Here is a 72,089-nt window from a genome sequence, read left to right as displayed (position 1 = left end):
TGTATTGTGCATCTGCATTAACCAGGCCTCCCTAAGAGATAACATTCTTTCTTAATCTTGTAAGGGGTCATGAAGACCCATGACCCAATACTCGCTTTGTAAGTGCAGATGTGGATTGTGTAAACTGTCAACACATCATTTGACATATAACCTATTGTCTCAAAAACTTATATAACTGTTCTTTGACCTCTAATGGGCAGAATAGTACTCAGAGTTTTCTGAATGGTTGTCTCCTGGGTTATGATCCTCAGATTGGCTAGAATAAAATTTTCCACTTCTTTCTTAGTTCAACTGTTGATTAACATTTTTCATCGACATCATTCAAAAATGTGCCTCTTTGGTGTAAAGATTATTTCCAGCTGATTATTTTGAGAAACAGAAGACATAGGAGAAGCTCTGAAAACAGACTAAAAATTACCATTTTGTACAGGAAATTTACGTATATAAAAAATCTCCATTTATAAGGGTATCTCCCTCTCTGCACCAGGAAGAGAAGGAAGACTCTAAATCATAAAATAATCTTGTCAGTGGAGAAGATACCTATTTAAATCTCCATAACAAACTTCTCCCTTCTTAACAGTGCTTTTCCTAGTCACCTCCCCATAACTGGCCTCCTCCGCACCCTTTCTTTGTTTCAGCTGAAGATGGTATTTAAGCCTGCATTATTCTTTTTTTCAGCTTTGTTGCTATACAACTGACATGTAACACTGTGTAAGGTTAAGGTGTAAAAAGTGATTATTTGATTAATGCTCATATTGTTAAATGTTTACCATGATAAAGTTAGTTAACACATCCTTCACCTCACATAATTACCATTTTGTTGTTATTGTTCTTGTTATGATGCGAACTTAAGACTAAATTCTAAGCCATCTCTTTCAGAGTCATCTATTTTTCCCTGGGTATCTCCAAAGTATATATGAGACATACATTTTAATAAATGTTTTTGTTTTTCTCTTGTTAATCTGTCTTTTGTTACAGGAGCCCAGCCAAGAACTTCAAAGGGTAGAGGAAAACTTATTTTTCTTCCCTACAACACACAAGAGCATATTTTTCTCTTATATTTAAGTTTTTAATTTGCTTTCAGGAGCCTGTTTTGGGCGGAAATGAAAGTGAATGTGAAATAGAGACATAAATGAAAGTTACTCATTACTCAGAGACTGTTTTCAATTTCTGATCTGATTTCTTTGGACTCCTTTTGGCTTCAGCAACCAAAGATTGAAGCTTCTCTCTATGACATTTAAGACAACAACTAAAGCAACAAAGACTCTATTCTATTTTGCTCAAACTCTTCACATTCCTGGAGTTTGATTCCATCACACCCACCTTATTTCAGATATCACAAGATCTCCCTATTCCTTCTCAAAGCAAATTTATCCTCTTCAGCCTGATGTTTCCAGGCCAACTGTAATCAGGGCCAACCCACCTATCCAGTTTTACTTCTTACTCTTTCTTAATATAAAACTTCCACTAGCCTCACGTTATTCTCCTCACTCTCCTCAGCACATCAACATTTGTATCATGAAAAAGTAAGTAATTAGCAGAGGAAATAAAGCCCAGTGTTGCTATATGGTAGTGTGGGGAAAGAGGAAGAACACAGATGTTAATATTTTTCTTTTATTTTTTAATTGAAGAATAGTTAATTTACACTGTTGTGTTAGTTTCAAGTGTACAGCAAAGCGATTCAGTTACACACACACACACACACACACACATATATATATATATATATACTATTTCAGATTCTTTTTCATTATAGGTTATTACAGGATATTGAGTAGAGTTCCGTATGCTATACAGTAAGTCCTTTATGTTTACCTATTTTATATATACTTATAGAGTTATGTGTATATCTTAGCCCCATATTTCAAATTTATCTATCTCCCGTGACCAAACTATCCACTTTGGTACCCATAAGATTGTTTCCAAGTCTGTGAGTCTATTTCGCTTTTCTAAAAAAGCTCATTTGTATCGTTCTTTTTTAGATTCTAATATAAATTATATCATATGATGTTTGTCTTTCTCTGTATGACTTACTTCACCCAATATGACAATCTGTAGGTCCATCTGTGTTGATGCAAAGGCATTATTTCATTCTTTTTTTAAGGCAGAATAGTTTTCCTTTGTGTACATGCCCCATATCATCACTGTGCATTCCTCTGTCGATGGACATTTAGGTTGCTTCCATATGCTACAATGAACTCCTTATTGATTTTCTGTCTGGCTGATCTGTCCACTGGTGTAAATGGGGTGTTAAAGTCCCACACTATCATTGTGTTACTGTCAGTTTCCCCTTTTATGGCTGTTAGCATTTGGCTTATGTATTGAGCTGCTCCTATGTTGGGTGCATGTATATTTACAATTGTTATATCTTCTTCTTGGATTGATCCCTTGATCATTACATAGTGTCCTTCCTTGTCTCTTGCAACAGTCTTTATTTTAATGTCTATTTCCTCTGATATGAGTATTGTTACTCCAGCTTTCTTTTGATTTCCATTTGCATGGAATACTTCTTTCCATCCCCTCATTTTCAGTCTGTATATGCCCCTAGATCTGAGGTGAGTCTCTTGTAGACAGCATATACACGGGTCTTGTTTTCGTATCCATTCAGCCAGTCTATGTCTTTTGGTTGGAGCATTTAATCCATTTACCTTAAAGTACTTATCATTATGCATGTTCCTATTGACATTTTCTTAATTGTTTTGGATTTTTTTTGTAGGTCTTTTTTCTTCCCTTCCTCTTTTGTTCTCTTCTCTTGTGATTTGATGACTATCTCTGGTGTTGTGTTTGGGTTGCTTTTTCTTTTTTTTGTGTGTGTCTATTGTAGTTTTGGGGTTTGCTGTTCCCATGAGGTTTTGATATAGCAGTGTGTATAGGTACGATGTTGTTTTAAGTTGCTGGTCTCTTTCCCGCCTAGAGAAGTTCCTTTAGAATTTGTTGTAAAGATGGTTAGGTGGTGCTGAATTCTCTTAGATTTTGCTTGTCTGTGAAGCTTTTGATTTCTCTGTTGAATCTGAATGAGAGCCTAGCTGGATAGAGTATTCTTGGTTGTAGGTTCCTCCCTTTCATCACTTTAAATACATCATGCCACTCTTCCCTTCTGACCGGCAGAGTTTTGCTAAAAAAATCAGCTGAAAACCTTATGGGGATTCCCTTGTATGTTATTTGTTGCTTTTCCTTGGCTGCTTTTAATATTTTTTTTTCTTTGTCTTTAATTTTTGTCGGTTTGATTAATATGTGTCTCGGCGTGTTCCTCCTTGGGTTCGTCCCGTATGGGACTCTGTGCTTCCTGCACTTGAGTGAGTGTTTCCTTTCTCATGTTAGGGATGTTTTTGGCTATAATATCTTCAAATATTTTCTCAGGCCCTTTCTCTTTCTCTCCTCCTTCTGGGACCCTATAATGTGAATGCTGGTGTGTTTAGTGTTGTCCCAGAGGTCTCTGAGACTGTCCTCATTTATTTTCATTCTTTTTTCTTTATTCTATTCTGGGGCAATGGTTTCCATCTCTCTTTCTTCCACCTCACTTTTTCGTTCTTCTATCTCAGTTATTCTGCTATTGATTCCTTCTAGTGTATTTTTCATGCCAGTTATTGTATTGCTCATTTCTGTTTGTTTGTTCTTTAAATCTTCTAGCTCCTTGTTAAACATTTCCTGTATCTTCTCAATCTGTGCCTCCGTTCCTTTCCCGAGATTTTGGATCACCTTTACTATCATTACACTGAATTCATTTTCAGGTAGATTGCCTATCTCCTCTTCATTTAGTTGTTCTTGAGGGTTTTTATCTTGTTCCTTCGTTTGCAACATATTTCTCTGTCATCTCATTTTGTCTAACTTTCTGTGTTTGTGGTCTCCTTTCCACAAGCTGCAGGATCATAGTTCCTCTTGCTTCTTGTGTCCACCCCTGGTGCATGAAGTTGTTGCAAGGGCTTGTGCAGGCTTCCTGGTGGCAGGGACTGGTGCCTGCCCTCTGGTGGGTGGAGCTGGGTCTTGTCCCTCTGATGGGCAGGGCCGTGTCAAGAGGTGTGTTTTGAGGTAGCTGTGAGCTCAGTACAACTTTAGGCAGCCTGTCTGCTGATGGGTGGGGCTGTGTTCCTCTCTTGCTGGTTGTTTGGTCTGAGGCATTCCAGCTCTGGAGCCTGTAGGCTGTTGGGTGGGATCGGGTCTTGGTGCCAAGATGAGGACCTCTGGGAGAGCTCACGCTGATCAATATTCTCTGGAGCCTCTGCCACCAGTGTCCTTGCCCCCAGAGAACCTATCCCAGAACAACGATTTAAAAGATGGCTGCTGCCTTTTCAGCAGACTCCATGGAGGACCAGAGAAAATGGAGAATCTTTCCAAAGTTCCCCAGGAACGACAGTTTAAAAGATGGCTGCCTTCTCAACAGAATCCATAGACAACTGGAGATAATGGAACAGAATCTTTCTGATATAGATCATCAGTGTGTTATAAAAGGATATAACTCAGGAACAGCCATATAGATGAGATGCATAAGACAAGGTATGTGGGAATGGCGTGGATCTTCCATGCTCTCTCCAGGCCTGCCTCTCTCCCCTCTCTCCATCAAATCTGAATGACAGCCTTGCTGGGTAGAGTATTCTTGGTTGTAGGTTTTTCTCTTTCATCATTTAAAATATATTGTGCCACTCCTTTCTGGCCTGCAGAGTTTCTGGGGAAAAATCAGCTGATAGCCTTATGGGAGTTCCCTTTTATGTTATTTGTTGCTTTTCCCTCGTTGCTTTTAATACTCTCTCTTTGTCTTTATATTTTGTCATTTTGATTACAATGTGTTGTGGTTTATTCCTCTGTGGGTTAATCCTGTATGGGACTGTCTGTGCTTCCTGGACTTGGGTGACCGTTTCTTTCCCCAGGTTAAAACAGTTTTCAGCTATTATCCCTTCGAATACTTTCTCCGGGCCTTTCTCTCTCTCTTCTCCTGCTGGGACCCCTATAATGCGAATATTAGCGCCCTTGGTGTCGTCCCTGTGGTCTCTTAAACTGTTCTCATTCTTTTCATTCTTTTTTCTTGTTTCTGTTTGGCAGCAGTGATTTCCACTACTCTGTCTTCCAGCTCACTGATCCGTCCTTCTGCCTCACTTAGTCTATGATTGCTTTCTTCTAGTGTATTTTTCATTTCAGTTATTGCATTCTTTAATTCTGTTTGATTTTTCTTTGTATTTCCTAACTATTTGTTAAAAACGTCCAGTTTCTCACTCTGTGCATTCATTCTCCTCCCAAGTTCTTTGATCGTCTTTACGTCTGAACTCTTTCCCGAGTAGATTGCCTGTCTCCACCTCACCTAGATCTTCTTCTGGGGTTTTATCTTGTTCCTTTGTCTGAAACATTTTCTTCTCACCTCATTTTGCCTAAATTGATACTTGTATTTTTATGTATGTGGTAGTTTGGTTACATTTCTCGATCTTGGAGAAGTGGCCCTCTGTAGGAGACATCCTATCTGTCCCTGCAGTGCACTCCCCTCTCATCCCCCCAAGGGCCAGGGGCCAGCTGGTCCCAGGGTAGTGTCTGGCCTGTGTTTGCAGACTTGATCTGCAGGCTGTGAGACAGTAGTTTTCTTGCTGCTGGTGTCTGCCTCCTGCTGGGTGAGGCTGGTCTAGAGGTTTGTGTAGGCTTCCTGGTGGGAGGGGCTGGTCCCTGCCCCTGGTGGGTGGAGCTGGGTCTTGGTCCTCTGGTGGGCAGGGGCTGTGTCTAGAGGCGGCTGTGGGATCAGGAAGTCTTTAGGCAGCCTGCCTGCTGATGGGTGGGGCTGTGTCCCCACCCGGTTGGCTGCTTGGCCTGAGGCATCCCAGCACTGGAGCCTTCAGGCTGTTGGATGGAGCCAGGTCTTGGTGCCAAAATGTCAGCCTCTAGGAGAGTTCACACACATGAATGCTCTCCGATATACCTGCCACCAGTGTCTGTGTCCCCAGGGTGGGCCACAGCCACCCCCTGCCTCCCCAGGAGGCCCTCCAAAACCAGCAGTTAGGTCTGGTTTGGGATCCTATCAAAGTACTGCTTTTGCTCTTGGTCCCAGTGCACATGAGAATTTGTGTGTGCCCTTTAAGAGTGAAGTCTCTATTTCCCCCAGTCCTGTGGAGCTCCTGCAATCAAGCCCTGGTGGCCTTCAAAGCCAAATGCTCTGGGGGCTCCTCTTCCTGGTGCCGGACACCTGGGATGGGGGGGCCTGACATGGGGCTCAGAACTCTCACTCCTGTGGGAGAACCTCTGTAATGTAATTATTCTCTAGTTTGTGGGTCACCCACCCTTGAGGGTATGGGATTTGCTTATATCATGAGTCTTCCCCTCCTACTAGTCTCGTTGTGGTTCCGTCTTTATGTCTTTAGTTGTGGACGATCTTTCCTGGTAGGTTTCAGTCTTTTTCAACGATGGCTGTTCTGCAGATTGTTGTGATTTTGGTGTGCTCATGATAGGAGGTGAGCTTAGGGTCTTTCTACTCTGCCATCTTGGCTGCTCTCCCCTGGTCAGCGTGCATGGGGTGGCCTCATCCAGGGGCACCTGCGGCCGGGCAGGAGTCTGCCTGCCCATCGGTCCCATTCTGTTTCCTCCTACTGCCCGAGCAAGCATAGTCTTGCTTCCTCCGGACGGCACTAATATTGTGACTTTAGGCAAATTACTTAACCTCTGAGCTTTAGTTCCTTCATCAGTAATGTGGATCTATTAATGCCTAGTTAGAACGATGGTTTGGAGTATAACAGAGATTCCAACTATGTTCACTTCAGAAGTCAGATAGAACTGAAATGCCAATAGGATGGCCCCTTCAACTCCACAGGAGTATGTTTGCATATGAAACCAAGGAGTCTTCTGGGGAAACAGTTACCCTAAAGGGTGGGAGAGTCAAGAATTATGTCTCAGTGTTCAGTGGAAAGATTCTGAGTACAGTATAGGGTCTGCCACTCACATTTGCCCAGTCTCTGAGGACCCATTCCTAAGTCTCATGAAAGTAGGACTTAGAGATTTCACTGGCAACTTTGCCTGTGTTACATGGAACTAGTGAAAGTAGAGTCTGCTTTTCCTCATAAAACAGACCAAGTGGCTCAGGAATCAAGCAGAGAAAGGGGGCATCACACCAGGGAGCAAAAGGAAAATGAAGTGAAATGACTGACACCAGGTAGTAATCAGAAGGAATATATTAGCAGAATACATGAGAACCTCCTGAGGATTCCCAGGTTTCCTTAGGAGGCGTTTCAATGTCCTTGACTTCCCACTGAGGGAGTCTGGGTAGAGCTAGAAAAAAAATGTTACTATTAATTTGTGGCCCATTCTTTCCCCAGATTATTTTATAATGAAAAATTTCAAGCGTATACACAAACAGAGCATAGTGTGATCAAACCTCAAGCACCCACCTCCCAGTTTTAACATTTGTCTGCACATGACCACTCTATATCCCTCTTTACTCTCTCACCTCCTTATTGGAGTAGTCTGTAGCAAATCCCAAACATCATTTCATTTCATCCTAAAATACTTCAGTATGTATTTCTAAAAGATAAGGACCCATTTTTTTCCTCCCAATATTACTGCTGTATCATTATCACAGCTTAAAGAGTTCACAATTCCTAATGTCATCAAATAGTCCATCAGTGCTCAAATTTCCCTGACTTTTCTTATACTTTACAGTTAGTTTGTTTGAATTGGGATCCAATCTAAGATCTAGAAATTGCATTCTGTTGATTCATATCTTAATTCTCTTTTAACTTACAAATTATCAGTGATAGGCAGATTAATTGCCCCCCCCCCAAAATGTCCACATCCTAAATGCTGAAAGTAATGAATGCATTAGGTTACATGGCAAAGGGAAATTAAGGTTGCAGGTAGAATTAAGTTTGCTAATTAGCTGATCTTACAATAAGGCGATTATCCCGTATTGTCTGGGTGGATCCAGTGTAATCACCAGGGCCCTGAAAAGTGGAAGAGGAAGACGGGAGAGAAGAATCAGAGGGAGATGTGAGTACAGAAGAATGTCAGAGAGATTCAACATTGCTGGCTTTGATGGTGGAGGAAGGCGGCCATGAGCCAAGAAATGTGGGCAGTCTCTAGAAGCTGGAAAGCACGAGGAAATGGATTATACCCTAGAGCCTCCAGAAAGGAAAAGAGCTCTGTCAACACTTTGGTTTTGTCCCAGTGATACCCGTGTTGGACCTTTGACTTACAGAACTGTAAGATAATAAATTTGTGTTGTTTTAACCCAACAAGTTTGTGGTAATTTGTTAAAACATCACATTGAAAACTAATTCATTCTCTTACCCTCTTTTCTCTCTCTCCATTTATTTCTTGGTGAAACCACATTTGTCCTACAGAATCTCCTACATTCTGAATTTAGTTGATTGCATTCCCGTGGTGTCATTTAACATGTTCCTCTGTCCCTTGTATATCCTGTAATATGGTAATTACATCTAGAGACTTGATCAGATTCATGTCAACTCATCAACATAGCTACTTCATAGGCATTGAGTGGTCTTCCTTTCCCAGGTGATTCTGAGGCATCCAGTCCATGGATCAGCATTCGGAAACCACTGATCTTGTCTGACTCCTAGGAATATTGAAGCCCAGAGAGAAGATGGGACACACACAAGATCACACAGGAAGTTAGTGGCAGAGATGAGACTATAATTCTGATTTGAAATTCATAATACCACCAGATCCTGGGGCTAGATGGATCCTCAAAAGGTCATTGAGGCAGAGCTCACATAATCAGATTTTTAGATGATTCAACATTTAGCTCATAGGGTAGCCTCAATCTTAGAAAAAGATTTCAAGTCTTTCACCCTAAACTGCTGCCAGAATGGAAAAAAGAAGAGTCAAGTTAACTGGACCCTGGCTAATCTTGCGGTTTGTTCTTCTGGGGAAGCTCTTCCTCAGAGTGACATCCTAGGGTGGCCACCCCAATGCTGCTTCTTGCCACCTTCTGAGTCAGGGTTCAAGAACATAGATAGCCCTTGTGAGAGAATACACTCACAAACACGCGCACGCGCACATACACACACACACACGCACACGTGTGTGCAACTAACATGAGGAGAGTTTGTTTGTTATAATTCGTAAAATCACTTTATCATCCATTATGCCATTTGATCCTCCCCAAAGTCCTGGGAGGTGTTCTGAGCAATAACTATTACCCCCATTTTACACATGAGCAAACTGAGGCTCAGAAAGGTAAAGTGACTTACTCCAGGTCACAAAGATTTCAGATCTGTCTGACCCCAGCCTCTACATCCTTGGGTCCCCCACCCATGTCTTCTTCCCAAACTAAGCCCCTCGTGTGTCCACCTGCAGGCTCAGGCCCATCACAGGCCCTGATCCAGTCCCCATCAGAGTAACAACTTGGTCAGCACCTTCTTTGTACTAAGCAATAAGACTTGGAATTAAGATGTATTGCTACCCAGGTCACTAGGGAATAACAGCCACCATTTATTGAGTGCCTACCACCTGTTAAGTATTCTTCTAAGCCCTTAGATGGATTCCCCACCACACTATTTTCCACACTTTATGGGAGAGGAAAATGAGGCTTAAGAGAGATTATTGACTTGCCCAAGATCACACAGCCAATAAGTGGAAGATACAAGATTCAAATTCGAACCAGTCTAACTGTAGACTGCCCTTCTCCCCTACCCATGCTGCCGTAACACATGCAATTCTGAGCACCCATGTGGCTGGCCTCTGGGTGGCAGCCCTCACTCCTCTTCACTGAAGGAACAGGAAAGGATCGTGATCAGGGTCTAACTGCACGGTGCTAAAGGTTCAGATGAGGTTAGGGACCATGAATGCTAAGCAGGGCCAAGCTACCCAGGACTGGGAGGTGTTCCCAGCAGCACTTGGCTGCCCGGGAGAACATCAGCAATGATCTTTGATTTGAGGTTCTCCGGGTAAGATGGAGGAAGGATGGGGACAAGGAGAGCTGAAGGTATTGGCAAATGAAACGCTGAAGCAATGGACCAGGTGATCCAGGCTGGAGGAGAAAGGCAGGTTGTATCCCAGGCCTGAGGTCTCTGTGGGGTCCAAGATTAGGTAGGCATAAGGAACTGACAGAAAGGGGAAGGAGACTGGGAAACATGGTAGGGGTGTGAGGGTCAGAAAGGGGACATGGTGTCATAACATTTTAGAGGTTATGAGGTTATCCCTTTTGGATGTGGACAGATCTTGGAATTGGGAGTTGAGAAGGAGCAGAGATGAAGGTCCAACAAGCTTTGATCTGTAACTGGAGGGAACAAATGCCTTCTCTTGAGATGAGCCTCAGGCAGTAAAGACCATCCTGTCCCTGGAAGGGGTTCAGCCTCAGTCTTCCTAGATGGTATATGGAGCTGGATTTTTCCCCAAACACAGTTGGCTTGTCCCATTGGACTGAGCTCCTTTATGCCCCTTCCCCTCCATCACAGCTCACTGCCATGCAGCAACAATGGCGAGAGGCTACCTTTGGTCACGTTGAAGACAACGTCACTTAGGGATGCCTCAGAGAAGAGGGTATCCAGTAGAAGGACATCTAGCTACTTTGATGAATCAGGGCAAAGGTGGCATCAGGAACCTAGAATAGGCTGGAACTCAGGAGGAGACCTCGGTTCTAGCTCTTCCTCCGCAGTAGACTGATTTGTGACCTTGTGCCAGTCCCTTCCTTTCTCTGGGCTTAATGTACCCGTTAGCATGAGGACGAGTTGGACTAAATGACTCTACGTACCTTTCCAGCTCTAAATTCCTAGGCTCAAATCTAACAAGGGATCAGCTGTGTAAGGAATGGGAACTAATGTATGGCAAGTTATTGAAGGGATTTTAATGGGATCACACAGGGATTATTGAATTTATTTTTGAAGCTTTAAGGTGTGCTGTCGTTTACTCCTCTGCTTGTCTAGGGACAATTGCTGAGTTTCTTCATACCGAAGTTGATCAAGCTGGTTGCATAACAGAGTAGAGGCTGCTAAGAGCCGTAGGCTGGTTGAATACCTATCATATTATTGGGCTCTGAGGCAAAACTGAAACTGGGTTTTCTCCTTCATTCCCTCCTCCAATCCTGAACTTAAGGAAGAGAAGGAGTGTGTCTCAATTAACATTTAGAAGATGGACTAAATAGATACATCAGGAAACCTCATTAATCCTCCAGTAGTCGCCCATCAGCTGGCATTGCAGCATAGCCTTAGGTCATCCCATCTCACTCAACACCTTCTCCATGATGTGGTTGATCATGACCCATCCTGCAGAATGCTTTGGGGGAAATTAAAAAGGGAGTTTAGAAGGCTTCTAGAGTTGCCTACAGGAAACAATATGGATGTCTACCAGCATCTATCCCCCTGTCACTAATTGCCACAAAAGAGAGAGTCAGAGAGGGGAAGGGAAGCATTGAGAGATACTGGGCAATTCCAGCCAGAGCTGTACCACTGTTTGGCTTGGGCAGTGCTTAGCGTGATGGGAGGCAGGACAGGGGAAGGGGAATGGAGCAAGTGTCTGATTACCATTTTCCTCATAAGACAGGGCCAGGACTGGGCCAGCTAGTCTAAAACGTTTACCGACTGAGGTCAAAGTTGTATGCAGAGAGGCCACAACCAGAGCATAAGCCCCAAGACAGCATGCCAGTGGATGAGCTGAGGTTCCAGCACTGCTCAATCAACCCCAAACCCCAAGACCCAAGGAGGACCAATGGTATAATCAAGGCCAAGAGCCAAGAGTGTGCATTGCAAAAGGATGAAATTGGAGCAAATGCAGGCCAGGAACAAGCAAGGGGGTGTCTCAGAGGCTTGTCATAAACAGCCTTGTGGCATTTATGAGGCATGGGGTACCTAGTTTGTGCATTTCTCCAGTTGGCTTAAATGGCCAGAGCAAAGATGGAGCACCCCTATCTCCAACACATACATGCTATTCCCTGGTAAGGGTTGGCCCTGGACTTCACTTTATTGGTGAAGGAATCTAATGGGTTCATGGGCATTCCTGAGATGGAAGGTGGCTTTTCACAAGCTTTCGCCTGGCCCCAAACCCTTTACTGCACCAGAAACTGGGGCTGACTGTGGTGCTAGTGGAAGTTCAGACTTCCTCCATTCTGCTCTCCAGTTCCCCATCTAAACTAGCTGGGGCTGGACACAGGGCTAGAAGATGGGGAATGTGCTCCAGGCAGGGCAGGTGGAGCAGCGGCAGTAGCAGATAAGTGAATCTTCATAGACGTTGACAGCTGGAAACAGAATGCCATGGGGTTTGTTTCCTTAGTAACTGTTTCCAGATCTTTTCAGGGGTAAGGGTGATAAAGATGGCCTCTGTATGGAGATTGTCTTCTCTGGTGCTCAGGGATGAGTGTTGGCTTCACATTATTCCTCTGTAAACTCCAGTGGGTCCTATAGAAATTTTTGAAGCTATGCTGCTCATGCAAGTGGCTGAGGGCTGCTGGTGGTGCGCTGAGGGGTGGAGTAGTAGCAGAAGTAAATGCCACCATTGGGGTAGAATGGAGAACAGCAGCCAGTTATACCCATAGATTCAGCAGCAGTGAATCTAAGCTTAGTGTCAGTAAGAAGTGTAACAGCTGAGGTACTCTCTTGCTAGGATCTGATTATTCCTGGGTTGCGGATGATAGGCTAGAAAGACAGAGGTGGAGAGGGCACTGAACAATACTTTCCAATGTATCATCGCCAAGTCCTGCTGTGGCTTTAGGAGGACACTCACGTCAGTTATGAAGTTCATGGTGATTGTGTCCAGGAGCACTTCCATTGAAAATCAGATTGCGGATCTCTTTGGGAGACTGGTTATGCACTTGAGTTTTGGTGCCTGATTTCTTAGGTTTGAGTCCCAGCTCTGCGACTCACTGCACGACCTTGGGCAAGAAACCTAACACACTTGGTGCCTCCGATTTTTGTAAAATGGGGATAAATAATCGCACATATCTTTTAGGACTTCTGTGAAGGTTAAATGTGAGCATTATGTGAAGCACACAGTTCAATGCCTAGACCATAGTAAATGCTCACTCAATAAAGAGAAGCTATTATATTGTGTCTCTTTCAGGTCTGTCTTCACCCCAATGCATGTGTCACAGAGGGACATATATTAGAAGGCATCGGACCAAAAGCAGAGCCGTCAAGGGTCCTGGCAATCCATGTTTTTTAAGGGATATGGTGCCCTGCCAGAGTAGCATTAGGCAGAAGGAGTGCACTTCTCTGTGCACTTTTCTCTTGGGAACCCATAAACAGCCATTTGTATTCTTGGGGACCCCCTATGCTGACTCTTCACTTTTTCCTGGTGCTGCCATGTATGGACATCTGTTCCTTGCTCCTTTTGGATGAATATAACCACCTTCCTGCTGTGGAGGCATCCCCTCTGCTTTCTGGATGGAACCCAGAGGCCTCCTGGTGGGCAATGTGGTTACTTGGTCAGGATGTGGAAGAATGTCTGGAGTCAGGGTTGGCAGTAGGACCCAGAGATCAAGGGCAGTGTCTCAGGCCCTTGGAGTTGTCAGGGTTATGGAATTTCAAGCTCAGACGGCTAGGACTAAGATGATGTGTGGAGGAGAACGGCGGAGGCATTAACTGCCTCTGCACTGGGTGTGCACAGCAGTGTGGTGGGAGGTTCCGTAACAGGTTCACCCCATCACCAGCAGGGGGCAGCATCTGCCCAGATGGCAGGGTAAGTGGGTCAGGGCCAGATCTGAAACTGTCTGCCCAGAGCCCCTGAGCATGCTATGACATGGATTAGAAACAACAGGTGACAGCTGCCCTTAGCACTACCAGAAAAAAAGAAGGCTCACAGTACAGCTGGGCCTAGGACTGAGGGATTTCCCAGGATGTAGGACTTTCAGTTTTAAAACCAGAGCAGTCCTGGGCAAACTGGGACAAGTTGGTCACCCTAAGTAGGAACGCAGAGCTGTCTCTCCCTCTCTCTCCATTATCATCTGTTCTACCCGGTGCTCTGCCAATTCCACATGGTGGGGGTGGGGGTGGGGGGGTCAGTGAGAGCTATGCTGATTATACAAGAGGTCAAATTAGAAAGTGGGAGTGCTGGGGAACAAACCAAGGCTTTTAGGCAGAGAAGTAACATTATCAGGTAGATGTATTATGGCCCCGATATTTTATTATGAAAAAAATTACATATACAGCAAATTTTACAGGTAGCACCCATATGCCCGCACCTAGATCCTACAATTAGCATTTTACTGGACTTCTTTTATCACATGTCTATTCTTCTATCCATCCACCAATCCACCTAAGTTTTGATGCATTTCAAAAAAGATTGTAGACATCGCTACACTCTTCCAAGCATTTTTGAGGTTTAGTGGAGTCAGATAGACCCAAATTTGAAGGCAGTTGACTTCTACCAGCTTAAATTTTCTCATCTCTAAGTTGATGACACTGAGTGTTGGTAGGAAGATTTGATTTGTTTACTTTATGAAACACTCAGATAATGCTTTCTATGTGCAACTCATAAATCTTATCTCATTTAATCCTAGTAACAATCCAATGAGGTAAATTCTGTTATTACCCCCATTGTACAGATGAGGTTTCAAGAAGTTAAGGAGCTCCCTGAAGGTCACACGGTCAGCAAATGGCATTGCTGAGAGTTGAATCCAGACTCTCTGGCTTTGGTATCCACGCTCTTAGCTACTACACTATGCTGCCTCCCACAGCGCCCACTAAATTCTGGACATCCAGTGAATGGTCACCCTCGCCTTCTTTGTTTTTAAATCTTTCACTGCAACCCCACACAGTAGGTATTATCTCCAGTTTACAGATGAGGAAACTGGAGGTTGGAAAAGTTTGATAACTTCCTCAAGAATGCACTGCTAATAAATAAAGGATTGGGGATTTGAACCCAGGAACGACTCATTCCTGGGTCAGTGTCATTTCCCTGTACTGCACAGTACAGAAACCACTGAAGTGCACATGAGCCTAGACCACTTATGGGGGATTCTTGTTTAGGGATGGTCTTTCCTCAGCCATAGAAGAAAAGAATGTGGTGAAAAGAGGGGCTTCTGCCTAGTTACCATGAGGGGCCCATGTCTTTTTATAGCTATGAAACAGACTCAGTGGCAAGTGGCAGCAGAGCCTCGGAATCTCATCAAGCTCCAGGAAAGGAACCATGACTCTTAGCTATCAACTCTCCCTCTGAGGGAGGCCTTACATGGGGGCAATCCCTTCCCTATTGTACCCTGCCTCCTCTTCCCTTTTCTCCCCCACCCTTCTCCTCCCCTTCCCTTCCCTTTCTCTTCTTCCTCCTCCTCCTCCTCCTCCCCCTCCTCCTCCTCCTCCTCATCATCATCTTTGGCCTCTCAGGAAGCCAGTCATAATCATTATCATTTTCTTCCTCATAGCTATCATTTACAGAATGCTTCTCAAGTGCTGTTCTAGGCACTTTACACATATGATTAGCTCATTTAATCTTCACAACAATGCCATGAGGAGAGGACTACTACTATTCCTACCGCACATATGAGATATTGGAGCCCCAGAGAGGTTAAGCACCTAACCTAAGGGCACCTGGCCCTGAGTTAACAGCCTTCCCAGAGTTCACCTTGGGAGATGTTGATCATTGCAAAGATGCTGATAATCGCTATGGGAAAGCTGGGGGCATAATAGTAACAGGGAACTGGACTTTAAGAGCAGAATTGCTAAAATTGCCTGGCCTTCCCCTGTGGAGTGAGCACCTATCCTCAGTGTAAAAGCGACCCATCTGTCACAAAGCAGGTATACAATCATCCCCACTGTGTCAAACGTGTAAAGAGAGCCCCAAACCAGGTTATTCCCAGATTGGAAGGTCTGGGTTCTAGTTGTGGCTTTGCTCTTAACCTGCTAAATGACCTTGCGTAAGTCAGTTCCCCTCTCTGGGTCTCATTTATAAAATGTAATACTACTAACAGTACAGGGCTATTAATGTGAGCATTAAATGAGAATGTTGAAGAAGGTGCTTTACAGCATCTTACCAATATAACAAATAACTTCCCTTACTCTCCTCCTCCTCCTTCATCTCTCTCTCCTTCACCTGCCTCGCCTTCGTCTTTTACTCTATTTTGTTCCTTCTCTTCCTTTCTTTATTCTCCTCTAACCAGGTCTCAGACTTATCTGAAGAACTGCTCTTAGGCAGAAGAAACACAGGCTTTAAAGGCAGACAGACCTAGCTTTGCCTCCTGGCTTTGCCCCTTCCTAGTGCTTTGTTGGGCAACTATTTTACCCTTTTTGAGCCTCAGTTTTATCATCTGTAAAAATGGACACGCATAATGCCTTCCTTGTAAGGTTTCTGTTGGATGATGTGGTAGGTTGTCTGCAAATACGACCAAGAATTGCCCCCATCTCTGGCATACATGCAGCTCCTCCCATCAAGAGGCGGAGTCTCTTTTCCCCACTCCTTAAATCTGGGCTGGCTCTGTGACTTGCTTTGACCAATAGAGTACAGCAGCAGTTTTGCTGTATGACTTCTGGTCTTATGCCACAAAAGGCCTTGCAGCTTTTGTTTTCACCCTCTGGGAAGACTGCTGCCACATAAAAAATATGTCTCACTATTCTACTTGGAGAGAGAGGCCCAATGGAGAAAGAAAGGCCCTGGAGAGTAAAATACTACAAAGGGAGGTGGGAGGCCCAGCCAGCCCACAGCTGTTTCAGCCACCACAGCTGAGGTATCAGATATGAAAGAGCACACATCTTGGGTCCTTCAGCCCCAGCCAAGCTGTCTGAGGCAACACCACATGGAATAGAAATAAGCCATTCCCAGCAAGTCCTGCTCAAATTGCAGAATCACGAGCAAACAAATGGTGGCTGTTTTAAGCCACTAAGTTTTTGGGTGGTTTGTTTCACAACAGATAGCTGAACCAGAAAAATTAAATGAGATAGTAGCACCCCACCCAGTGGCTGGCAGGTATAGGTACTCAACATTTGATTGTTCCCTTCCCATTCAGAGGTGTTCCCTGGGAAACAGCTGACCTGGCTAGTTGTGCTGCAACTGAATTGACAGATCTGACCTCCAGTGTGCCAAAGATGCAAAGCAATGACCACTTCTCCTATACTTTACGGGGACCTGCTGAGAGCTATACAGGTTAAGGTGTACTCCGAGTTACACAGCTGAGTGTCCTCCCTTTGCCCAGAGTGAGTCTAGGCCACCTTAAAAGCAGGCTTGTAGCTGAACAAAATCTGGGGTGGTGGAGTAATGTCAGCTAAGACAAATAGTGTTTCTTTTGACCGCTTATCCAATCTACCTGGTGCCAGAGGCACAAGGGGTAGAAGTACTTACTACATGCCTGGCATTGAGTGCTTACTATATGCCTGGCATTGCTCACAACAGTGCCAGAAGTAGGTACTGTTATTTTCCCAGATGAGGACACTGAAGCACAGAGAAGTTTCTGTCAACTGTTGGGTTTCTGGAAAGCATTGGGACAGTTTAATGTACAGGATATTAATTAGGGTGCCCTTGGGGTCAACACTTGTAGAAGAAAAGGGAAGAGAAGGAGGCAGGATTGGACAGAGGGAGCTATTGAACTGCAACTCAGTCTTAACGGAAACCACAGTCCACCCATGGGGAGCTCTGAAGCTGGGATGACCCTTCGGAGTTGTTCCCTATTGTATCCTCATAGGGGAACAGGCCTTTACATTCCTGCATCAGTCACTGAATTCCTAGTCCCTGATTTCTAGTTCAGAGTTATTTCACCTACTCCTGTGATCAAGCCATCCCAAACGGGAGAAAAGCTTAAAAAAGTGATCATGGAGAAGAAGTAGGGAAAAAAATGGACTCTGGTACCAGATAAATCTGTGTTCAAATCCTGATACTTCTCTTACTATCTGTCTGTTTAACTCTGTACAAGTTATTTAACTTCTCTGAGCTTCAGTTTACATTTTTGGAAAATGGCAATAAGAATACTTAGCCTGAAAGGTTGTTTTGAAAACCAAATACAATCATCTATATAAAGCATCTTACATAGAGACTTGACACAGAGTAGGCACTGAATACATGGAAATTATTATAAAAATAGGGTAAATTATTATGCGGCGGTGTGCCTGGTTTTCTCACTTGTAGGGTGGAGTGAATAAGAGTAAAGAAGAGTTACCCAGAAGGGGAAAGGGCATTACATCTTTTCTGTTACCTGGTACTTGTAGGCACTGAGTCAGCATTTACTCCAATGAACAAACGTTTATTTAAAAGGATTTGTACAGACATAACGCTCTTACTTTCAAAGAGAAGAGGAACCTTTTATATATTATGAACACACAGACGCTGTGGCAACTTAAAACTACAGCTAAGAAAGGAAGGAAAAATATCCCCCCTCCCCAGCCAGGAGCTAACACTTTTTCAGTCAACAAGCCCCCATCCCTGTCCCTTAAGTTTGAGAGTGACTTGACTAGAGATGTGGCTTTGGAGGAGGGAAGAGCTGTAGGGCTTGGGGAGCCTGGTGCCTTTTCTTTTGAGAGGGAAATCCACCTACACAATCCACAGAAAAAGGGGTGGCCAAAAGCTGACCTGAGCTGAGGCTGCCTTAGAGAAGAGAGACTGGAGTAGAAATCCCACCTACCTGCACGTGTAAAGTGATTGGCATTCACTTGAATCTCAACCCACTACTCTGACCTCTAAGATATACCATTTGAGTAAGTGCCAGAGTAATGGTTTTGAACAAAAGTCAACACAAATGTCAGCCTGGGGCCTCTCCAGCCTAAGGCAGCCCCGATAGCAGAGCCCTCAGACCAATGACTTAGGCAACGAGTTAGGCAGGACTTGTGGAGTGGGTCTGGCTCCCTGATTTCACTGTGGGGAACATCTGCTACTGATTTTCAAAAGCTAGGGTTTATTATGGGAGAAAAGCCCACAGATTTTAGGATCCCCAGACACATAGCCTGGTACCTGAGAACTTTAATATATCTGGGAAACTGCCAGGTGGTGGGGTGGTGAGCTCAATAATAACAGCCAGGCCTCCCAAATGAATATGAAAAAGGAGAGCTTGTCCAAGCTACCTCCGGGCCTTGAGGATGAGATGAGGTTGCAGGTGGGGCAGATAAATGCACCAAGCCTATTGAAAAGTCCAGCAAGAAGACTGTTGTCCCTTCAGAGCCTAAGGCAAAAGTACAGGGAGGGGGCACACTGGAGCCTTCACCTGAAACAAGATATGGGTCTCCCCAGGCCCTCAGGCCTTAGGCCCCAGGCCTCAGGCACAAGAGACAGAGAATCACATCTGGGACTTCTGCCCTTCCCTTAGCTCCAAACAAGGGCAGGGGTTGAAATGTGGGTGAGAGAGAAGGGATCTTTAGACACAACTGTCATTAGCACCTGAACCACATCTCTTCCTAAACCAGAAACTCCAAGAGCAAAAAGAAATAAGAGCAAAGTGAGAGAGGGGTTGTGCTTCCATCGCATTAAATAGGAGACTTTGTAGAGGTGGGGAAGGGTTGTTTCACATGGAGACATCAATCACTCTGGCCAAGGGGAGGGGTTATGAGCAGCAGAGCTCTAAGTGTTCTCCCTCTTTTCATTCATCCTGCTTCCGTTTTGGCTTTTTGGGGTTCCTGGACCGACTCTTGGCTTTGCACAGAGGGCATATAGGTGCATTCCGGTGAATTTGTTGGTGACATGACAAGCAGGCCTGGTGGGGGGCACAAGACAAAGCAAGTTAGTGGTCAGATTCTTCTAGGCCATGGCTCATCTTTCCCAGGGGCCCCCACAAGCAATTGCGATTTCCCAACAGGAAGGAGCAAGACCCAAGTAGTGAGTCCCAAGTAGCAAGACCTGTGCTGGATGTAAGGGATGCAAAGGATATAAGGGAGTGAGAGTCAAAGAGGGGTACTGAGGAAAAATATCCAAAATTTGGCAATAAGGCAAAATGTGAATTGCATATTCATTAAGCATTATACTGGAGCATGGTCTAACAGGCTCAGTCAAGGATTATTTAATTCTCTAGGACAGGTACCAATAAACTTTTTCTGTAAAGGCCAAGATAGTAAATATTTTGGACTTTCTTTTCAGGTCATATGATTTTAGTTGCAACTACTCAGCTCTAACTGCCTTACATAAAAGAAGCTATAGACAATACATAAACAAGCAGGCATGTGTGGGGGCCAATAAAACTTTATTTACAAAAACAGGGAGCAGGTCACACTTGGCCTATGGGTTCTGGTTTGCTGGCCCTTGCTCTAGGAGAATGTCTCTTTATTTGACTATTTACTACTTATTTAAAAAATTGAAGTATAGTTGATTTAAAATGTTGTGTTCGCTTCTGGTATACAGCAAAATGATATAGATGATAGATAGATAGATAGATAGATAGATATTCTTTTCTGTTATGGTTTATTACAGGATATTGAATATAGTTCCCTGTGCTATACAGTAGGACCCTGTTGTTTATCTATTTTATACATAGTAGTCTGTATCTTCTAATCCCAAAAGCCTAATTTACCCCTGTCCCACCCCCTTTCCCCTTTGGTAACCATAAGTTTGTTTTCTATGTCTGTGAGTCTGTTTCTGTTTTGTAAATAAGTTCATTTGTATCATATTTTATATTTCACATATAAATGATATCATATGGTATTTGTCCTTCTCGGTCTGACTTACTTCACTTAGTATGATAATCTCTAGGTCCATGCATGTTGCTGCAAATGGCATTATTTCATTCTTTTTTATGGCTGAGTAGTATTCCATTGTATATATGTACCACATCATCTTTATCCGTTCATCTGTCGATGGACATTTAGGTTGCTTCCATGTCTTGGCTATTGTAAATAGTACTGCTATGAACATTGGGGTGCATGTATCTTTTTGAATTAGAGTTTTCCCCTGGATATGTGCCTAGGAGTGGGATTGCAGGATCATATGGTAACTCAAATTTTAGTCTTTTAAGGAACTTCCATACTGTTCTCCATAGTGGCTGCACCAATTTACGTTCCTGCCAACAGTGTAGGAGGGTTCCCTTTTCTCCACACCCTCTCCAGCATTTGTTATTTGTAGAATTTGTAATGATGGCCATTCTGACTGGTGTGAGGTGATACCTCATTGTAGTTTTGATTTGCATTTCTCCAACAATTAGTGATGCTGAGCATCTGTTCATGTGCCTATTGGCCATCTGTATGTCTTCTTTGGAGAAATGTCTATTGAGGTCCTCTGCCCATTCTTTGATGGGATTGTTTGTTTTTGTGTTATTGAGTTGTATGAGCTGTGTTTATATTTTGGGAACTAAGTCCCTGTTGGTCGCATCATTTGCAAATATTTCCTCCCATTCCTTAGGCTGGCTTTTCATTTTTGTTTATGGTTTCCTTTGCTGTGCAAAAGCTTATAAGTTTGAATAGGTCCCATTTGTTTACTTTTGCTTTTATTTCTATTGCCTTGAGAGACTGACCTAAGAAAACACTGGTACAATTTATGTCAGAGAATGTTTTGCCCGTGTTCTCTTCTAGGAGTTGTATGGTACCATGTCTTACATTTAAGTCTTTAAGCTGTTTTGACCTTACTTTTGAGTATGGTGTGAGGGAGTGTTCTAACTTCATTGATTTACATGCAGCTGTCCAGCTTTCCCAATACCACTGGCTGAAGAGACTTTCTTGTCTCCACTGTATATTCTTGCCTCCTTTGTCGAAGATTAATTGAACGTAGGTGAGTGGGTTTATTTCTGGGCTCTCTATTCTGTTCCACTGGCTATAAATACTTTTCCGTTAAATAGTATACTATTTGACTATTTACTATTGATCAGGGCCCAGATGCTGTGACTTAATGTTGATAAGGCACAAATGGCTTTTGCCCAGTAGAGATGCAAATTATTTTTGTTACAAAGAAAAGGTAATCCTAAAGATTACAGTTTTATTTTCCTGTAGGACATTAACCAGTTCTGGATTTAACACTGCAAACTTATTTCGGCATTCCTTTCCTTTCTTGACTATATAATTATCTGTTCCTCTAATGCTTCTGGAACCAGCTTTGTGATGCTGCTGGCTCCCTTGTTAATGACACACGTTCACTATATATTTGTCCGAGTCACGTTTCTAACTTTCTGAAAATTATACTTTAGCAGAGCCTGCCGATCTCCCTGCATTCTAACCTCTCTGGGAATATGAGGCAACAAGACCAGTGGCTCTACTATAGCACACATACACACCACCCCTTCCTCTGTGTCCCAAGCAAAGGCTGTTTTAGGAAGACCCCAAATAAGTAAGGCCAAAGCCCCAGACCCAACCTTCCATGGGGCGGCTTGAGGATACCTTGCTTCCTCTACAGTCCATACCCAGCTCACTCACCTTCATAGGTGGGGGCTGCTGCCTGAAGGTGGCTGTCTGCCGAGTGTCCTGCTTCCTAGCCACTTGGAGTTGTTGGGCGGCAGCGGCTGCGGCGGCCAAGGATTCAGGGATTGGGGGCTCCTGAGGCTCCGTCTGCCACTCTGCTTTCTGCTTCTCAAAGTAACTTTGGAGATGAGAGACATTAGCTGGATCATTCTGAAAGCAAGGAGAACCTTGCCCCTCTTAAGGACTCCATGCTACAGAACGAAGGGGGTTGGGCTGTGGCTCACTGTAGGAAGTTCCTGCACCCTCTCCAGCCCAAGGCTCTTTTCCCTGGGTACCAGGCCCACTGTGTGCTGGGAAGGGTACTCCTCCTGCTCCTTGGCTCTGACAGGCCCAGAAAAATAAAAAAAAATCCCAAGGCTAGCCAAGTCCTCAAAGGGCATTTGTCTGCCCTCCATCCCATGTTCCTTTGCAGTATTCCTATTAAGTGTTCTCAGGCCTCTGCTGGCATACCTCTAGGAATAAGAAGCTCACCACTTCCACAGGCAGCCTGCTCTACCTTAAGGAAGTATGTTCCCTTGTATTCCTTCTACTGAAATGAGCTCTGTGTCTCTGTAAAGTAAGCCCAGTTCTTAACTCTGGGTCTTAAGATAAAGTTCCAGGCTAGCCCCTGGAGGCCATGAAAGCTCACCCTTCTGTGTGTTCAAGGTTTCTGGACACCCCTTCTAGACCTTGACTTGGAAAGTGACCTCTTAAGAGTCACAGACACATACACACACAAAGAGTCATAGACATAGTCTTGTATTGTCAAAATTGCACAAGGAACTTTAAAAGCCATCTAGTAATTCTAGTCTAATCATCTGACAGCCCAACACAGAGACTTACCCAAGGTCATGCAATGAGTCGGCCACTGACAGGCCTGGGGCTAGGACTGGGTACCCTGACTTTCAGACCAGGCTTTATGTGTGTATATATACGTGTGTGTATATATACGTGTGTGTGTGTGTGTGTGTGTGTGTGTGTGTGTGGTGTATGTTGCAGGGACAGGAGGCAGGCAGCTTACTCCAAGGAGAGCTTCTCCTCCTCTTCACATAGGTCAGGGAGCCTCTGCAGGCCCAGAGTCATGCGCAGGGCATCCACGTGTTCCTTCAGCGGCTTATACTCATCATGTAGCCGCCGGGTAGACTCTAGCAGCTTGTTTAGGTCATTCTCAGACTGTTTGATGGTGTTTTCCATCTGGAACACAGCGTGAGGCAAGCACAGAGAAAAGACTCCAAGATTCTCAGCGAGGCTGTACAGCTGAGTGGATAATAGCACAGGCTCCAGAGCCAAACCAATCTGTGATCAAGTCCTCAACCCACTATGTATTCTTTGTGACTCTTGTCAAGCCTCAGTTTTTTCATCTGTATAATGGTGGTAACATTCATACCTACCTCATATAATCTTGGTGAAGATTCAATGATTGAATTCATATAAGCGCTCAGTACAGGGGCTAACACAGAGTAAAGGCTCAATTAGTGGTAGTTATTATTCAAATATAGCATCTTAGAGCTGGAATGGCCCTTAGAGTTCATGTAGTGCACCCCACCACCATTTTACAGATCAGAGAATTGAGACTCAGAGAGAAGAAGTAACTTCCTCAGAGAAATGCTTCCTAGGAGCAAAGACTACATAAAGACTCAGGGCTTTTGCCTCCCAGGCCAGTGGCTTTTCTCCTAGATCAGTGGTTCCCAAAATGCAGTTACCAGATCAGCAGCATCAGCATCAACTGGGAACTCATTAGGAATGTAAATTCTCAGGCACCACCCCAGATATAAGCAATCAGAAATTCTGCGGTGAAGTCCAACAATCTGTGTTTTAACAGGCCCTCTAGGTGACTCATGAGGCATGTTCAAGTTGGAGATCCATTGGCCCAGATTTTCAGCCCCTCTGTGACTAATACCTTGTTTATTTCTCTATCCTTAGTTAGCTGGCAGCAGAACTGCCAACTCCTCATGAGACCCTGATATCCTGTGATCTTGTGACACAGACAATCCCAGGTAACTACTGTCCAAATTGCATTCATATTTCCTTTAAGACCCTAGGCCTGGCAATATCAGGAAGTAGATATTGCCACAGAAATGAGTCTCCCAAGAATAGAAACTTAGCTCCTTCAAACGTGATTTAAAAAAAAAATTCTCATTATCATAGGCTCTAAGGGTTGGAAAGGGCCTTACAGGTCAGCACCTCCAACCTCCCTCCTGGTGAAGGAATCACCAATACTGCAGCCCAGACGGGTGATCATTCAGACTCTGCTTTAATAACTCTATAAAGTGGGGGACTTATCACCATAGCAGGCAGTTCATTCCCCACATTCCAAGGGTCTCCAAAAGAAAGACTGTAATGAGGGAGCCCCAGTTAGGTAGGCTGGCAGAGATGGTTTGTTTGGCTTAGTTGGAAGCTTTGGAGCCCTAAATTTAAGTTAGATCCCCAAGGCATCTGCCTGCTCTGCTTTTCCCCAAAGGCTAGCTCTCAACTTCTAGGCTCCCAGAATGAGAGCACACCAGTGCTGAGTGAGACCTCAGAGGTGACTGAATCCCTCTCATGGTACAGAAGAGGAAAATGAGGCCCCGAGAGAAGAAGGAACTTGTCCAGTGATATACAGTCGATCAGTGACAGAGCCAGGGCTGGATCTCAGAACTCCTGGATTCTTCCATTTCACCATAGCCTGATGCCTACTCCCCCAAATTGGCCACAGCCATATCTCAAGGAGAGTCCACAGCACTCACCACTGCCTATTCCTCCTCAAAGGGCCCAGAAATAGGCTTCAGGCAGCCAGCCACATACCACATTGATATCAGCGTGGATCAGTCGGAGTTCCTCCACATGGGCCATTTTCTCCTGTAGCAGGAGGTCCATCTCCTGCTTGTATTCCTTCAGGTGCCTCTCCTCTGATTCAAGGGCCTCAAACTCAGCCTTCAAACGGGTCTTGATCTTTTCCATCTGCAGGGTCTTGTTCCTGCCATTCCCCCAAAGGAGGAAACAGACCAGCAGGAGAAGGCAGGAAAAGGGAAATGGAGTACAGAGTTAGGGAAATGGAGTACAGAGTTAGAGAAATGGAGTACAGAGTTAGGCCCTGAGCCAGGGCTATCTTGTTAAGCCATCTTTCTAAGCTTCCCTCTCTTCAGGCAGAGGCAGCCTGAAGTCGTCCCCACAAAGGCAGGAGATTCTTTCTTCTAAGCTAAAAGCTCAGTGGGTCTTGAATGGGGATGATTTTGTTCCTTGATGGAGCATTTGAAAACATGGGGCAGGTTTTAGCTGTTAGATTTATTCAAGGGAGAGCACTACTGGCATTTAGTGGATATGGGCCAGAAATGCTAAACAGCCTCTCAATGCACAGGAAAGTCCCACATCACAAATAACTCCCACCCAAGATGCCAACCATGACCTCTTGAGAAACTCTAGAGCAGCACTATCCAATAAATTTTCTACAATGATGGAAATTTTCTGTATCTATGCTTTCTAATACAGTAGCCACTAGGCACGTGAAGCTACTGAGCATTCAAAATATGGCTAGTGCAACCGAGGAACTGAATTTTGAATTTTATTTAATTTTACTCAATTGATGAAAATTAAGTTTAAGCAGCCACATGGGGATAATGGCTCTCATATTGGACCACACAGCTCTATAGGGTCCCCTCATCAGTTCCAGAAGAGGCAGGAGACGGGAAGAACTGCAGCTCATTTCTTTTCCTAGAAAGCATAAAACCTATTTCTGGTTGTTAAATCCCAATTGCATACCCTCTGGCTCAGTAATCCCACACCTAGCAATTTATTCTAAGGAAATAAGTCAAGGAAGCAAAAAGTTACACAGGGATATGCTTTCTGGTCTATGGGCAAAATTGGAATATTTGGCAGCCACTAAAAGGAATCATTATGAAGACCTGTGACATGGAAAATGTTGAAGATACTCCATGAAAAGGTATATACACTAGGATTGCAATTTCAAAATACACATGCATGTGACTAAACAAAAGGAATTGGCAAGAGTACAGTTTCAAGGATCTTTGAGACCACTGAAGCCTGCCTAAGTGAAAGAGCCACAAAACTTTGGAAGGAAGCCCCTCTAGGGCACACTGATGCCCTCCCACTCACTCTCTACTCTCTGGTTCTCAGGTTCTGTCTAGCCATCATCCATTACTCAGATTAGGCATCTCCTTTATTCTGCCTCAGTAGCTGGCTTTCTCCTCTGCCCCAGCCCATCCCATGGTTACTCTTGCTCCACACCCTGGCCTCTGGCCTCTGACCTCAGCCTGCTTCTGTGTTCATTCTCTCTCCTTTCTTCAGCATTGCCTGTGGCTCCTGCCTCAAGAGGTGGCCCTCAATGGCACAGAACCACAGAAAGAATTATGTAAGGTGGGTAGGATGACAGGCGAAATTTTTCTTTCAATATTCAAAATTTTCTTTTCAAGTTATTATATTGCTTTTACCTTAGAAAAGGTTAAAAGGATGGGTGTTATTATCCCATCTGTAAAGAAGGAAATTGGGAGTTCAGGATGGTAAGTTGCAGTAAATGGGATGTTGTGATTTGAACCCAGGGCTCTCTAACACCACCCACTACTCCACACTGCCTGACTGGGGTTACCCAGACTAAGGGGCGTAAACATATTGAGGGTTCTCGGTATACCTGTTCAACTGCCTTGCAGAGGGATGATAGTGATTTGTACTGGTCAGTTAATCCACTACTTAGAGCCCCCTCCCATCTAGACTTCTATTCTCTTCCTCTAGATTGCATACAGTGCAGTCTAAACTTCACCTATCCCTACCCCAATTTACAGATGGGAAAACTGAGATTCAGAGTGATATAGTGTCTCACCCTGATTCATACAGCCAGTTTGTGGCAGTGCTAGGCCTAGAACCCATTTCTGCAGGCAGAGCCATAATTTGAAAGGAACATGGGCTTTAGATTCAGACGTGGGTATAATTCCTGGTTCTGCCCCTGACTAGCTATTTGCCCTTGGACAATAAGAATAACAACTATATTTATAGTTTAATTATATTCATTGAGCACCGATTATGCACCAGTTATAGAAGGCTTGAAGATACATTCATTCAACAAATACTTATGGAACATTTATCATGTGCCAGCCACTGTACTAGGTGCTAGAGATAGAGCAGAGAACAGGACAGCCTGTGGACAGGAATCTTCATCCAATGAGGAAAATAGACCCTGAACACATGTAAAACTAAGTGGTAAGTAATATGGATGAAATGCAGAATGCAATGGAAGGACACACCAAAGGGTTCTAACATAGTCTGAGGGACACTGTAGTCAAGGGGGCTGTCACAGGAAGCTCCCCTGAGAAACTGAGAATGTGACATCTAAGCTAAGACCTGGAGAATGGGTCGGAGGTAGATGGTGGGTAGCAGGTAGACATAGAGGAGAGCAGTCCAGGCAGAGAGAATACTATTTGCAATGGCCCTAGAACAGAAAAGAATGTGGCACATTAGAGGAACTGAAAAAAGGTCAGTGTGGCTGGAACACCTACTGCAAGTGGTGTGTGTGTGTGCGTGTGCACGCGCACGTGCGTGTGCGTGTGCGTGTGTGTGTGTGTGTGGTGGGGGCTGTCTGAGATGAAATTAGGGAAGTTGCCAGAACACAACCTGGAGATTGAGATGAGGAGCGAGTACTTTTATGTTCAGGAGAAGGGGGAATCATTGTAGAACTTTAAGCAGCAGGAGTGACATAATCGGATTATCTCTTTTCACTTCTCTCAGCCCTGGTCTCTTCATCAGTAACACAGGAATAATAATAGCACTTACCTTACAGGTTCTTTGCTGAGGGCTAAATGAGCTAAGACATGTAAAGTCCCCAAGCAGAGTATGTGGCACGTGGTGAGCAGTCAACAAATGATAGTACCCATCCCTCCCCACACTGCCCAACTCTTCTGCTATGGTTATCTCCTTTACCACAGTGGTTTAAATTTTGTTATAAAGAGCCTACAATGGGTAGGATGTGTGTATAATGTGTGTGTGTGTGTGTGTGTGCTCACATGCATGTGTGCACATGTACTAGCATGAGTAGCGAGGTATATTACCACTTATTAAGACTATAATAATAATCATTAACATAAGTCACCTCGTAATGTCAGTATGAATAATGGCATTTTATAGGGCTGGCCCAAGACTTCCTAATTTGTGATCAATTCAGTTAAGATGCTAGCGACTACTACTAAATGAAATCAGGGGTGAGAGGTCTCTCTCACTGACACTTCATAGAAATCAACATAGTACATCTTTCCCTGCTTGGATGAGTGCCTTTTATCTAATCCTCCCTCCTCCATCCATGTCCAATTCTGCTTATAGACAACCCCATGTTGTCGGGCAGGGGACACTGCAATCCCAGATTAAGTCAAAATAAACCAAAGGTTTTCACCTGGTGGGGTCACAGTTAAAGTGCTGCCTGGAACTGGAAAATCAAAGGCACAAAGGCTTCCTCAAAAGCACCGTGGTATTTCCTCTTCTTCAGGAGGAGGGCTGTCACCAGCAAAATGGCAGCTTTATCCTTTGGGTATGAGGGCCAGGGAGGCCACAATCCAAGGTGTTTTGGAGCCTTTTCCTATTGTCCACTGTGGCAAGAAATGGCAAGGACTAGGGACCCTGACTAAGGGGCAGAAGGGCTAAGACTCCTCGTTATGAGAAGGAAGCAGGGTTATGAAGATGGAGTTCAGAAATAGCCTCTATTTACTGCTATTTCTAAAGTCAGTTTCTCAGGGCCTGGCGGGGAGCCCGGCCCATGCTTTAGTGGAGGGACAGCGGTGTCACTGCAGCCTTTGACGGTACCACTGTTACCTCTCAGCAGTGGTTTACCAAGGGCCGGGCAGTGAGAGCAGTCCACCTCAGGTGCGGAAAATAAAGAGGTGCATTGTGTGCAGAGAATTAAAAAAAAAAAAATAGAACCAATTAAAGTTGGTCTGCTCTTTATTATCACCATGCACTGACAATTCTAAACAATGTCCACTGAAGGACATCTGGACTGATTCCAGTTTTTGGCGATTATGAATAAAGCTGCTATGAATATGCAACTACGAGTTTTAGTGTGACCGTAAGTTTTCATTTCTCTAGGATAAATGACCAAGACTGCAATTGCTGGTTTGTATGGTAATTGCATGCTTAGTTTCTTTTCTTTTTTTTTTTTTTTGCGGTACGCGGGCCTCTCACTGCTGTGGCCTCTCCCGCCGCGGAGCACAGGCTCCGGACGCGCAGGCCCAGTGGCCATGACTCACGGGCCCAGCCGCCCCGCGGCATGCGGGATCCTCCCGGACCGGGGCACGAACCCGCGTCCGCTGCATCGGCAGGCGGACTCCCAACTACTGCGCCACCAGGGAAGCCCCATGCTTAGTTTTTTGAGAAACTGCCAAACTGTTTCCCAGAGCGGCTGTACCGTTTCACATGCCCGCCAACAATGTGTGAGTGATCTAGTTCCTCTATGCGGCCAGCCATTTTGCTTGAACTGTTTTAAAAGGTATATGGTGATACCTCAAAGTGATCTTAATTTTCATTTCCCTAGTGGCTAGTGATACTGAACATCTTCTCATGTACTTATTTGCCATCTGTATGTCCTTTTCCAAAAAATGTCTGTGCATGTCTTTGGCCTATTGGACTGTTTGTTTACTCAGGGCTGAGTATTGAGAACTCTTTATGTGTCCTAGATATGAGTGCTTTGTCAGATATGAGGTTTGCAAATATTTTCTCCCATTTATTAGCTTGCCTTTTCATCCTCTTAACCAGGTCCTCAGCAGAACACTTAAAACTGTTTTTTTGATGAAGTCCTATATATATATATATATATATATATATATATATATATATATATATATATGACTTCATAATATATATATATATATATATTATGGATAATGCTCTGGTGTCATGTCTAAGAGTCTTCACTAAGCTCTAGGGTCTGCAAATTTTCTCCTATGTTATCTTCAGAAAGTTTTATAGTTACATTTATGTCTACAATCCACTCTGAGTTAACTTTGGTACAAAGTTTGAGGTTTAGGTTGAGATTCTTTTTTTTTTTTTGCTTATGGATATGCAATTGCTTCAGTACCGTTTGCTATAAAGACTGTCCTTCCTTTGTCGGATTACTTTTGCACCTCTGCCAAAAATCAGTTGGCCATACTGTGTGGGTCAATTTCTGGATTCTCAATTTTGTTCCAATTACCTATGTGTCTGTCCCTTTGTCAGTATCACACAATCTTAATCACTGTAGCTATATAATAAGCTTTGAAATCAGGAAGAGCGATTTCTCCCATTTATTTTTATATCTCAAAATACTTTTGGCCATTCTAGTTCTTTTGCCTTGCCATATAAATTTTAGAATAATTTTGTCTATATCTACCAAAAATCTTTCTGGCATTTTGATGGGAATTTTATTAAATTTGTATGTCAGTTTGGGAGGATTGGCATCTTTACTATATTGACTCATCTTCCAAACCCTGGATACAGTGTCTCTCTCTATTTAGATCTCCTTTGATTTGTTTTATTAGCATTTTGTAGTTTTCAGCATAAAAGTCCTATGCATCTTTTGTTAAATCTTTGTTTCACTTAGGTATTTCATGTTTCTGAGTGCTTGTAAGTGGTTTCATGTTTTGTAATTATAGTTTCCACATGCATATTGCTATTTGTTTTTAATGCTGATCTTACATTCTGCAGTCTTGCTGACTCACGTATTAGATGTAGGAGTTTTTTGGTTTTTTGTTTTGTTTTTGACTTATCAGGATTCCCTACATAGACAAATCATGTTATCTGCAAACGAAAACAGTTTTATTTCTTCCTTTCCATCTTGTACACCTTTTATTTACTTTCCTGCCTAATTGTCCTGCCTAAAACCTCTAGTGCTATATGGACTAGCAGTGCTGAGAGTGGACATCCTTGCCTTGCTCGTGATCTACGTAGGACAGCATTCATTCTTTGACAAGTAGGTGTATTGTTAGCTAGCCGAAGGGTATTTGTAGATGTACTTTATCAAGTTGAGAAAGTCCCCCCACCCCCATTCCTAGTTTTTAAAAGAGATTTTATCATAAATATGTGCTGACTTTTGTCAAGTGCTTTATCTGTATTAATGGACATAGTCATGCGATTTCTCTTCTTTAGCCTTTTGATATGATAAATAATACTGATTGATTTTTGAATAACAAACTAACCTTGCATCTCTGGAAAAAACCCCTCTTGGTCATGGTGTCAATTTTTTTTTTAATATATTGCCGAATTCTATTTGCTAATACTTTGATAACGATTTTTACATCTATAATCATGAAGGATATTAATTTATAATTTTCTTGTATTGTCTTTGCCTGAAATTGTTTCAGGGTATTAAGGGCTTCATAAAATAAATGGAGATGTGTTCTTTCCACTTCTGCTTTTTGGAGAGACTGTTAAGAAATAGGGTTAGTTCTCTTTAACCATTTGTTAGAATTCTCCAGTGAAACCAAATGGGCATGGAGGTTCTGGTTTTGGGGGTTGTTACTTTACAAATTTAATTTTCTAAATAGTTTCAGGGTTATTCAAATTATCTATTTTATATCAGGTGAGTTGTGGTAGTGTTTTCTGAGAATTGGTCCATTTCATGTAACTTGTTTAATTTACATGAGTAGAATTGTTCATAGTATTCCTTTGCTATTCTTTTGAAGTCTGTGGGGTTGGTAGTGACATTTTCTGTTTCATTCCTGATGTCTGTAATTTGTGTCTTCTCTCTTTTTTCTTTGTTAGGGTTGCTAGAGGTTTTTCAATTTTATGTATTTTTTTAAACATTAAGCTTTCTGTTTCATTGATTTCCCTACTTTTCTTTCTGTTTTTAATCATCAATATCTGCTCTTATCTGTATTATTTCCTGTTTTCTGCTTGCCTCGGTGTTATTTTGCTCTTCTTTTCTAGTTTCTTGAGGTAGGAGCTTAGATTATTAATTAGAGGCATTTCCTCTGTTCTAAAGTAAACATTGGTGCTAAAAATTTCCCTCTCACCACTGCTTCTGCATCATCCCATTTTGATATGTTCATTTTTCATTTTGATATGTTTCATTTTCATTTTCACTCAGTTCAATGTATTTTTATTTCACTTGAGACTTCATCTTTGAAACATGCGTTATTTTAGAATTTTTTTTATTATTATCTTTTTCCTGGTATTTTTTCTGACTTCTTGATTTCTAGTTTGACTTAATGTCAGAGAACACACTGTATTTCCTGTCTTTTAAATTTGTTAAGAATTTTTTTTTGTATCCCAGAATATGGTCTATCTATATTGGTATATGTTCCATGGACACTTGAAAAGTATGTGTATCCTGTTGTTGGGTGGAATGTTCTATAAATGTTAATTAGATCCTGTCATTGATGGTGTTGTGGAGCTCTATACCCTTGCTGATTTTCTGTCTAGTTCCATCAAATGATAGACGTATGTTAAAGAGCCCAGCTATAATTGTGGCTTTGTCTATTTCTTCCTTTGGTTCTGTCAGATTTGCCTCTCATATTTTACAGTTCTGTTGTTGGTGTATACCCATTAAGGACTGCTAGGTCTTCTTGGCAGACTGACACTTTTGTCATTATCTAATGTACCTCTCTGTACCTAGTAATTTTCTTTGCTCTGAAGTCTACTTTATCTGATATTAATATATCCATTCCTGCTTTCCTTGGATTAATGTTTCCATGGTATATCTTCTTTCATTATTTCAACATACCTATATCTTTATATTTGAAGTGAGATTCTTGTAGACAGCACATAGACGGGTCATATTTTTTAATCATCTTGGCTGATCAGTATTTGGATTGCAGTATTTAGGCCATTTATATCCGGTGTACTTATTGATAAGTTAGAACTTAAGTGTATCATTTAATTTTTGTTTACTATTTGATCTCTCTCTTATTCGATTCTCTGTTTCCTTTTTGCTGCCTTCCTATCTTTAATTGAATGTGTTTTGGAATTACATTTTACCTATACTGTTTTTAAGTGTATCTCTTTCTATAGTTTTTTCAGTGGTTGCTCTAGGTATTATATTTCATCTTTTTATCTTTTTATTGTCATCTTTTTATTAGGGTGAGTGAAGAGTAGAAACATTACCTTCCTTTACGCCCCCTTTACCCTCCACCATTTATAATATAACTATCTGAAATATTTCTCCTACATAAGAGTTATGTTTGTAGAGAACCATATTACTGCTTCCACCATCAGAAATGATTTAGAAAACTAAACAGGAGAAGGAAAATGTACTGTATTTTAATTATATTTTTACTCTTTCTCTTGGTTTTTCTTCCTTCCTGATATCCCATGTTGTCTTCTTTTAGGAAAGATTCCTTTAGCTATTATTATTTTAGGGTAGATCTGCTGGTGACAGATTCTCTTAGTTTTCTTCATCTGAGAATGTCTTAATTTATTCCTCATTCTTGATGGATATTTTTGCTACATGTAGTATTTGCGGTTGATAGTTCTCTTCTTTCAGGACTTGAAAAATCTTGTGCCACTTCCTTCTGGCCTCTATATTTTCTGATGAGAAATTCACTGTCATTCAAACTATTTTCACCTATAGGTAAGGTGTAATTTCTCTTTGACTTGTTTAAGGCATTCTTTGTCCCTAGTTTTCAGACATTAACCATGATGTGTCTTGGTGTGGATTTCTATGAGTCTATCCTCTTTGTATCACTTGGCGTATATCTCTTGACAAATCTGGAGAGCCTTCAGCCATTATTTCAAATATTTTTAAATTTCACCCTCTTTTTTCTCTGTAGATAAGCCCTCTCTGTTGTGTAATTCCTCTTCCTTCCTTCCTTATGCCTTCCTTCCCTTTTATCCCCATTTCCTACACCATTTACGCCCCACATAGGCAACCATTCAAAACTACTTAATGCCTATTTATTGTGTTGCATGTGCTCTTCTAAATGGTAAATTACTGATGTATATTAAGGAGAGAAAAGGAGAGGAAGAAGGAGAGGGAGAGGGAAAGAGTGTGTGTGTGTGTGTGTGTGTGTGTGAGAGAGAGAGAGACAGAGAGAGAGAGACAGAGATCTAGAGAGTGTGAGCGTTATGGACTGAATCATGTCCCTCCAAAATTCATATGTTGAAGCTCTAATCCCCAATGTGAGTGTGTTTAGAGGGGGGCCTTTAGAGAGGTAATTAAGGTTAAATGAGGTCATAAATGTGGGACCCTAATCCAATTGGACTGGTGCCCTTTGAAGAAGAAGAAGACGCACCAGAGGTTGCCTCCTCTCTGTCTCTACATGCACAGAGGAAAGGCCATGTGAAGACATAGCAAGAAGGCAGCTGACTATAAGCCAGGAAGAGAGCCCTCACAAGAAAGCAAATTTTCTTGCACTTTGACCATGGACTTCTAGCCTCCAGAACTGTGAGAAAAGAAATGTCTGTTGTTTAAGCCACCCAGTCTGTGGTATTTTGTTGTGGAAGACTGAGCAGATTAACACAGATTTTGGTACCATGAAGTGGGGTACTACTTTAATAAAAACCTAAAAATGTGGAAGTGTATTTGGAACTAGATGAGGAGTAGAGGCTGGGAGAGGTTTCAGGCGCATGCTAGAAAAAGCCTATATTGCATTGAAGTGACTGTTGGTAGAAACATGGACATTAACGATGCTCCTGGTGAGGTCTCAAAGAGAAAAGAGGAACATGTCATTAGAAACTGGAGAAAAGGTGATCCTTATTATAAAGTGGCAAAGAATTTGGCTGAATTTTGTTCTAGTGTTCTGTGGAAGGTAGAGCCTGTGAGCAATGAAATTAGATATTTAGCTGAGGAGATTTTTACGCAAAGTGGTGAATGTGAAGCTCAGCTGCTTATAGTAAAATGCAAGAGGAGAGAGAGAAATCAGCAGAATCGTTAAGCAAGATGAACCAGAACTTGAAGATTTGAAAAATTCTCGTTCTATCCATATTGCAAAAAATATAAAGCATCTTCTGGAGAGAACACCAAGGATGTGGCTAGAAAACCACTCCTTGAGGAGATTACTCATTATTTTAATTAGGTATCTCAGCAGAAGTCAGGAACAGAGATGGGATTATACAAGCACAGACACTGTCAGCATGGACCAAGGGGAGCAGAGGCAGGATGAAATAAAGGAAAGTTTTTGGAATCTACAAGGCAGGACAATAGAGTCACTTAGCTGCAAACATGCTTCACCCTTCAAGTAAAGGAAAGAATGACACCAAAGGTGATTAAGAGATCATCAGGGCTGCCATTCCCACCATTGGGTCTAGACCTAACAGGCCCTGGGGGCAAGGCTGTTGCCTCCTCAGTTTCAGTAGGACAGGCTTCCCCTGACTAGTGCCTCAGGAGAAAGGCAACAGCAAAGGGCTGTGAGGGTGGGGGTGATACTGCCCAAAGCATCCGGCCAAAGATTATTCTCCAGCCTGAAAAATCTAATGAAATTTGCCTTGCTAAGTTTTGCACTTTCTTGGGATCTATCATCCCTCTCTTCTTTCTGGTTTCTCCCTTTTCAAAAGGGAATGTCTATCCTATGCTTGTCCTATTACTATACTTGGGAAGCAGATCATTTGTCTGGTTTCACAGCTGGAGAGGAATTTCGCCCTTTGGATGAATCATAACTCAAGTCTCATCCAAACCTAAATTAGGTGATATTTAGATGAGACTTTTGACTGGACATAGGTTCTGGAGTGCATGAAGACATTTGGGGCTGTTGGGAAGGGATGAATGAATTTTGCATGTGAGAAAGACATGCATTTGGTGGGAGGCATAGGGAGGAATGTTATAGAATGCATTGAGTCCCCTAATATACATATGTTCAAGCCCTAACCTGCAAAGTACTTCCAAGTACTTTGAGGGAACTTTCAGGGAGGTATAAGGTTAATCTCCAAAATATTTGGAGAGAGAATTTTAGGGAGGTGTAAGGTTAAATGAGGTCATCACAGTAGAGCCTTAATCTGGTTGTATTGACGTCCTTATAAGTAGAGGAAGGGACGCATGAGCTCTTTCTGTCTCCACACAAGACCAGAGGAATGGCCAAATGAGGACACGGGGAGGAAGCAGCCATCTACAAGACAGGAAGAGAGCCCTTACCAGAAATCAAAATTTCTGGTATCTATATCATGAATCTCTAGCCTCCAGAATTGTGAGAAAATAAATGTCCGCTATTTAAGCCACCCAGAATGTGTTATTGCTTTGTGGCAGAATAAGCTGACTAATACACGCGTGCCTGGGCACACGTGTGCGTGCACACACACACACACACGCACACACACGGCATAGACTAATGATAACATATAGTTTTCACGTGGCACTCTGACGTTAAGACCCAGGATTCCTTGCTTCTAAGTGTGGTCATCCACCACATTTTACCTGTCCACCCTTCCAAGGATAAACTTTCACTTTGCTTCTATATCCTCCCTCCGCAAACAATACTTTGATGAATTTTCTTGTACCTGTCTGAGTAAATTTAGGGGGCTATATCCCAGGAGTGGGAAATCTGGCGCACAGATAACGTGTATTCTTATTTCATGTAAGCAGTGCCAATTTGCTGTGCAAGATGGCTACACCATTTCACACTTCCACCAGTAGTGCATGAGGGCACCTGTTATCTGTGCTTGTACTCAGAAAGGAGGAGCAATGGGGAAGCTTAGGGGATGCCCCAACTGGAGACCTGTAACAGAATGCACCCTGAGCTGGTCTCATTTCTCTCTTAAACAACCTCTGCCTGACTCACCCAGCAGCTCTATCTTACCACCATCAAGATCTGATTAAGAGCTTTGACTAGTTATTGCTGCTCTGCCCACCCCCATGCCCCATCCCTTATCTCTGGGGGTTAAATAGAATTTTATCTGGAGCTCTCTGTATGTATTTGGGCATTTTCAGTGAAGCCAAACCCTTGGCACAGACAGCAGACAAGTGATTCACATACAGCCAGTGGGACTCACAGACCAATGTGGGTAGGACATGAGCACATGTGACTCTCCAGGCTGGGAGGGACCTTCAAAGGCATCTATCGTCCCTTTGCCAACCACTGCTTAAGTGCTTTCTATAACATCACTTCCAAGTGTTCAATTAGGCCTTCCTTGAACAACTTAGTCACAGAGCTCTCACTATTTCTCTAGACAATCCATTCCTTCTATAGGCAGCTCCAACAATTTGAAAACCCTAGGGTCACACAGAACACAGGTCAGATGCTCCTTGTCCCCCCCACCTTATTCATTTTCCCCCCGTCCATAATAATAGAACCTCTGATTTTCATCTGGGCCTCTGACACCTTGACTAAGGTCTGTATTTCCCTCTCTCCTTTGCAGCTGTTTGTGGCCATGTGACAATGTTCTGGCCAGTGAGATGAAAACACATGTGATATGTGCAACATCTAGGCTGTGACCCCAAAGGGAAGGAGTATGCCATTCACTTCTCCTTTGCCCTCTTCCCACTGCCTAACATGTATACACAACATCAAGTCATCTTCAACCCTGTAGATGAAGGCTACACCCTGCACATGGTGAAGCAACAATATAAAAAGAGCCTGAGTCCCCAACATGGAATAACCACACAAACCACAGGTCACTTGTTCCCAGACTGATAATGTGAGAGGGAAATGAACTTCTGTCTTGTTTTAACCACTGTTAATTTGGAAGCAAGTTGGATTAACTTTACCAATAAACATCCCAGTTAATTGGCTACTGTATTTAATTGAATCTATAATGCCATTGGACATAGGGTACACATTATCTTATGGACTACTAAGAGAAAAATGCTACCTATTATATTATGACAAAATGTTTTCTTTTAATTTAAATTTCATTTAATAGTTTTTGAAAGAGCTCTGGTAGACTGATTTAAGACACTATTTTAATCAGACCTTTCTAGTCTGAGTCATTTCTCATACACAATAACTTTTTATTTCAAGGGAAAACCATGATGAAATCTTTTTGAAGATACTTTAAATTGCAATTAAATTCAACACATACAGTGATAATCATGCACATAATTCAATTGAAGGGATGATAATATGAACAGCCATGGCCAAGTTCGCATGTGCTCATGCGTGAACAATAACACAATTCCCTCTTGGCCAATGGCAGTTGTAAGGTAGAATTGTATTTAAGACACATCCTGACTTTAGATTTTTAAAATATAAAATATGTGTGTATTAAATGGTGAAATCTGGTCCTTTAAAACCAAATTTGGGGAATAACTTTCACTTCCACTCTAGTCAAGATAGAGTAACAGGGACCAGATTTACCCACCTATTCAAAATAACTAAAAGCAAAACAAACAAAAACAGCAAGACAAAATATATGAATAAAAGTGGTGCTCAAGTCATTGGATATCAGGCAAGTAAGGCCAGTGATCTCTGAGTGATGGAAAAGCTTAGATGAGCCTGAAGATTGCCCCATCCTACTGCCTAGAGAAATATTCTAGACTGCAAGACAGGGATGGGGAACTCAGACAGAGCCTGGCCATCTCCCTCAATTGAGGAAATGGAGATATGAGTCTGGAGAATCCAAGGAAACTCGAGTTCACAGGAAAGAGTTTTGGAGAGGGGAGACCTGTGTAGAGAGAGAATGCTTACAATTTTCAGAGGCTCCCCCTCAAGTACTCACTGAATTATTGATCAGCACATGTGTGTAAGGAAAGTAACTACCTGAAGCCAAGGAAAGAAACACCTCAAAGGATTAGAGGAAACAGTGATCAGAGTCCACAAAGGGCTGAGTATAGTGACTGTTCCAAACAACAAAGGTAGAAAATATTCACAATTTGTATAGCATTAGAGTACAAAGACAAGTTCTGCATCAGTAATGAGGAAAATGAGCTCTACACTAAATGCTGATATGGTCCCACTTAACTAAGCTGAAAAGCAAGGCCCAGAAGGATAAAACAGATTCCAAGTGTCTTAATGGCATGCCATAAGGAAGCTCAAGAATATTTATAGGAATGCAAAAATATGCCGTCAACAAGGTAAATTTGAAAATGTCTGGCATCCAACCAAACCTTGCCAGGTGTGCAATTTGAAGCAGGAAAAATGCAATCCACAATGTTGAGAATAAAAATCAAAACTGACCAAGAAATGACATGGTTGATAGAACTAGTAGCCAAGGATACAAGTAGTTATTATAAATGCATTTCATATGTTCAGAAAGCTTGAGGTAATACTGACCACATTAAGTAAAGTTGTGGGAGAGATGAAAAATACCCAAATAAAATATCTAGAGATGAAAACTACAATGTCTGAGGTGAAAACTACATTAGTCAATTTAGACAATAAAGGAGAAAAGATTAATGAACATGAAGACATACCAATAGAAAGTTTCCCAAATGAAATATATAGAGAAAAATGGTCAAAAAAATAAACAGCATCAGCAAACTGTGGGACAACTTCAAGTGGCTAAAAGTACATGTAACTGGAGATGAAGAAGGAGGAAGACAAGAAAAATATTTGAAAAATTAATAACTGAAAATGTTTCCAATTTGATGAAAACTATACATGCACTGATCCAAAATGTTCAACAAATCTCAAGCATGGGAAGCAGGAAGAAAACTACACCAAGTCATATCACAATGAAATTGCTCAAAACCAATGATAAAGAGAAAATCTTAACAGCAGCCCAAGGAAAAAAGGCATGCTACCCAAGAGGAAAGAAGTAGGATCGAAGGAAGATGACAGTGGCATATTATTTTTAAAGTACTGGGAAAAAAAGAAAGAAAAAACCTCTGCCAATATAGAATTCTTTACACATTGAAAATAACTTTTAAAAACAAAGGTGAAATAAAGACTTTCTGAGACATAGAAAAGTTGGTATGCTACATCACCAGCAAACCTGCTCTATGATAAATGTTACAGTATGCTCTTCAAACAGAAGGAAAATAGTAGCAGAGGAATACAGAGCATCAAACACGGAAAAATATAATGACTCTTTTTCTTATTATTTAAATTCATTAAAAAGATAACCAACAGTTTAAACCAAGAAGTGCATCAATGTCATAGCACAGAGGGCAAAAAGGGAGAAATAAAATTACAGTGCTGTAAGTTTCTTATACTATATCTGCAGTAGTATGAGATCACTTGAAGATAAACTGTGACAAGTAAAGATGTATATTATAGACTCTAAAGCAACTACTAAAATAATAAAAACCAGAATAATATCTAATAAGTCAGAAAAACAGATCAAATGGGACCATAAAATATACTTAATCCAAAAGAAGGCATAAAGGGAGGGGAATGGGAAAAAAAACAGATGAGATAAATGGAAAACAAAAAGGTGGTAGATCTCAACCTAACCATATCAACAAGCATATTAAATATAAATAGTCTAAACACCCTCAGTTAAAAAGCAGATTGCCAGATTGGAAAAAACAAGCAAACAAACAAACAAACCAAAATGTGGACTGCCTATAAGAATCCCACTTTAAATATAAGGGAACAAGTAAAGGTGAAAATATACCCCATGCTAACACTATTCAAAAGAAAGCTGTCTAAATGCAGTGTGGTACCTTGGAAATCCTATCAAAATCTCAGCAGGCATTTTTGTAGAAATTGATAAGTGAAACCTAAAATTCACATAGAAATGCAAAGGGCCTAGAGTAGCCAAAACAACTCTCAAGAAGAATAGCAAAGTTGGAGAACTTACAATCCCTGTTTAAATAATTATTTTAAAGCTGTAGTAATCAAAACAGTGAAGTATAGGCATAAAGATACACAAATAGACCTATGGAGCAGAACAGAGAGTCCTGTAATAAACCCACAAATATGGAAAGCTGATTTTTTTACAGTGATACAAAGGCAATGCTGTGGAGAAAGAATGGCTTTTTCACCAAATGGTCCTGAAACAACAGTATATCTACATGCAAAAACAAGCAAAAGGCTTCAACCTATACTTTGCATCATATACAGAAATTAAGTGAAAATGGATTATAGGCCTACATGTAAAACTTAAAATTTCTGGAAGAAAATCTTTGTGACTTTGGCTTAGGCAAGGTTTTTCTTTATGTGATACAAAAATCACAATCCATAAAAAAAAGAATACTGATGAGTAAGACTTCTTTATCAACATTAAAAACTTCTGCAATTCAAAAGACACTCTTAAGAAAATGAAAAGACAAGTTGCAAACTGGGAGAACATCTTTGCAAAGCATGTATCTGTTGAAGGCCTTGTATCCTGAATATATAAGGAACACTCAAAATTCACAATAAGTAAATATATAACCCAACTGAAAAATGAGCAAAAGGTTTGAATAAACACTTCACCAAAGAAGACAGATGGGTGGCAACTAAATGCATGAAGAAGATGTTCAACAGGATTAGAAATTGGAACCTTCATACTCTGCTTCTGGGGATGGAAATTGGCACAACCAACTTGGAGAACACTTTTGCATTATTTAAAAAGTTATACACATGCTTGTCATATGACCCAGGAATTTCACTCTAGGAATCTAACCAGGAGAAATGAAAACATATTTCCACACAACGTCTTATATGTAAAGGTTCAGAGCAGCATTCATAAGAACCAAAAGGTGGAAACAACCCCAATGTTCATGTGGTGAGTGAATAAACAAAATGCAGTATATCTATACAATGGAATACTGTTTGCCAATAAAAAGGAAGGAAATACTGATATATGGTACAATATGTATGAGCCTAAAAGACAATATGCTAAATTATGTGCAATGTCCTGAAAAGGCAAATCTATAGAGACAGAATATATATTACTGGTTGCCTAGGCCAGTGTGTGGGAAGAGAGATGGACTAATACTGGGCATAAGGGCTCTTTTGGAGATGCTGGGGGTGTTCTAAAATTGTATTGTGGTGATAGTTGCACAACTCTGTACATTTACTAAGAGTCATTGAATTGTACAGTAAGTCCCCTACATATGAACAAGTTCCGTTTCAAGAGCACGTTTGTAAGTTCAATCTGTCCGTAAGTCCAACAAAGTTAGCCTAGGTACCCAACTAACACAATTAGCTATATAGAAAAGTACTGTAATAGGTTTATAATACTGTTCACACAAATAATACATAGAAAACAAACACAAAAAATAAACATTTTTAATCTTACAGTACAGTACCTTGAAAAGTACAGTAGTACAGTACAACGTTTGGTGCTTCTTAGCAGTATCAGCCGCATCACTGCTGCTTTTACGCTTCTGGACATCCTGGGCTTGAAATAAAGATACTTACTACTGTGCTCTATACAGTACTGTACAGTAAAGTACACAAAAGTACAACCACTTGTAGAAGATGCGCCCACATAACAATGCACGTCAGACACGTGAACTAATCTACATGATTGGACATGTGAACACAGGTTTGCATCTTTGTAAGTTCACAACGTGTAGGGAACTTACTGTATACCTAAAATGGATGGTTTCTATGGTATGTAAATCACAACTCAATAAAGCTGTTAAAAATATATCCTCCAATGTCTTCTTACTGTACCCAGAATTAAATCTAAACACACAAATTCTAAGCTCTTTGTACCCCTCTGCTCCTGTTTTCCCAGGAAAATGAGTGATTCGTCAAAAGTATTGTGTAAGAAAAACAGATTTTAAATGGATTTGGACAAATGAGGTACCCGGCAGGAATGGGAAGTGGGTTAATGATGAAAAAAAGAAATGGGGACTTGTTACCCTTGTGGTTGATTGTCTACACCATGCTGTTCAGGCTTAGGATTTAATGCCCAGCCTTCCATGTTCTATCCAGCAACTGGGTAGTTTGGGCTAAGATTAAATGTAAGTAAAAGGTTGTTTCTTTCACAAATCTACAGAGTGGGCATTATGCCAGCCACTGCTTAAATGCACACACACATAACAGCTTCCTTCTCTTTCCATTTTCTATCAATCTTGTAGACAAAAAAAATGTATTAAGCAAGTGCCACTTACCCAACAGTGTGCTGGATCCTGGGGGTGACTGAAGAGAAGACCCCTTCCTTCAAGTAAAATTATTGATTGTGGTCCAATATAGAAAATAGATCAAATCATAACTATTATGGTTCAAGTGGAAGTGGGTCCCAGAGTCTTTATTCTCTCCTCAAATCCAACCCTGCCTGACTCTACCAGAGTGGCCCTTGATACACCTCCCTGCAACTCCCAGGGCTCCTCAGAACATTACTTCAAAGCCACCAATAAAATCTATCCTCTTTATTTCAGAAATGAAGAAACATGTCCAGAATGGGAAAGGAACTAGTCCAAGAGCATGCAGCTATGGTCCTCTGGGTCCTCTACATGTACAGACTTTCAAATGAAGCAATTTGAAATCTGGATAATTATATATATAAGAGCCTTCTAGAAACTGACACCATACCATATTTCTGTCTGTAAACTCCATGTCATCTATCACACTGCTTTGGCTCAACAATTACATTTTGAGTGACAATAATGAATGCAAATAAGTGGTAAGTCCAGGGTACTGACTGTAATCTCAGTAGTCTCAGAGAAAGAAAGATATTACCGTGGGTGGGGGGCTTTAATTCATTCAGTTAACATTTACTAAGAGTGTATAAGTTCCAGAAACTGGGAAGGAATTGGGTGTTAAGAAAGGATTTATTTAATAAAAATATCTACCTATCTATCTACCTATCTATCTATCTATCTATTTTTGGTGTCTACTATGTTCCAGCAACTGTGCTGGGCACTTGATACGCTATCTAATTTAATCTTCATCATGACCACATAATTAGGTGTGTTTAGCTTCATTTTTACAGATGAAGAATTTGAGGCTGCGAGAAGTAAAGTGACCTGCCCAACATCACAAAGCCAGGAAGTGCAGAATCCAGTGTGCTGAACCTGATGACCTTTTCACCATACCAAGGAACTTTCCTCATATGATTTAGTTCAAGCCATGGAAAACAAGCCAATGGGGTGAATCTTGTCCTGGATCAGTCAGTCACCAATTTTAAGGGTGAAATAGGGCACATCATGGAAACTCTTGGAAACTTGGAAATTCTATCTACCTGAGAAGTAGGACTCAGTGTAGCCCTGCAAAGAGCTGTTGGATGACTCCACGCGATGGAATCTGTGGAATGTTTGGCCCTACAAGTGAGGAAAGCATCCAAGTCATTAATGACCCAATTTTATATGGAAAATGTCCTAATGAAATCCTCCCAAGAGGCTAAGGCGCAGCTGGTATGACCACGGAATCCCAGGAAATCCACAGAATACTTCCTTAGGGTTTTCCACAATCACTGGGGCTACAGTCTTACTTAAATCTTGAATGAAGATTCCTGACCTCCCTAGGCCACAGCCTCTCCAGACAGAGTCCTGGACCAAGACAAAAATATTCAGCTGGCTAACTTCTTTCCAATGGCTCTTTGCTGACTAATGTGGAGAAGGAAGGATAGAGAGCAGGAGAGGTTCTAGGGCAATGGATCATCTATTCCTGGGACAAACTTGGCGGGCTCAACTGTCACCCAGCTTAAGGGGTGACTTAGCCCCAACACTCACTCAACAAGCAGAGTAGGAATGCTGGGACCTGTAGGACTTGAGGATGGGCAGACAAAGTGAAGACACCGGCCAGCAGAGTTGGATGGAAAACTGCCCACATTTGTTGATGAGCTAAGGGAATGGTGGAAAGTGGACAGATCCAGAATATATTACATAGGCATAATCCGTCAGGTCTTACTAATGCAGTGGTTTTTCCAAGTGTGTTCCCTGGACCAGCAGCAACATCATTGCCTGGGAACTTGTTAGAAATGCAAATTCTCAGGCCTTCCGAATAAGAGACTCTGAAGATGGGATCCAGCAATCTAGGTTTCAACCGCCCGCCAGGTGGAGCCTAATGCACGCCCAAGTTTGACAACCACTGTGCTACTGTTTTAGATACATGGAGTAATAGAGGGAAGAATGAAGAATGATTCCAGATTTGGGGATGGGGGTGACATTTACTACTGATGGGGGAGACTAGGAAAGGAGATTGGGGGTGGGCATGCGGGTAAAGTTGAGAGTTCTGTTGGGGTCTGTTTAAGGTGCCAGTGATATATCCAGTGGGGTTGGTTAAGTGGGAAGTTGGATGTGTCAGTACAGAACTCAGGGGAGAGAACAGAGCTATTCACCTTGATTCTAAGATCCTTGAGAACAGGTCTAATTCATCTTAGACTCTGAGAATATCCAAGCCCTGTGTATGCCCTAGAACAGGTGCTTGGTAAATGTAACTGAATGAAAAAAAAGGAGCCAGCTTTTCCTGCCTACTCTAGTCTGATGAGAACACTGCCTAAGTACCAAGTGTTCTTCCATTTAATATCTATTTGTGCATCTGGAAAAGCAGCTACTGTTGGAAAAGAAGTTTTCTTTGAAAAGTTCACCTTGAAGACTTTCTTATAGCTTAGCACCAAATGTCAACTCCCTTGCATTCTCTCTCTTGTAGTCAGAATTGGCTTGACTTGCCCACCCCTAAGTCCCAGAGTTGCCAGCTGTTCTGTGACTTGTTGTTGAGTGAGCACTGGGGCCAAAGCTGACTTAGTTTTCAAGCGAGGTGATAGTGGAGCCTGCTGAAGCTGCCACAACGATGACAGAGGGAAGGAAGGAAGGAAGGAAGGAAGGAAGGAAGGCAGACTCATGTCAATTCAAAACTTTACCATAGGGGGCTTCCCTGGTGGCGTAGTGGTTGAGAGTCTGCCTGCCAATGCAGGGGACATGGGTTCGTGCCCCGGTCCCGGAAGATCCCACATGCCGCAGAGCGGCTGGGCCCGTGAGCCATGGCTGCTGAGCCTGCAGCGTCCGGAGCCTGTGCTCCGCAACGGGAGAGGCCACAACAGTGAGAGGCTCGCGTACCGCAAAAAAAAAAAGAAAAACTTTACCATAAGGCAGAATAACTTGAGTGCTATAATAAATCTCCCTGTGAGAGCCCAAAGGGGTAAGTGATTCATTTGGACTAGGGAATTTGAGGTTTTGAAAAAGAGATGGTGTTTGCTCTGGATCTTCCTTGAAGAATAAGTAGGATTTACAGGCTTGGAATAAGGGAAGGGCATTAAGAAAGAGGGATCTGCCAGCTACATGTAAAAGAATGAAATTAGAACACTCCCTAACACCATACAGATAAATAAACACAAAATGGATTAAAGACCTAAATATAAGAACTGACAGTATAAAACTCTTAGAGGAAAACATAGGAAGAACACTTTCTGACATAAATCACAGCAAGATCTTTTTTGCCCACCTCCTAGAGTAATGAAAATAAAAACAAAAATTTTAAAATGCGACCTAATGAAACTTAAAAGCCTTTGCACAGCAAAGGAAACCATAAACTTAACGAAAAGACAACCCTCAGAATGGGAGAAAATAGTTGCAAATGAAGCAATGGACAAGGGATTAATCTCCCAAATATACAAACAGCTCATGGAGCTCAATACCAGAAAAACAAACAAGCCAATCAAAAAATGGGTGGAAGACCTAAATAGGCATTTCTCCAAAGAATACATACAGATGGCCAAGAGGCACATGAAAAGATGCTCAACATCACTAATTATTAAAGAAATGCAAATCAAAACTACAATGAGGTATCACCTCATGCTGGTCAGAATGGCCATCATCAAAAAGTCTACAAACAATAAATGCTGGAGAGGGTGTGGAGAAAAGGGAACCCTGTTGCACTGTTGGTGGGAACGTAAATTGATACAGCCACTATGGAGAACAGTATGGACGTTCCTTAAAAAACTAAAAATAGAATTACCATATGACACAGCAATCCCACTACTGGGCTTATACCCTGAGAAAATCATAATTCAAAAAGACACATGCACCCCAATGTTCATTGCAACACTATTTACAATAGCCAGGTCATGAAAGCAACCTAAATGGCCATTGATAGATGAATGGATAAAGAAGATGTGGTACATATATACAATAGAATATTATGCAGACATAAAAAGGAATGAAATGGGGTCATTTGTAGAGATGTGGATGGACCTAGAGACTGCCATACAGAGTGAAGTATTGTTTTGGCCAAAAAGTTCATTCGGATTTTTCCATAACATCTTACAGAAAAACCTGAATGAACTTTTTGGCCAACCCAATAAGTCAGAAAGAGAAAAACAAATATCGTATACTAATGCATATATGTGGAATCTACAAAAATGGTACCGATGAACCTGTTTGCAAGGCAGCAATAGAGACACAGACGTGGAGAACAAATGTATGAACACCAAGGGGGGAAAGAGGATGTGGGATGAATTGGGAGATAGGGATTGACATATACACTACTATGTATAAAATAGATAACTAATGAGAACCTATTGTATAGCACAGGGAACTCTACTCAATGCTCTGTGGTGACCTAAATGGGAAGGAAACCAAAAAAAGAGGGGATATATGTATATTTATAGCTGATTCACTTTGCTGTACAGCAGAAACTGACACAACATTGTAAAGCAACAATACCCCAATTAAAAAAAAAAATGAAGGACCGACATTAGCAAAGGCGTGGAAAAATGGAAATATATAAAACAGTGAGGAACTTCTGTGTGGATAAAGAATAAGGTGAATGAAAATGAGAGGTAGTAGATAAGATTGGAAAGGTAGGTCTGGGACAGACTTGTTGGGGAGAGGGACATGAATGCCATGGCAACAATTATAGGCAAATGTCTATGGACATACAGTAGGAAATGACTTACAATGATAAATGAATCTTATATTGTGACCCAATACACACAAACACAGATAGAAAACTGAAACAAAAGTTCCCACAGAGAATACCTACCATTTCTTATGCAATGTATGCTGATATTTTCTATCTTATTTTGTTTAATTTTTTTTTTTACAAATCCTACTAGCAGCTACTTCATTTCATGACCTACTAATGGTTCACGATCTGTGTTTTGAAAAATACTGCTACAGGCAATGGGAAATCGGTGAATGTGTTTGAGGAATAACATAGTAACCCCAGTGCTTTAGGGAGGTAGTTCTCATAGCAGTGTGGATGGAATTAAAAATAGGGGGCAGACTGAAGATAAGAAAGCAATTCTATAGGTAGAAAGCGATACAATATTATAATTATCCAGGTTGGTCATGATGAAGGCCTAAAACAGGACAGTGAGTGTGGAGGTTGAGAGTGGGGCATGAATATGAGCCAGATGTTGAAGGTGGGACTTGCTAACTGATCAAATGTGAGTTATAACAAAGCAAGGGTAATCAGCATCAATATCCAGGTTTCAATCTGAGGTAACTGTGCAGAGAATGATGGCATTAAACAAGTGGTTTAGTGGGAGGAGCTGGATTGGGGCAGGAAGAGACAAAATCTTAAGAGTTGATTGACTTCAGCTGTGTCTGTGGAACAACCAGGTGGACAAGCCCAGTAGACTGTGGAATATATCAGGTTGAAGCTTGGGAGGAAGTTAGGGGGTAGAGACTGGAGATATGAAGATAATATTTGAAGCTGTAGGAATATAAGAGGTAACTCAGGAGAATGTGTAGAGAGAGAAAAAGAGAAGACTTAAGGAAAAGACTTAAGAGGACCTACTTAATGCTACAATATTTACTTCCAAATGAGTTTTTCCTTTCTTAAGTGAGGAAAGTTTATTGTGTATGGATATGTGTGCACTAGGGCCATGGATGTGTGCAGTGTGTGTGTATGAATGGCATGTGCATGTTAAGGAAATATTAGTATGTATTTGGGGAGCTGGTGAAGGGCTCTGGTTGCTCTAGCAGTGGCTACACTCACTTTCTTTGCCTCATGGCTTCTTCTCCTTTCCTTCTCTCTTTTCCATCTCTCCTCTTTTGTTTCATTCTTTCCTTCTCCTTTCCACATATCCACATGCTCCTTCATCACCACTTGGAAGCCCAAGAAATTGATGGGCAAAATAGACCAGTGTGGGACTTGGGGCCCAAGGTCTGCAGCATAGTGTTGGAGTGTGGTTGGGGTTAGGAGGAAAGACAGGGCTGTGAGCATGTGGTCAGAGTCAGAAGTGGGGAATGGTTTGTGGTGGGAGAATCCATTCCTGAGACATTTTCCACTTCAAATTCTGCCATCAGTGTGCATGTACATGAATGTGTGTCACTATGAATGTGTATATATTTCTGTGCTTGTGCCTGGGGGTGTGTCTCACTCTTAGCTTGACTTAATCAGGTTTTTGGGCGATATTATCCTCATCACTGCTACTTCAGTACAGAAGTAAAATTATTTTTTTAACAGAAATAGGCTGCTTTGTTTATAACTTTGAGGGATTTAGGATTAGAGCAGTTGAAGAACTGTGAATAATGCTTAATTAGATTATCAGCATTTGTTGAAATGCATATGCCATGTGAATAGGAGGATACATTCTCTCTTCCTTTCCTAGCTGTGTGACCATAGATAGGTTACCTAACCTCCCTGAGCCTTAGTATCCTTATCTGTAAAATGGGGATAATAATTCCTACCACAGATTTCCATTAGCAAGAGTTGAACACTAAATGAGCTAAGAGCTTTGAAATCAGTAGGTGTTCAACTAATGTTAGTTCCTTTCTCCAGTTCCTTCTACCCCTTCCTTCTCTCCACCTCTCATACATGTTTTACTGGTCCACGTGTGAAAATCGAGTTGTATTTGTAATAATTTCCCTATTTTCAGTTCTTAAACCAAGTCATATAACATTTGCATATTACTGTAAAATTATCAAAAGAAGGCTAATTTAAATCACTTTTGGTGCATACACATCTAGAATTATGTCTTCTTCATGGATTGACCCTTTCTCATATAGTTTAGTCATGTTTTTAAATCGACTGTCATTTCATTGGTGTATTTAGACCATTTATATTCAACAAAATTATTGATATGTTAAGGCTAAGTCTGTTATTTTATTTTCTGTTACCTGTTTTTTCTCTCTGATTTAGTTTTTTCTCTTTTCTTTGCCCTGCCTTCCTGTGGGTGACTTGAACATTTTCTTCAAATTTCATTTTGATATATCTATAATTTTTTTAACTAAAGCATAGTTGACATGCAATATAATATTAGGTTCAAATGTACAGCATAGTGATTCAATATTTTTATAGATTATACTCCATTTGAAGTTATTATAAAATATTGGCACTATTTCCCTGTGTTTTACAATACTTGTATCTTATTTATTTTATATATAGTATTTTGTTTCTCTTAATCCCCTACCCCTTATCTTGCCCCTCACCCACTTTCCTCTCCCTGCTGGTAACCACTAGTTTGTTCTCTATATCTGTGAGTCTGTTTATGTATTTTGCTATGTTCATTCATTTGTTTTATTTTTTAGATTCCACATATAAATGACAACATACAGAATTTATCTCCTCAAAAAACTAAAAATAGAACTACCATATGATCCAGTAATACTACTCCTGTGTATATAATCCAAAGAAAATGAAAACACTAATTCAAAAAGTTACATGCACCCCAGTGTTCATAGCAGCATAATTTACAATAGCCAAGATATGGAAGAATCCGTAGTGTCCTTCAACAGATAAATGGATAAGTAAGATGGAAATTTACCTCCCTTTTACATTCTTTTATACTCCCTGCTTATAAAATAAATGTCTTAAATATTTCCTCTACATACATTCAGAACCACGTGAGACAGTGTAATAAATTTTGATCCAATCATCAAACAGGATTCATACAACTCAAGAGGAAAAGAAATTCTGTTGTATGTACCCATGTTTTTGCCTACTGTACTCTTTCTTCCAAGGTTCCTACTTTTATTGTTTCTTTTCTGTTTTAAGACTTACTTTTTTCATTCTTATAGGGTAGACCTCCTACTGATAAATTCCCTGTTTCCTTTCATCTGAGGATGTCTTGATTATCCCTTTATTCCTGAAGGATATTACCACTGCACATAGGATTCTGGGTTGACGGTTCTTTTCCTTCAGCACTTGAAAAATGTTGTGCTACTTCCTGCTAGGGCCTCATCAGTTTCTGATGGGGAATCTGCTGACTTTCTATTTTTTTTCCCTGAAGGTACAGGTAAGATGTTGTTCTTCTTTGGCTGTTTCCTACATCTTTTCTCTGCTTCTGATTTCAGAAGGTTGACTATGATGTGTCTTGGTATGAATTTCTTTGAGCCTTTTTGATGGTGTTTGCTTAGCTACTTGGATCTAGAAATTTATGCCCTTTGCTCAGTTTGGAAAGTTTTAAGCCACTACTTCTTCAGGTACTTCTGGTCCTGCCTTATTTCTCCTCTCTTTATGAGATTCTGTTGACATGACTATTAGATCTTTTGTTATAGTCTCACAAGTCTGGAGGATCTGGCTCTGCTCAATTCCTTCTTTTCTTTTCTTTTCTTTTCTTTCCTTTCTTCCTTTCTTTCTTTCTTTCTTTCTTTCTTCTTTTTTCTTTTTACATTTAATTTCCCTCTGTTTTTTTACACTGGGTTATTTCTATTGTTTTATGTTTAAGTTGTCTGATTCTTTCCTCTGTCTTCTCCATCTTGCTGTTGATCCCATCCATTGAGTTTTTAGAGATTTTTTTCCAGTTTTTAAACTTCCACTTGGTTCTTCTTTGTGTTTTATATTTCTTTTTGAGACTTTCTATTTAAATGCTGAGATTTTATATTGTATCATTTGTTGCAAGTGTGTTGTGATTGCTCCCTGAAGCATTTTTATGATGGCTGCTTTAAAATCCTTGTCAGATAATTCCAACCTCTGTGTCCTCTCAACCCTGGCATCTGTTTACTTCCTCTTGCCACTGAAACTGATAATCTTGGTATGTCAAGTAATTTTTTTTCAATTAAATTTGGACACTCTGGATCTCTCTTAACACTTTTGTCTTTGCAGGCCTCCTCTGATGTGCTACTTTTGCAGGGAAGGGGGGCAGTACAAGTCCAGGTTCTCCACTGGGTCTCTGATTGACATCCAGGCTGGGGAGAGGATCTTTGTTATTGCTGGTTGAGGGTGAGAGTTCTGGCCTCTCTTAGGCCTCTTAGGATCCCATCCCAGCTAGTAGTGGTAGGAATGCCAGGTTTAACACTGGTGAGGGTCAAAGCCATGGCCCCCCATTTTGTCTGTACTAGAAGGGGTCACTTTTCCTTGTTCCCAACTGTTCCTTCCCTTGGGGTTGGGTAGGAATTCCTTTAAAATCTGGTAAAAATAAGTCTAGGCTCTTCACTTGCAGGCATAAGTTTCTTATTAGCTGCACTGTTATTATGACAGCTGACTTTTTCCTGCACCAAGGTGTCTCACTCCCTATATCCTGATCCTTTTGCAGAAAAAAAATTGCAATATAAACCCTGTCTACCTTTTCCTAGGCCCTGAAGGGATAGAGTGGGAAGACCAGAGCCTCTGCACACAAATTGACTGGGTTCTTGTCAAAATCTGGCATTTTCAAACTGTTTGGCTCTGGAGAAATTACTTAAATTTTCTGAGCCTCCATTTTCCCAGTTGTAAAGGAAGTGTAGGAAGTTCTCAGGATAGCCGAATGCGCAATAGTAGGTCAAGCAGCTTGGCACACCAGGGGCTCAATAAATAATAGTCCCTTCCTTTTATTCTCCAGCAGAAGTAGAAATATAACCCCTGCAAAGGACAGAAAAGCCAAGGTGCTTCCCCACCACCACCATCTTGTGTGAGTCTCACCCAAGGTATTCACTCCAAGAGTTAAATCTCTTGGTCAAACTCTTATTTCTTAAAGGGACACACTTGATATCCTACCCCATTTTTCTTCAGGTTCCTGGAAAACACTAAAGGGAACAGCCCAACCCAGGGCACCCTCAGAAGGAGGGTGGAAGCCGAGGCAGAGTCGGGTCGGTGGGGGGGAGGGGGTCCTGGCAGAGAAGAGTGGGTGAAGGAAGGCCTGGTATTGGCCCAGGCAGTCCACTCAACTGGCGTTATTGTGCTCTGAGCAAGGACAGCATCATTGCCTAGCCAATGCCACTCCTGGAGAAAAGGGGTAGGGGACGCAGGCAACACGCACTTTGCATCCCGCCCATTCGCCCATCACCTCCTGGGGCCTGAGAGCAACTGTTGCAGGCGGCAACTGCCTCCCCAGTCTCCATCACTCCCATCCCCCTTCCCAAGCACCGGGTAGGAGAGGAAGAAAGTGGTAAGTGAAAGCAAAAAATACATAAGAGCGAGTGCTCTCTGTCCTCCCTATCCTGGCCTGCAGGGATTCCTCCGCATCCCCAGTCTGCAGCCCCCAGCAGCCGCCACCAGCCCCGATGTGTTAGACTCTGCTCTCAAAAGGCTCGCCGGAGCTCGAGGTCCTGAAGTTGAACAGAAGACTGAAAGAGACAAATCTAGACACCTAAAGAGCAAGGAGCCAAATACACCTTGGATCTTACAAACACTTTAAAAAATAATGTGTCCAAGAATGCCATTCCCCCAACTCCCACCCAAGAAGCATAAAGCTGTCTTTGGACCAACACCCACCCACCCCTGTCCCCCCACCAACACAAACACACTTACACCGTGTGTCTGCATCTGGCTTTCTCAGACACATCTGGCAAGAGATTCCTCTCGGTAGGTCTGTTTCTCTGTCTGCCTCTCTCTCTCTCTCTGATAGTCTCAGTTCCGATTCTCCCCTGCCTCATTCCCATCCTTGAATTCCGTGGTGAATGGGATCGTTTTCAGTCCCCCTCCGCAAGTAGCCCAACAATAGACACTTTCCGTAGCTAGCAGCCCTCTCCCGCAGTGAGGGATTTGGGTAGCTTCGGAGGGGACTGGGAGGGCGCTGCAAAGTTCCACTTACCTGATCTCTTTAATGCTTTCCAATTTGCACATGATTTCTTGTTCATCTGCCATGCTTTTCACTCTCACTTTCACGTCCTGAGAAATGTACAAACACACAAGCCCAGGGATACAATAGACACAATGTAACCACCTCCTCCCGGCATGGGGCTCTGAGCCTGTGCGGTAGGGACATGGAGAAGGCCTGGGAGCTGTAGTCCGCAGCTCCAGGACCAGCCAGGCAGCCCGGGGGTCTGCAGGACTACAACTCCCAGAAGGCCAAGCGAGACATTCCTGTTTCTCTTCCTGCAGCTGCACTTTAAGTCAATTTGTCACAGATAATTGTGTCAAAGGTCGTGAGGAGTACAAGGGAATAGTGATATTCGTTTGGCCCGTGCGAGCGAGAGGTTGAGTGTTCTGGCAGCTGTCTGGGAACTCGTGGCTTTGGCATTCAGATGGAGGTGGAGAAGAGGTGGAAGGGAGGAGGGAGCAGCTGCAAAGGCTGAAGGATGGGGAGAGGTTGACCACGTTCCTTCCAGCTCTCCATCCATTCTAGTTACTGAGTTCAAATTTTGTCAGTCAACGAAGGAAGTACTGGGGGAGGCACTGGGTGAAACAAAGATAAATAAAAGCAAGTCCTTGCCTTTGAGGAACAGGAGAGAAAGAAAAGTAACCCATTAATTACAGTGCATTGTGCTGTCACAATACAGAAATGGATAAAATGTAATCTGAGCAGAGAAGATGTAAATTGGTCTCAAAATATAACTGAGAATTTTCCAGTCCACTGGGGAGGACTGACTTTCCAGGACAGGGCACAACACATATAGAAAGGAAAGAACAAGTGAGCCAAGGTGTCTGGAACATAAGGTTCATATATGGAGTGGGGAGGTGGGAAAGAGAAATGGGAGATGTACCTAGAAAAGCTAGGTTGGAACCAGATTGTGAAAGACCTTTAACTTAATCCAAAATAGAGTTTGGATTTAATCCTATAGGCACACATTCATCCAATACACATTTATTAAGTGTGCTAAATAATGCCAAGTTATTTTATGTTTCAAAGCACGGGAGTGATAAGGTTGGAAGGATGTCTTAGGGAGGTAACTCTAGAGGCAAAGCGGAGAATGACTGGGAGGAGATGAGAGCATGTAAGAAGAGGTAATTGCTCAGAGAGAATGGAGAGGCCCAGAGAGGACTTTGACTCACTCAACTAAAAGTAAGCTGGAGCTCTCTCTGATTGATCTTGTCCTTTCTTTTTCTAGGCCTCAGTTTCCTAATCTGAAAAATAGACCTACTTAGCCCCACCTCAAAGGCCCATTGTAAGTAGTCAGTGAGATCTTTCCAAGATAGTGCTAAATACAGGGCTTGATATTTTGGGGAGTGAGACAATAGTAGAACATGAGTCTCATGACATTCTGGATATCCACACTGATTTTAAGAGTTTTCTAGGGAAGGAACTGAAGCCCTTCTCTTCTTTGGATCCCAGACATAATAACTTTCACAACCAGGAAAGTCTCCATGGTGTCCAGCCTAACAGTTTCCTTGTGATCTTGAAGATCCTTGTTTTGTAGTGTCACTAGCAGGCGTTTGAAGACTATTGAGTTGGTTGGTCAGAAAGACTGTGGGTCTGAGCTACTCTACCTTAGAGTCCAGAGCCAAGAATTTGCTGCAGCCCTGTTCTATAAGAGGTGGGGGAAGGGAACAGATCCATGTAAGTGCCTGGTATGTATCAGCTACTGTGCTGAGAGCTGTATGTAGAGTCCCTCATTTCATTCTCTCAATCTCTGTGAAGGGGATAAGTAGATTTATCTGTTTTTACAAGGAAGAAAACTGACTCTGGAAAACTGGCTTGGCCAAGGCCACAAAGTAAGTTACAAAGCTAGAGCCTGGGCTCAGGTTGGACCAAGGGACTTGGGAATATCTATGAAAAAATATGAAGAACAAAAGTAAAATGGCATCTTAAATGTATATATTTATGTCAAAATATCACTTTATAAGTTAACTCTTGTTTGAAGAGAAATGGAAGGTGTGCATGGGGATGTGGAGGGAAAAATTTAGGAATGGCCTCTGAGGTTTTAAAACTAATTTCTCTTCTTCTGCCATCCACTTCCTCTTAGAATCTTTACCTCATGCTGTGTTCACATGTCTGGTAAGGGTCTAGAGATAGCTTTGTATCTGTTTCAGTTAAATGTGTTAATAGGTTTACAATACGATTTTTCAAAGTAATTTGGCAAATGTCTAACAAGCCTCACCAAAACCCTATTTCACAGATGAGGACCAAGGCCAAGAGAGGCAATGGACTTATCCAAGGTAAACCCAGACTGTCTGATGCAGAAACAGAGCCCTGTACTCAGGGGCTTGTGCTCTTCCCATAGCCCCACATTACCCATATCAAACTGCTGCTACCCCAATGGAATACAAACTCCTCTGTTACTTGGGCCAGAAATTACACCCAATAAAGGGAACCTGTAGAGGGCCAAGTGTGTTCCATGCTCCCAATCCAAGGACATTAAAGGTAGATGACAGTTAATCTAGGTGAAGGGGCCCTGGAAGCATCTGGAGCTTGGAGTAAGTTTTGTGCTATTTGTAACAGTTAAAGTATCCAATTAAGAAAATGGTCCATTCCTTGTAGCTTTCATGGATTTGTCTTGGCTTCTTGACACCTTTAATAACAGGTGTCTCACCTGCACCTTGCTGAGTTGTAAGAAATCAGGCTAGCAGTGAGAGGAAGGTAAATGTTACAGGTAAAAAGAGGGGAATAGAAAGAAACCATACCTTCTGCTCTTGCTCCTGAAACAGTACTTCAAACAGTATCTTCAAGCCAAGCTGGTAGTCATATAGTAAGAGGTGTTCAATGACTCTCGATTGATCAGAAGGCTGTAACAGATGAGAGAATATTTTGGAGTTGTGCTAGCACTGAGTTATAATGTGTTATTTTATTAGAAAAAGTTCATTGATTTGAGGTGGTGGGAATAAAATAGCTCAGTCCTATCAGGATCAATATTCTCCATATTACTAAGAAACAGGTAAGGAGGCAGGATATGTTGGGATGAATACCATTAAAATGTAAGGAGTTAGCAAAGGGGAAGTGAGCCAGTTTCTTCTTGATACTTTCAAGGAACATATCGAAATTTAAAGAGTGGAGGCCAGAATGTTTGAATTCATACATCTTTCCCTCTGTTTCAATAATGAACTGAATTAAGACAGGAGGCAGAGACGCAAAAACAGCTTTCAATCTGAATTGCGTTTCAAAACGTGATGAAAAAAAAATACAGAGGGAGGAACACTCCCAAGCTCATTTTATAAGGCCACCATCACCCTGACACCAAAACCAGACAAAGATGTCACGGAAAAAAAAATTACAGGCCAATATCAATGATAAACATAGACAAAAAAATCTCCAACAAAATACTAGCAAACTGAATCCAACAACACATTAAAAGAATAATACACCATGATCAAGTGGGATTTATCTCACAGATGCAAGGATTCTTCAACATATGCAAATCAATCAATGTGATACACTATATTAAGAAACTGAAGGATAAAAACCATATGAAAATCTCGATAGATGCAGAAAAATCTCTCAAAAAAATTCACCTAAATGTCCATCAACAGAGAAATGGATAAAGAAGATGTGGTACATATATACAATGGAATCTTACTCAGCCATAAAAAAGGAACGAAATAGTCCCATTTGCAGAGACATGGAGGGACCTAGAGACTGTCACACAAAGTGAAGTAAATCAGAAAGAGAAAAATAAATATTGTATAATATCACTTATATGTGGAATCTAGAAAAATGGTACAGATGAACTCATTTGCAAAGCAGAAATAGAAACACAGTTGTAGAGAACAAACTTATGGTTACCAAGGGGTAAGGGGAGAGGTGGGATGAATTTGGAGATCGGGATTGACATATATACATTATTATATATAAAATAGGTAACCAATGAGAACCTAATGTACAGCACAGGAACTCTACTCAATGTTCTGTCGTGACCTAAATAGGAAGGAAATCTAAAAAAGAGGGAATATATATATACATATAACTGATTCACTTTGAAGAACAGCAGAAAGTAAGACAACGTTATAAAACAACTATACTCCAATAAAAATTAATTTTAAAAGTGCTGCAAAATACTGAATTTCTCAAGTCATGTTTCTTAATCAGCATTTCTAAGAGAAAAATAAGCCAAAGTTTTTGAGTCATTCAGCCAAGAAATATTTATTGTGTACATTTTGTGTCAGGCACTATGCTAGGCAGCAGAGATCCCATAGTAGATATGACAGACATGGGCCCTTCCTTAACCAAGCTTGTAGTTAAAGAGACCAGTTATTAAAAAGATCACACACACATAAATATACAACTATATGCAGCAATTAAGGATTGCTAGAAGTCTGGGTTCTGTGAGCACACAAAATAGGAGAACCAACTTAGTCCTAGAAAGTAGAGAACGGTCAGGGAAAGCTTCCTGAAGGAAGAGTCAGTCGTGAGGGGAAACTAGACAGGAAAGGAGGGAAGGAGCAGGAGGCATCAGGATTCATTCATTCAGTCAGCCATTAAATACTTCTTAGGCACCTGCTACATGCCAGACACTCTTCTAGGCACTAGGGATATAGTGCTTTGCATGTATTAATTCAGTTTAACCCTTGCAACGACCCTATGAAGTATTACTATTACTGTCCCCATGTTACAGAAGAGGAAGCTGAGACATAGAGAATTTAAGTAACTTTCCCAGGGTCACTCAGCTAATAAGTGGCAGAACTGGGATTTGAATTTAGACAGTCCGACTCCAGAAGCCATGTTCTTAACCACTATGTTCTATTGCTCCCCTCATGAAGTTTAGTTTCTAGTGGGAGGTGCGAGACAATAATCATGGAAAAGAAAACAAACAAATAAATATGATAATTTTAGGTAGAGATAAGGCCAGTAAAAAACTAGAAGAAGATAATGGAGACAAGGGCACCCTCCTACACTGTTGGTGGGAATGCAAACTGGTACAGCCACTATGGAGAACAGTATGGAGGTTCCTTAAAAAACTGAAAATAGAGCTACCATATGATCCTGCAATCGCACTCGTGGCCATATATCTAGAGGGAACCGTAATTTTAAAAGATACGTGCACCCCAATGTTCATTGCAGCACTATTTACAATAGCCAAGAAATGGAAACAACCCAAATGACCATCAACAGAGGAATGGATAAAGAAGATGTGGTACATATATACAGTGGAATATTACTCCAGCAGCAACATGGATGGACCTAGAGATTCTCATACTAAGTGAAGTAAGTCAGACACAGAAAGACAAATATATGGTATCACTTATATGTGGAATCTAAAAGAAGGCTACAAATGAACTCATCTACAAAGCTGAAATAGAGTTGCAGATGTATAAAATAAACTTATGGTTACCATGGGATAAGGGAAGGGGGAGGGATAAATTGGAAGATTGAATTGACACATACACACTGCTATATATAAAATAGATAACTAGTAAGGATCTACTGTATAGCACAGGGAACTCTATTCAATACTCTGTAATGGCCTATATGGGAAAAGAATCTAAAAAAGACTGGATATATGTATTTGTATAACAGATTCACTTTGCTGTACACCTGAAACTAACACAACATTGTAAATGAATTACACCCCACAATAATTTTAAAAAATAAATAAAATTTTAAAAAGGAAGATAATCGAATAGAGTGGTGGCAGAAGAAGAAATGTTTAAGTTAGGATGTCAGAGAAGGATTTTCTCCAGGGATGACATTGGATTAGAGACCTGAGAAGGAGTCAGCCATACAATGATCTGGAGAAAGAGTATTCCAGACAGAGGGATTAGCCAGTGCAATGGTTCTAAAGCAGAAACATGCTTGGCCTGTGAAAGACAGTAGGCAGGGTTCAGAAGCAGCAGATTAAAGCTCCACAATCAACCTGATGTACCCTGCATCTGTGGAATACATGAATAGACAACGAATCATCCCAAATTGAGGAGGTGGACTTTGAGAGCAAGATTTATGATTTTTTTCCCTTTTCCTCTTTTTCTGTGTGGATGAAAAGCTCTTGGTGCTACAGGCAGGAGTCAGTGCTGTGCCTCTGAGGTGGGAGAGCCAACTTCAGCACACTGGTCAACAAGAGACCTCCCAGCTCAACATAATATCAAACAGCGAAAATCTCCCAGAGATCTCCATCTCAACACCAGAACTCAACTTCACTCTACAACCAGCAAACTACAGTGCTGGACACCTTATGCCAAACAACTAGCAAAACAATAACACAACCCCACCCATTAGCAGAGAGGCTGTCTAAAATCATAATAAGTCCACAGACACCCCAAAACACATCACCAGACATGGACCTGCCCACCAGAGAGACAAGATCCAGCCTCATCCACCAGAACACAGGCACTAGTCCCCTCCACCAGGAATCCTACACAACCCGCTGAACCAACCTTAGCCACTGGGGAAGACAGCAAAAACAAAGGGAACTATGAACCTGCAGCATGCAAAAAGGTGACCCCAAACACAGTAAGATAAGCAAAATGAGAAGGCAGAAAAACACAGAGCAGATGAAGGAGCAAGATAAAAACCCATCAGACATAACAAATGAAGAGGAAATAGGCAGTCTACCTGAAAAAGAATTCAGAATAATGATAGTAAAGATGATCCAAAATCTTGGAAATAGAATAGACAAAATGCAAGAAACATATAACAAGGACCTAGAAGAACCAAAGAAGAAACAAACAACGATGAAAAACACAATAAATGAAATGAAAAATACTCTAGATGGGATCAATAGCAGAATAACTGAGACAGAAGAATGGATAAGTGACCTGGAAGATAAAATAGTGGAAATAACTATTGCGGAGCCGAATAAAGAAAAAAGAATGAAAAGAACTGGGGACAGTCTCAGAGACCTATGGGACAACATTAATCGCCCCAACATATGAATGATAGGGTTTCCAGATGAAGAAGAGAAAAAGAAAGGGACTGAGAAAATATTTGAAGTGATTAGAGTTGAAAAGTTCCCTAATATGGGAAAGGAAATAGTTAATCAAGTCCAGGAAGCACAGAGAGTCCCATACAGAGAAAATCCAAGGAGAAATACGCCAAAACACATATTATTCAAACTGTCAAAAATTAAATACAAAGAAAGCATATTAAAAGCAACAAGGGAAAAACAAAAAATAACACAAAAGGGAATCCCCATAACGTTAACAGCTGAATTTCAGCAGAATATCTGCAAACCAGAAGGGACTGGCAGGACATATTTAAAGTGATGAAGGAGAAAAACCTGCAACCAAGATTACTCTACCCAACAAGGATCTCATTCAGGTTTGATGGAGAAATTAAAACCTTTAAAGACAAGCAAAAGTTGAGAGAGTTCAGCACCACCAAATCAGCTTTACAACAAATGCTAAAGGAACTTCTCTGGGCATGAAACACAAGAGAAGGGAAAGACCTACAATAACGAACGCAAAACAATTTAGAAAATGGGAATAGGAACATACATATCGATAATTACCTTAAATGAAAATGGACTAAATGCTCCCACCAAAAGACACTGATTGGCTGAATGGATACAAAAACAAGACCCATATATATGCTGTCTACAAGAGACCCACTTCAGACCTAGAGACACATACAGACTGAAAGTGAGGGGATGGAAAGACATATTCGATGCAAATGGAAACCAAAAGAAAGCTGGAGTAGCAATTCTCATATCAGACAAAATAGACATAAAAAAAAAGACTAATACAAGAGACAAAGAAGCACACTACATAACAATCAAGGTATCGATCCAAGAAGGAGATATAAAAATTGTAAATATTTATGCACCCAACATAGGAGCACCTCAATACATAAGGCAAATGCTAACAGCCATAAAAGGGGAAATCGACAGTAACACATTCATAGTAGGGTACATTAACACCCCACTTCCACCAATGGACAGATCATCCAAAATGAAAATAAAGAAAGAAACACAAGCTTTAAATGATACATTAAACAAGATGGACATAATTGATATTTATAGGACACTCCATCCAAAAACAACAGAATATACATTCTTCTCAAGTGCTTATGGAACATTCTCCAGAATAGATCATATCTTGGGTCACAAATCAAGTCTTGGTAAATTTAAGAAAATTGAAATTGTATCAAGTATCTTTTCTGACCGCAACGCTATGAGACTAGATATCGATAACAGGAAAAGATCTGTAAAAAATACAAACACATGGAGACTAAACAATACACTACTTAATAACGAACTGATCACTGAAGAAATCAAAGAGGAAATCAAAAAATACCTAGAAACAAATGACAATGGAGACACGACAACCCAAAACCTATGGGATGCAGCAAAAGCAGTTCTAAGAGGGAAGTTTATAGCAATACAAACCCACCTTAAGAAACAGGAAATATCTCGAATAAACAACCTAACCTTGCACCTAAAGCAATTAGAGAAAGAAGAACAAAAAAACCCCAAAGTTAGCAGAAGGAAAGAAATAATAAAGATCAGATCAGAAATAAATGAAAAAGAAATGAAGGAAACGATAACAAAGATCAATAAAACTAAAAGCTGGTTGTTTGAGAAGATAAAAAATATTGATAAACCATTAGCCAGACTCATCAAGAAAACAAGGGAGAACACTGAAATCAATAGAATTAGAAATGAAAAGGAGAAGAAAAAACTGACAGTGCAGAAATACAAAGGATCATGAGAGATTACTACAAGCAACTCTATGCCAATAAAATGGACAACCTGGAACAACTGGACAAATTCTTAGAAATGCACAACCTGCCAAGACTGAATCAGGAAGAAATAGAAAATATGAACAGACCAATCACAAGCACTGAAATTGAAACTGTGATTAAACATCTTCCAACAAACAAAAGCCCAGGACCAGATGGCTTCACAGGCGAATTCTATCAAACATTTAGAGAAGACCTAACAGCTATCCTTTTCAAACTCTTCCAAAATATAGCAGAGGGAGGAACACTCCCAAATTCATTCTACAAGGCCACCATCACCTTGATACCAAAACCAGACAAGGATGTCACAAAGTAAGAAAACTACAGGCCAATATCACTGATGAACATAGATGCAACAATCCTCAACAAAATACTAGCAAACAGAATCCAACAGCACATTAAAAGAATCATATACCATGACCAAGTGGGGTTCATTCCAGGAATGCAAGGATTCTTCAATATACGCAAATCAATCAATGTGATAAACCATATTAACTAATTGAAGGAGAAAAACCATATGATCATTTCAATAGATGCAGAGAAAGGTTTTGACAAAATTCAACACCCATTTTTGATAAAAACCCTCCAGAAAGTAGACATAGAGGGAACGCTCCTCAATATAATAAAGACCATATATGACAAACCCACAGTCAACATCATCCTCAATGGTGAAAAACTGAAAGCATTTCCACTAAGATCAGGAACAAGAAAAGGTTGCCCACTCTCTCCGCTCTTATTCAACATAATTTTGGAAGTTTCAGCCACAGCAATCAGAGAAGAAAAGGAAATAAAAGGAATCCAAATTGGAAAAGAATAAGTAAAGCTGTCACTGTTTGCAGATGACATGATACTATACACAGAGAATCCTAAAGATGCTAGCAGAACACTACTAGAGCTAATCAATGAATTTGGTAAAGTAGCAGGATACAAAATTAATGCACAGAAATCTCTGGCATTCCTATACACTAATGATGAAAAATCTGAAAGTGAAAGCAAGAAGACACTCCCATTTACCATTGCAACAAAAAGAATAAAATACCTAGGAATAAACCTACCTAAGGAGACAAAAGACCTGTATGCAGAAAATTATAAGACACTGATGAAAGAAATTAAAGATGATACAAATAGACAGAGAGATATACCATGTTCTTGGATTGGAAGAATCAACATTTTGAAAATGACTCTACTGCCCAAAGCAATCTACAGATTCAATGCAATCCCTATCAATCTACCACTGGCATTTTTCACAGAACTAGAATAAAAAATTTCACAATTTATATGGAAACACAAAAGACCCCGAATAGCCAAAGCAATCTTGAGAACGAAAAAAGGAGCTGGAGGGATCAGGCTCCCTGACTTCAGACTATACTACAAAGCTACAGTAATCAAGACAGTATGGTACTGGCACAAAAACAGAAAGATAGATCAATGGAACAGGATAGAAAGCCCAGAGATAAACCTACGCACATATGGTCACCTTATCTTTGAAAAAGGAGGCAGGAATGTACAGTGGAGAAAGGACAGCCTCTTCAATAAGTGGTGCTGGGAAAACTGGACAGGTACATGTAAAAGTATGAGATTATGTCACTTCCTAACACCATAGACAAAAATAAGCTCAAAATGGATTAAAGACCTAAATGTAAGGACAGAGACTATCAAACTTGTAGAGGAAAACATAGGCAGAAAACTCTATGACATAAATCACAGCAAGATCGTTTTTGACCCACCTCCTAGAGAAATGGAAATGAAAACAAAAATAAACAAATGGGACCTAATGAAACTTCAAAGCTTTTGCACAGCAAAGGAAACCATAAACAAGTCCAAAAGACAACCCTCAGAGTGGGAGAAAATATTTGCAAATGAAGCAACTGACAAGGACTAATTTCCAAAATTTACAAGCAGCTCATGCAGCTCAATAACAGAAAAACAAACAACCCAATCCAAAAATGAACAGAAGACCTAAATAGACATTTTTCCAAAGAAGATATACAGACTGCCAACAAACACATGAAAGAATGCTCAACATCATTAATAATTAGAGAAATGCAAATCAAAACTGCAATGAGATATCATCTCACACCCATCAGAATGGCCATCATCAAAACATCTAGAAACAATAAATGCTGGAGAGGGTGTGGACAAAAGAGAACACTGTTGCACTGCTGGGGGGAATGTGAATTGGTACAGCCACTATGGAGAACAGTATGGATGTTCCTTAAAAAACTACAAATAGAACTACCATATGACCCAGCAATCCCACTACTGGACCTATACCCTGAGAAAACCATAATTCAAAAAGAGTCATGTACCAAAATGTTCATTGCAGCTCTATTTACAATAGCCCAGAGATGGAAACAACCTAAGTGCCCATCATCGGATGAATGGATAAAGAAGATGTGGCATATATATACAATGGAATATTACTCAGCCATAAAAATAAACGAAATTGAGCTATTTGTAATGAGGTGGATAGACCTAGAGTCTGTCATACAGAGTGAAGTAAGTCAGAAAGAGAAAGGCAAATACCGTATGCGAACACATATATATGGAATTTAAGAAAAATATGTCATGAAGAACCTAGGGGTAAGACAGAAATAAAGACACAAACCTACTAGAGAATGGACTTGAGGACATGGGGAGGGGTAGGGTGAGCTGTGACAAAGCGAGAGAGAGGCATGGACATATATACACTGCCAAACGTAAGGTAGATAGGTAGTGGGAAGCAGCCGCATAGCACAGGGAGATCAGCTCGGTGCTTTGTGACCGTCTGGAGGGGTGGGATAGGGAGGGTGGGAGGAAGGGAGACACAAGAGGGAAGAGATATGGGAACATATGTATATGTATAACTGATTCACTTTGTTATAAAGCAGAAACTAACACACCATTGTAAAGCAATTATACCCCAATAAAGATGTTAAAATAATAATAATAAAAAAATAAAGATGATACAAAAAACAAAAGAAGTAGACAGGTCTCTGACTGATTGAGGAGAACAGTAGTAGACTGAGGAAGGCAGAGACAAACAGTATCTTGTAAATCATGGTGAGGAGTTTGGATTTTATTCTCTTTACTGTAGGCAGCCATTGAGTGTTTTAAGTAAGGGAGTAACATCATCTAGTTTTTAAAGATCACTGTGACTGCTCTGAAAATAGATTGTATTGGGACAGTAATGGCAGCAGGAAAACCAGCCCGGAGATTATTGCAGTTATCCAGGAAATAGATGATGGTGACTTGGATTGGATTATAACAGTGAATATAAAGAAAAATATATTGATAGGAAACATATTATTGGAAGTATAACTGATATGATTAGCTCACGGATGTACGGAGAGAAAGATAGAGGCATCTAAAATGACTTCTGGATTCTTAGCTTGGGTAATAGGGTAGTGCCATTCACTGAGACAGGAAAGACTGGAAGATAACCATAGGATGTTAGAATTGGAGGGACCCCACATGTGGCACATGGAAAAACTGAAGAGCAGAAATTTTAATTGACCTGCCTCGGTCCAACCAGTGAGTTAGGGGCAGAGATGGGTAATCCCATTTTCACTCTTCCAGAAACTTGCACGTCCTTCATTCCTTCAATTACTCTGGCCTATTAATTCATATAATGGGGTGGGGGAGTAATTGAAGCCTTAACCAAGATTCCCCTAGTAGATGGGAATTGTGGGTAATTAGCATATAATTTGCATCTGCCTACATGGATTGTGCTAGGTATTTTCAGGCAATGTTTCAGCTGAGATTTTTGCTATTTTTGATGGCTTTGTGTCACTGAACTTTCTCACTTCTCTATCCTTTCTCAGCTACCCAAAGTCCTTGACCTAGATCCTCCACTTGTAAAGTGCAAGGTATAAAGAAGAGCTGGTAGAGTAGGGGAGCCCCACTCCAAGTCTGTAAACCTTATTGTGAAAAACCCTATTAGAAAAGTAGCCTAGTATACCTCTACTGAATTTTCTTAATAAACATTACCAGCTTCCTCCAGAATGCAAGGGAGGAGAAGAAACACTGGCTACAAAGTCCAGGACCTTGGATTCACATCCCAGCTCTGACACTGCCTTTGTCTTACCATCTTTACAACAATAGGATAGAACTCTCTAATGTCCCCTGGAACTTAAAATGAAATACCTAACAGAGGATACATGCTTAAAGCCTCATTTTCTAAGCCCAGCAAGATGTAAGCCTAAGGCCCTCTCTGGTTTATTTCACTGTCATCCATCCTCCCAACCCCCAGTAGATGTGAGTCATTTAGCCCATCTACCCTTGTCCTTTCTTATTTATCCTCTTCTAAGTGATGTAGTCATTCTCTCATTTCCTTGAACTTTTTGTCCCCATAGCACTTGCATTCTGATCAGGAGAGGTGAGAAATCATGTGAACAATTACTTTTGTTGTATTTTTTTATTAAATAAATTTATGCAGGTTTTCTAAATCTATGCTGATCAGCTTCCATGAAGAGGTAGACTAAGAAAGCAGGAGAGTTATGTTGAGGGACTTGCTGCACCACTAAACATCTAAGCCTTCTCTGGGTCTGTTTCCTCATTTATAAAATAACATCATACTAGATGATGAACTCTAGGGACTTCTGTAGTGCTGACATTCTTGAGATTCTATTTTTTACCAGATATGCTTTTAAAAATTCATCAACTTACTGGAAACATTTGTCATCAATCCTTTCCTCATTCATTTCTCATTTACTCAGAATCAAATGGGAGGAAGAGGAGGCAGGAGACCTGGATTCTCTGTCCAGCTTTGCCATTAACTCCCTGTGTGGCTTTGTGCAGGTCTGTTCCTTTCTCTGGGCTTTTGTTCCCACATTTCTAACACAAAGGGATTGGACTAGCTGGTCTGGTACTCTAGCTCAGTCATTTTGGGATTCTATGATGCTGTAAATAGTATCCTTTAGGACTGCTGGGCAGCAAAAGGAGCTGGTTAATTATCTTTGTAATTTTTCTGACTCCTTGGATAATTCCCTTCCACCAAAAAATAAGCTGGTAATGGTCAGAAGGATTTGCCAAGACATGTGTTCACCTGTGTGTGAGTATGTTTACTGTTCACCAAATGCTTTCATCTGTGTTTCATTTTGGTTGCAATCTATCCTAGTTCTCATTGGCATCTATGGTAGCAGAGCAGCAGGCTAGCTTCTGGGCTCTGTCTGTATTGTTGCCAGAGGAGATGGTCACAGCCATGTTCCCAGAGTGATGTCATGCTGAAATGGGGTTTCTTCCCTTGACTATCAAGCCACAGCACTGCCCTTATCGCCTTCTTCTCTGAGTGCGCTTTTCCTTCTTTAGTTCCTTTTCTTTCTCCTGGCTTCAAAATAGAAGTAATCACCAAGGTACTGACATCAAATCTTTTTTTCTTCTGCTTTCTCCCTCAGGGAACTGACAGTACCCCTTCCATCATCCTTCAACTCTTACCTCTTTGAGGATGACCAAACTGTATGTCTTGCTTCCAATAACCTTCAGAACCTCATTTTAACTGCTTTCTTTATATTGCCAGAACTGGGTATGCATCTGGGCTTCCAGGAGGGCTGAATCTTGCCAGGGTCCCCTCATACCTTTCCCAGTCTGGAACACCCTGAAACCACCTATAGGTCCCTACTCCCCCTCATAGAGATGTTTAAGTATTAGATGAAAAGAGATAACGTGTGAAAAAGCACTTAGCACAATGGCTGAAATATAGTAGGAATTCATGTTAATACCTTTCACCTTACTCTCCACTCCCCCAATTCTCAGTCATTTTGTGCCCCCAAATTTGGAAAGAATTCAGTGAACAGAAACAGCATCAGAGCATGAAAAATGATAAGTTGTTCTGATTTATGCTCAAGAAGACAATGATAGAGATTTTATTTAGATATCTCAAAGTGGACATTGCAACTTATGATGTGAAGGTTGGAGTTTGTCTCCCCTCAGTCCAGGGCAAAAAAAGCTTTAATTATAGAAAAGGTTTAGAGGGATAAGTTTTAAAGCCACAGTGATGTATGGAAAATATGGAGATGTTCAACTATATAAAGATCAAACCTGTACAATGAAAAGTGACATTCATAAAATAAAAATGAAAACAGACTGGGAAAATAAAAATAACTCCTAGTTCTTGGTGTTACCTCACCTAGGGGTTGGTTGCGTTATAAACAGTGGGCCAAATCTTAAGTCAAATAAATGAATCACAATAAATGAAACATCAGGAATCAGCAAGTAAATAGTTAGAGAGGTGAGTGGGAAGGCAAATGTCCATTCCCTGAGCCTTCAAAATCCCCTTGCATAGACTCCATATAATTGCCCAGCTTGGCTGCCCCAGATATTCCTTCGTTTCTTACAACTGGTGGAAGTATACAGAATAGCGAGGCACCCAGACTCCGCAGTCAAGCTGCCTGGGTTCATGTCTGGGATCTGATATTTTTAGCGGTTTGACAGATGGACAAATCATTTCCTTTCTCTGAGTTTTAGTCTTCTCATCTGGAAAATGGAGATGATGATAATTATAATTACCTCTTAGGGTTGCAATGAGAATTAGATTGAGTTAATATTTGGAACTAGCTTAAAATTAGATCCAGTTCCTGGCATAATAAGCACTATAGAAATATTTGCTATTATTATTAAGATGGATATTCTTCAATAAACTTTCTTGTCACCTCCTTGTTTTCCACTATTAGCAGCCTAGCGCTCCCCACCAGGCAGGTTCCAGTATCCTCTAAAACTTAAGAATTAAAAGAAAAAATTGTGCTTATCTGCTTAAGAATGGGAATACCAATTAAGTGTGCTGTTGATATGGTCACCAATCTGTCATAAAATTGAGGATACAAAAAATTTAAACCTTGGTATTATTTAGATATGGGAAAATAATATTCCCATTCCTATAAAATTGTCATAATTTTACTATACACATTGATTACTTGATCTACTATTCATATTAATTAATTTCATATAAATCCTAAATATAGCACATTTGCACATAAAAATGTATCTCAACTATATCATAAATCAGATACAAATTAATATATTAGCTCTGTTGAACACTATTTAAACATTTAATTAAAATAATTTTGCTTTCTTAAAATTTAGATATCTCAATTGGGGAATGATTTGCATGATTTGGGTTTCTTGCGGGGAAAAGGAATTCAAGGAACAAAGGAATTCAAGAAATGATTTCTTCTTGATCCAATATTTCACTTCGACATATGTTTATTTATTATTATTATTTATTTTTACATATGCACTCTTTTTATTCAAATGTTACAGTTGAGGAAACAGACTCACAGAGGGTAGGTTACACCCAAGGTCACACATCTAGGAAATGGCTAAGCCAGGGTTTAAAACCCTGACTGATTCCAAAGCATATGTTGTTTCCACAAATAAGAACAGTGTAGTTTCTTCTAGTTCCTACTCCATAAAATTGGGAGTGAGTGTTGACAACAGGCTTGCTCCACCAGAAACATATTCCCAGCAGAACCACCTTCGACTGGAAATAAATATTGTCAGCATTGTCAAGCCTGAGAGCCTGAGAAAATAATCTTGGCACATCCAGCAGCCTTATTACAGATGTCCTCTTCTTGAGGGAAACTAATCTGTGCCAAAATATGACACAACTGGGTACACATATCTGTTCTTTTATTTTTTTGTTTGTTTATTATAGTTTTCAAAAATCTTTGAAAAGAACATGTACATGAACATTTAACATCTGGATTAAAAATTATATAATCATAAAACTTGGTCCTACTGCATATTGAAGGCAAAAGGATAAGATTACACAGTAGGCAAGTATTTGTGAGGGATATACAATGATAAGACATTTATGGCATAAAACACACAATGTCTAATGAAACACAGATTTTAGTTATAATATCACTACATATTTAAGTGTGTATAGATCAAATAACAACTGTTAGAACCAAGTATAGTAGTATGATTTTTCCTGTAATCAGTTATTTTTATTTTGAAAGACATATAAAAAGGAATAATAAGTTTATGATGTAAAAGTTTTCTTAAATGCTTGTGGGAATTAAACACATTAGATGTCTAAATAAAAGGAAACAACTAGAAAACTGGACATGAGGAGGCCCAATTTCCTTGTTTACTATCAACCAGCTGTGTGACTTAACAGAGTCACCTAAAGAAATTACCATTCATGGAGCATAGATGATGTACAGAATGCTTTACAAATGCCTTGAATTTTTACAGTAGCTTTATGAAGAATTACCCCAATGGTACAGATAAGACACTGAGATTCATTAACTATTCAAGGTCACACCATAAGTAAATGGTAGAGTCATGTTTTGAACTGGAGTCTAACTTGTAAGCTGATACACTCTTTTTTTGTTTGTTTTTGTTTTGTTTTGCGGTATGTGGGCCTCTCACTGTTGTGGCCTCTCCCACCACAGAGCACAGGCTCCGGACACGCAGCCCCAATGGCCACAGCCCACGGGCCCAGCCGCTCCATGGCACGCGGGATCCTCCCGGACCAGGGCACGAACCCGCGCCCCCCGCATCGGCAGGCGGACTCCCAACCACTGCACCACCAGGGAAGCCCTGATACACTCTTTTCATGACTTGATGCCTACGTTTCTCAGGAACTTTTTTTGTTTTTGAGCAGCCAATCCTTTTTATTTTTTTTACTGTTTGGTAAACACTCATCTGACCCCAAACCAATTTGTTGAGCATCTATTGCAAAAGTGAACTCAGATCATATTTCTTAAGTACTCATCAGACATTCATGGGCAACCATATATGTTTTTCTCCAGGTAAATATAGGCAACCTTAGTCATCCCTGAGCATTTTTCTTCTCTTTTTTTAAAATATATTTTATTTTATTTTTTTATTTTTTTCACACACACACACACACACACACACACACACACACTGTATTTTATTTTTACAAGAGATAAATAAGCATTGTAAATGGATGACCACAACAAAAGCAACAATGATTGCAATTACCAAACACAAGACACACTCATACTCTGTCATAATATTGACATTCAGTCCAGTAATCCTCCACTGTAACAGCTCCTTTACTTTGCAATGAAAACTGATTTGTATATTTTTTGTCTCTGAGTCCTTGTGGGATTATTTTTTATTCAAACAGAAAGTCACAAAAATTATAATCATCTCATCAGTTCACTCAGTCCCATGTAATTAATTTTTTTATCTTGATCTTTTGTTAGCACTTTTATGAATTCATCAGTTTTCAATTAGAGTTCTGAAAATGCTTATTCATTCAGTTCAGCAGTATAGTCAGTTACCGGAAACCTGTACTTGTCAGAGTCTTTTCCATAAATTCCTTGAAGATGAAAACCTTTTATAGGAACATTTTTGCAAAAACATCAGAGTACACCCAGAACTGTCTGTAAATGACAAAAGACTTAAAAACGACCATGGTTAAAGATTTGAGGAAAGTTTAATAATGCAATTGACAAGGAAATTTAGTTATTTCTGAGATATACATTTTAAAGTAATAACTAGAATTATGACTTATAACATTATACCAGAACATATAAGATTTTTAGAAATTTCATGTAATGTCTGAAACATTTATATTAACATATTTCCATAAAAATAACCCAAAGAAAGTTTAGTATTAGTTGTATTTCTTTGTTTGCTTGTTTTTTTATACTGAAGGTTCTTATTAGTCATCAATTTTATACA

General features: G+C 40.9%; 1 protein-coding gene across 2 annotated transcripts; it reads right to left on the bottom strand.

Moving 5' to 3' along the window:
• Positions 1-17,736: 17,736 nt before the first annotated feature.
• LOC149744302 (zinc finger C4H2 domain-containing protein) lies at positions 17,737-53,830 on the bottom strand. 2 transcript variants are annotated; one of them, XM_089904464.1, is made up of 5 exons: positions 53,718-53,830; positions 24,969-25,140; positions 23,206-23,378; positions 22,161-22,323; positions 17,737-19,522 (listed from the first exon to the last, which is right to left on the bottom strand). In XM_089904464.1, the coding sequence occupies exons 1-5, from the start codon at positions 53,768-53,770 to the stop codon at positions 19,409-19,411; spliced, it is 675 nt and encodes a 224-aa protein (XP_089760590.1). In that variant the 5' UTR covers positions 53,771-53,830; the 3' UTR covers positions 17,737-19,408. The 2 variants fall into 2 exon arrangements, with proteins under 2 accessions (XP_089760590.1, XP_089760591.1); XM_089904465.1 differs by lacking the exon at positions 22,161-22,323.
• Positions 53,831-72,089: the final 18,259 nt, after the last annotated feature.

The sequence above is a fragment of the Delphinapterus leucas genome, chromosome X, assembly GCF_059928025.1.
Source record: "Delphinapterus leucas isolate spDelLeu-1000000601 "Yukka" chromosome X, BTC_Dleu_Yukka2, whole genome shotgun sequence".
NCBI classification, from domain to species: Eukaryota; Metazoa; Chordata; class Mammalia; order Artiodactyla; family Monodontidae; genus Delphinapterus; species Delphinapterus leucas.
Note: the sequence above shows the minus strand (reverse complement) of the source record. Positions and strands in the feature narration are given on the sequence as shown.

Excerpts from the sequence above, each read along its gene's own strand:
- LOC149744302 (XM_089904464.1), bottom strand. The coding sequence starts at position 53,770 with ATGGCAGATGAACAAGAAATCATGTGCAAATTGGAAAGCATTAAAGAG. Across the intron at positions 25,141-53,717 it reads GAAAGCATTAAAGAGATCAG|GAACAAGACCCTGCAGATGG; the intron begins GTAAGTGGAACT and ends GGGGAATGGCAG. Across the intron at positions 22,324-23,205 it reads GAGGAGAAGCTCTCCTTGGA|TTACTTTGAGAAGCAGAAAG; the intron begins GTAAGCTGCCTG and ends TCATCTCCAAAG.